The 72,089-nt window shown below is 34.9% G+C and overlaps 2 protein-coding genes across 2 annotated transcripts; both read right to left on the bottom strand.

Moving 5' to 3' along the window:
* Positions 1-33,497: 33,497 nt before the first annotated feature.
* Positions 33,498-45,173, bottom strand: LOC131068517 (disease resistance RPP13-like protein 4). Its single transcript, XM_059217346.1, has 2 exons — positions 43,854-45,173; positions 33,498-35,132 (listed from the first exon to the last, which is right to left on the bottom strand). Exons 1-2 carry the CDS (start codon positions 45,055-45,057, stop codon positions 33,562-33,564), a joined length of 2,775 nt encoding a protein of 924 aa, XP_059073329.1. The 5' UTR covers positions 45,058-45,173; the 3' UTR covers positions 33,498-33,561.
* A 19,397-nt stretch (positions 45,174-64,570) lies between these two features.
* LOC131068527 (disease resistance RPP13-like protein 4) lies at positions 64,571-67,863 on the bottom strand. The gene is made up of 2 exons (XM_058003721.2): positions 65,113-67,863; positions 64,571-64,909 (listed from the first exon to the last, which is right to left on the bottom strand). The coding sequence occupies exon 1, from the start codon at positions 67,742-67,744 to the stop codon at positions 65,450-65,452; it is 2,295 nt and encodes a 764-aa protein (XP_057859704.2). The 5' UTR covers positions 67,745-67,863; the 3' UTR covers positions 64,571-64,909; positions 65,113-65,449.
* Positions 67,864-72,089: the final 4,226 nt, after the last annotated feature.

Below are 72,089 nucleotides of genomic sequence, written 5' to 3'. Positions count from 1 at the left end.
AAGCGCTTAGAAGAGTGTTCTAAGGGTTTGACTTTGTATCAGATCGACTTGATGTGACCACTCATGGACATTTAATGGTTGATATTGCATTGTAAAATGTTGTAATGATCTGTATGATGATCTGATATGATCTATGATGGTCTGTATTGTAAAATCTTGATGTATCTAGGGTTTAGTTGTCGACCTAGTTGAAAAAGTTATTTATGTCGGTATAGTTGATGTTTGTAGTGTCGGTGGTCTTAGAGAAGAGTGTGAAGCCAAAGTGTGAGAGATCTGCCAGAGAGTGTTGTAGATTTGGAGCATAATTGGATCTGATCAAGCAAGCAGTTAAGTGCAAAACCCAGATCATTCACTATTGTTCCCTAATAGTTGCAATAGATAAAATCCCTTAACCGAGTAGGTCCTAACATGCCTTACATTGTAAAATACCCTAACAAGGTAACTCAATATCTGAGTTCTAAATCCTCTTGCTAGGTTGATCCTAACAAGTAAAAGCTCCTAACAGGGCTAAGGTAAATCCCTTAACCGGGTGACTCCTAACAAGGTCTGCTCCTAACAAGGCATCATTGTAAGCTTCTAATCGGTCTTGGCTCCTAACAAGGCGCATTCTGAAAGAGTGCAAATTCTTGTGGGTACCAATTCCTACCGTGGTTTTTCCCTATTTGGGTTTCCACATGAAAATCATGGTGTTCATATGGTGAATGTTTGTGATGCGTTGATTTCATTTACTTTCAGTTTATGCATGTTTTATGGACACTTAATGAGAAACATTGATATATCAGATTAGCAGATGATTATCAACAGTTATCGATACGGGTAAATGACTTTGTTGTTGGTTACTATTTGATTTGGTGAAAGTTTTATAAGTCCAAGTTTTTGATTTGAAATTATTGTTAATACTTGTTGGAGCTATCTTTTATTAGCTAATAAATATTTATTTAATTTTTTAGTCTATCATACTCCATGCTTAAGCTAAACTTATGAATCTTATAATTCTTCAGGGTTTTCTCCTTTAGTGTTTCGAGTATCCTCTTTTCCAGGATCTCTGAATTCTGGCCTCCATAGCTATTTTGCTTCTCTCTTTTTGTGACAAGTTTGCATGTAGGTGATCTTTGAGAGTTGTAGAGTTGATTTTTCCTCAACTCTAATATGGTATCAAAGCTCCAGATCTGCATGCCCTTGTTCTCTTCATGAGAGATTTTGAGTCTTGTTCTTCAGATCTATGTTTTCTGGGTTTGCATGCAGGTGATCTTTGGGAGCTGTAGAGTTGATTTTTCCTCAACTCTAATATGGTATCAGAGCTCCAAATCTGCATGAATCTGTTCTCTTCATGAGAGATTTTGGGCCTTGTTCTTCAGATTTGTGTATTCAGGGTTTTGTGCAGTTTTTTTTTTCCATTTCTGGGGGTAGCTTATTTTTTGGTACATTTTGGTGCCAAAAGGACCTCACGGTTGGATTCAAGAGGCCAATTCCATGAATTTTGATATATAATTCAACCTATTTCGGTGACAAGGGCATCTGAGACATGATTTTGTATTGACACGCTTTACGATGCACAAAATTCGTATGGCTGTACCTGCAAATACGTCAGAAAATTTTCGTCAAAAAAATAAAAAAAATAATTTTTTTTTTTTACCCTCTTTATGTCTTACAAGAGGGTTTTTTTTCTTTTCTTTTGGTCGTAACTTGGTCATACGGAGGCGCTTTTTCAAAAATCTTATATCATCGGAAATCTCTTTCCGAGCTCTATCCAGATCTGGAGGTTTCAAATTTTTATTTTTCTTTTTTGATGGTTTTTTTTGCTGTCAAAGCCAAAGGTTCCTTTTTGCACTCCGGGAGACATAACTTGAGCATCCGAACTCCATTTTTCGAAAACTTTATATCGTTGGAAATATTGTTCTATTTTATTTCCATTAATATGAGTTTTCTTTCCAAATTTTTTTCCAGGTATATTTTATTCAGGTTTTTACCTTTCAGCACTCTGGTGAATATCTTGGATGTTTTAGGTCTTGAGATCCCTTTCTTTTAGTAGGATGTCTCGTCTTTGGCTGTTCTTTCTGTTTCCAGTCTTCTGTCTCTTTTGATCAATGTAGTATTTTATTTATGTAAATACACTGAGATAAAGTGCCATCATGCATTGTATACTTGGGATCTTGCACATCTTGTGTCTTATTGTACATGCACTACTTAAAAAGTGCCATGGAGGGGTTGATGTTTGCCTTTGTTTGCCATCTACCTTTGTCACGTGAGTGTTCCTTCCATGACAATAGCCTCGTGAGGTGTGTCAAGTGAGTGTTCCTTCCACGACACTATGTACTTTATCTGCACCTTCGATGTTCCTGGTTCTTCGTCATGCAATTCTTATTGGCCGTTCTTTTTAGTGTAGCCATCCCTCTCCCTTTTCAATATTATGGGGAGGTTTGTCCTATTGTTCTAATGCTTCCTTGGTTCGATTGATCATCTCTTCAAGCTTTGGTGTTTCATGCCATTAGTATCTTCGAGTTTAATTGTTTGCCTTTATTTGCCATCTGATTCGAGTAGTGTCATTTGAGGGCACTTATGCAGATTACAGTTTTCTCTACCTGGTCATGTTCCATTTTAGTGGAGGTTCTTCAGATCAACAGTTACTCTTCAATAATGTTTGCAGCTATTTCATGCTTCAGTGGTGTTCTTCATGAACTTCCTTTGTTCCTATTTTCTGGGACATTCTCTTGTTTGGAGGCTTCTTCAGACCTTCACTAGTCTTCATCTCTTTTTGGAGTAGAGTTTTTTTCTCATGTGATTTTCTCTATTTCTCCGCCTTACAGAGACTCTTTTGTACTTGGGTACCTCATCAGGCCTAGTTGTCAGGATCCATTGTTGCTTTCATGCTTTTTTTATGTCTTTTTAGTCCTTAGTTTTTTTTAACTACTCCCTAAGTTCATCTTAAGGGGGAGTGTTGGAGTTATATTTTATTAGCTAATAATTATTTATTTAATTATTAGTTTATTATACGCCATGCTTAAGCTAAAGTTAGGAATCTTATAATTCTTTAGGGTTTTCTCCTTTAGGGTTTCGAGTATCCTCTTTTCTGGATCTCTAAATTCTGGCCTCCATAGCTATTTTGCTTCTCTCTTTCTGTGACAGGTTTGTATGCAGGTGATCTTTGGGATCTGTAGAGTTGATTTTTCCTCAACTCCAATAATACTGATTCATCCCCTCTCTTAGTATTAATCGGATCCTCTAAGATTAACAATCATACGAGGTCTTAAGGAGTCAGGCATGTGTTAGAACACCATATGACCCCTTAGGACACCATATGACCCTTTAAGACACCATATGACCCATTAGGACATCATATTGTCCTAAGGGGTCATATGGTGTCATGAGGGGTCACATGGTGTCGTTAGGGGTCATAAGGTGTCCTAAGGGGCCACACATGTGTTAGAACACCATATGACCCCTTAAGACACCATATGGACAACATATGGTGTCCTAAGGTGTCATATGGTGTCTTAAGGGGTCATATGGTGTGGTTAGGGGTTATATGGGGTCCATAATCATATGGGGTCCTAAGGGCCCACAAGTGTTAGAACACCATATGACACCTTAGGGCACCATATGACCCATTGGGACATCATATTGTCCTAAGGGGTCATGTTGTGTACTAGGATGTTAAAAGGGGCCATATGGTGTCCTAAGGGGCCAGGCATGTGTTAGAAGACTATATGAACCCTTAGGACACCATATGACCCCTTAAGTCACCATATGATCCATTAGGATATCATATTGTTCTAAGGAGTCATATGGTGTCATGAGGGGTCATGTGGTGTTGTTAGGGTTCATAAGGGGTCCTCCGCGGCCATGCATGTGTTAGAACACCATATGACCCCTTAGGACACCATTAGGACATCATATTGTCCTAAGGGGTCATATGTTGTCCTAAGGGGTCATATGGTGTCCTGGGGGGTCATATGGGGTCCTAAGAGCCCACACATGTGTTAGAACACCATATGACACCATATGACCCATTAGGACATCATATTTTCCTAAGGGGTCATAAGGGGTCATGTTGTGTACGAGGATTTTAAAAGGGGTCATGTTGTATACGAGGATTTTAAAAGGGGTCATATGGTGCCCTAAGGGGTCACATGGGGTCATAAGGGGCTAGACATGTGTTACAAGACCGTATGACCCCTTAAAACACCATATGATCACTTGGGACACCATATGACCCATTAGGACATTGTATTGTCCTAAGGGGTCATATGATGTCATAAGGGGTCATGTCAGATGTTAAAAAGGGTCATATGGTGTTTCTCAAGGATCATGTAGTGTCCAAAGGGGTCATATGGGGTCCTAAGGGCCCACACATGTGTTAGAACACCATATGACCCCTTAGGACACCATATGATGCCTTAGGACACCATATGACCCATTAGGATATCATATTATCCTAAGGGGTCATATATTGTCCTAAGGGGTCATATGGTGTCCTTAAGGGTCATATGGTGTTGTTGGGAGTCATATGGGGTCTTGAGGGGCCATCCATGTGTTAGAACACCATATGACCCCTTAGGACACAATATGACTGCTTAACACACCATATGATCCATTAGGATATTATATTGTCCTAAGGGGTCATATGGTGTCATAAGGGGCCACATGGTGTCGTTAGGGGTCATTAGGTATCCTAAGGGGCCACATGTGTTAGAACACCATTTGATTGCTTACGACACCATATGGACATCACATGGTCCTAAGGAGTCATATGGTGTCCTAAGGGGTCATATGGTGTCATAAGGGGTCATGTCATGCACTTTGATGTTAAAAGAGGTCATATGGTGTCCTGAGGGGTCATATAGTGTTCTAAGGGGTCATATGGTGTTCTAACATGTGTGGGCTCTGAGGATTCCATATGATCCTTGATGACACCATATGACTCCTTAGGACACCATATTACCCATTAGGACATGATATTGTCCTAAGGGGTCATATGGTGTCATAAGGAGTCATGTTGTGTAATATAATGTTAAAAGGAGTCATATGGTGTTATTAGGGATCATATGGTAGCATATGGGGTCCTAAGGGCCCACACATGTGTTAGAACACCATATGACCCCTTAGGACACCATACGACCCCTTAGGACACCATATGACCCATTAGGACAACGTATTGTCCTAAGGGGTCATATGGTATCATAAGGGGTCATGTCATGCTCTAGGATGTTAAAAGGGGTCATATGGTGTCCTTAGGGTTCATATGGTGTTGTTAGGGGTTATATGAGGTCCTAAGGGCCCACACATGTGTTAGAACACCATATGACCCATTAGGACATCATATTGTCCTAAGGGGTCATATGTTGTCCTACGGGGTCATATGGTGTCTTGAGGGGTCATATGGTGTTGTTAGGGGTCATATGGGTTCCTAAGGGTCTAAGCATGTGTTAGAACAACATATGACCCCTTAAGACACCATATGACCTATTAGGACATCATATTGTTCTAAGGGGTCATATGGTGTCATGAGGGGTCACATGGTGTCGTTAGGGTTCATATGGGTCCTAAGGGGCCACACATTTGTTAGAACACCATATGACCCCTTAGAGCATTATATGGACATCATATGGTCCTAAGGGGTCATATGGGGTCCTAAGGGCTCACAGATGTGTTAGAACACCATATGATCCTTTAGGACACCATATGACCCATTAGGACATCATATTTTCCTAAGGGGTCATGTCGTATCTCAGGATGTTAAAAGGGGTCATATGGTGGCTTCAAGGATCATATGGTGTCATATGGTGTTGTTAAGGGTCACATGGGGTCATAAGTGCCCACACGTGTTCAAACACCATATAACTCCTTAGGACGCCATATGACCCCTTAGGACACCATATGACCCTTTAGGACACCATATTCTCCCAAGGGGTCATCTGGTGTGTCATAAGGGGTCACATGGTGTCATTATTGGTCATACGTGGTTCTAAGGGGCCACACATGTGTTAGAACACCATATGATCCTTTAGGACATCATATGGTCCTAAGGGGCCATATGGTGTCCTAAGGGGCCATATATGTGGTCCTAAGGGCCCACAAATGTGTTAGAACACCATATGACCCCTTAGGAAATCATATTGTCCTGAGGGGTCATATATAGTGTCATAAGGGGTCATATGGTGTCCCAAGGGGTCACATGGTGTCGTTAGGGGTCATATGGGGTCCTAAGGGGCCACACATGTATTAGAACATCATATGACCCCTCAGGACACCACATGGACATCATATGGTCCTACAAGATCATATGGTGTCATAAGGGGTCATATGGTGTTGTTAAGTGTCATATGGGGTCCTAAGGGCCCACACATGTGTTAGTACACCATATGAACCCTTAGGACATCATATTGTCCTAAGGGGTCATATGTCATCATGAGGGGTCATGTCATGTACTCTAATGTTAAAAGGGGCCATGTGGTGTTGTTAGGGGTCTTTATGTCTCACTGATTCCCTCTCTCTCACTCTCCCCTCTCTCAGGTGTCTCTATCCCATTCTTTCCCTCTCTCCCTCCCCATCCCTTTCTCTTTCTCTCTCAAGTTTCTCTCTCCTTCCCTCTCTCCCTCCTAGTCTCTCTCTTAGGTGTGTTTGTCCCATTTTGTCGATTCTCTCCCATCCCATCTCTCTCTCTCTCTATATATATATATCCCTCTCTCTATCTCCCCTCTCTCTCTCCCCTTCTCTCTCAGGTGTCTCTATCCCATTTTTTCAGTTCTCTTCCTCCCCCTCCCTTTCTCTTTCTCTCTCAATTCTATATCTCTTTCCCTCTAAATATATTACTATCTCAAGTCTCTCTCTTTCCCTCTAATTCTTTTTTTCTCTCTCAAGTCTCTCCCTCTCTTTTCATCTAACACTTCTTCCCTCTCTCCTTCCTAGTCCCCTTCTCCCTCTTGCCCATCTCTATCTCTCTCTCCTACTCTCTCCATTCTTTCCCTCTTTCCCTCCCCATCCATTTCTCTTTCTCTCTCAAGTCTCTTTCCCTCTCTCCCTCCCAATCCCCCTCTCTCTCCCTCCCAATCCCCGCAGTTCTCTCTCTCATCAACCCCCCTTCCTCTTCCTTCTCTTTCTCTCTCTTAGGTCTCTCCCTCTCTTTTCATTAACCCCTACATCTATCCATCTCTCTCACTTGGGCCATCTCTTTGCCTCAACCCCCCCCTCTCTCTCTATCCCTGATATATTCCTCTCTTTCCATCAACCCCTTCCTTCCTCCTTCCGTCTCTCCCATTTGATCTCTCTCTCTCTTGGGTCTCTCCCTCAATCTCTCTCTCTCTCTCTTTCTCTCTCTCTCTCTCTCTCTCTCTCTCTCTCTCTCTCTCTCTCTCTCTCTCTCTCTCTCTCTCTCTCTCTCTCTTAGGTATCTCCCTCTCTTTTCATCAACCCCTACCTCCCTCCCTCCATCTCTCTCATGTGGGCTCTCTCTTTTCCTCAACACCTGCCTCCCTCTCTTTCCAACCCTTCCTCCCTCTCTCCCTGATATATCCCTCTTTCTAGAAACCTCTCTCACTTGATCTCTCTCTCTGGTCTCTCCCTCAACCCATTCCTTCCTCCCTCCCTCTCTCTTTCACTTCGACTCTCTCTTTTTTTGCTTGCTTAAGATCCCTCTATCCTTAGTATTTTCCTTTCTTTCCATCAACCACTCCCTTCCTCCCTCCATCTCTCTCACTTACTCTCTAGTATCTCTCACTCTCTCCTTGGTATTTTCTTTTCCTTCCATCAACCATATAGAGGGAGGGAGGGTGAGAGAGAGAGAGGGAGAAAGAGAGAAAGGGTGGAAGGTGGGGGTTGAGGGAGAGATTAGAGGGAGAGAAAGCCCAAGTGCAAGAGAGGGAGGGAGGGAAAGAGAGGGAGAAACTTGAGAAAGAGAGAGAGAAAGATAGGTAGGGGTTGAGGAAGAAAGAGAGAGGGGGAATTCAAGGAAGGAGAGGGAGATACCAGAGAGAGAATGCTAAGAAGAGCATGCTGCTGAAATTTGACTAAGCTTGAAATTTATATCAATACTCTAAAAACTAGAATTTGCATCATAACTCCTAGAGATTTGAAACCACTATCAAACATCATGCCGATATATACATAAAATATAACTTAAAGAAATGTCACTTATACTTAAATATTATATTTTATGTATATATTCTCAGATAAAGAGTGAAAGGGAAAGACAAATTGTGCTTTTCAAAATGAAAATGCACTTGCCAAAATGCAACACCATACGACGCACGCCAAATTTCGCGCGCACCAAATAGATTTGGCATGACCGAACCTTAGGTTCGACACACCAAACCTATTTGGCACATGTGCTTGATGGGGGCCAAAAACATTTTTGGCATCTTTTTGGTCCCCCATCTTTTTGTACTTACCCTTAGGGTTGAATTGGATACCAAAAATATAAAAATGAATGTTAGATCTAGGGCTAAAGATAGAAAATTTGTTGTAGATCAAATATGAAGCTATAATCACATTGCAAAGATGAGAAAGACAAACAAAACACGTGACTAGAAATTGGGCTTGAAAAATGGGACAAAGTAGCTCCGAGCGAATTTTCCCCCCAAAATTGGATGTAGATCTAAATCTAATTTATATGAAACTAGAATGTTGCCTAGATTCTACCCCAATTTTTTTGTAGGAAATTCATCAGACAATGTACTGTGGGCCAGATCTATCCTTCACCTTTTGTTCTTATAAAAGTTGGATCTATTTGTCTCTATCTTCTCTACTATATTCTGGATTTATAGCTCTTGAACCTGTTACCTGCACACAAAAAGAGAAGAAATATATTGTGGATAGGGGTTTTCCTAAGTCAAACCCTATTGTATGCGGGAAAATGCGGTGACGAAAATGAACAACTCGAATCCAAAAGACCCACACACCAATGAGACTCTTAGTGTGGGCATATGAACTAATTCAATTAGTTCAACCTCCCAAGGGGTGTCCCATTGTTCTCTATTTCACAGGATCCCTAAAGTCAATGTTTTTCTCTCAGATCAATGAGCAAAGTGACTTAGGAATGACAACTCCAAGAACAAGTGATGTTTTATTTATATGCATGAATGCATTCTAAGATATATACAATGTTTAAAACTATGATGATTAAGATAGTATGAAGATGATGATATGATTAAAGATTAGCCAATTATCCTAGCATGACATACTATCCTAACATGAATATCTTATGATATTAAAAATATTCCTAAATACTATGATGATATTCTAACAAAGAGAGGCTACAATGTTTAGTAAACTAGATTATAATGTAGATGCATGAAAGATTGTTGATATGAAAATCAGGAATGCGATCTTTATTTATAGGGAAAATAGGGAAATGGATGGTCAACATTGAATAATCTTAACAAGGGCTAGGATTGAAAGTTAATCAATCCATGTTTACAATTCTCACCAATGAAATAGTGAAAATTGTCAACAAGAGGTTGCTTGAAAGGAGATGCAAGAAGCATTAAATGCCCGAGGAGACATGAAGGTTACCCTAGGAGGTAAGGGTTAAGGTTACCTTAGGGTTATCCAATGGAAAAATCTTTTACCCAAGGGGTAAACTCTCATGCAAGGGTTAATAGGATAACCAAGGTTAAAGCCATGAATGCTTGATGAGACCCTTGGGTCAAAATGATGGTTAAGTTAGAGGAAAGTCTCTAACTAGAGGTCAAAGATGAATTAACCATAAATGGGTATGTAAGAGCCTTTAATGGTTTGGAAGACTTCTAGAGGTTAACCATTTGAAGACACAAAGCCTTTAATGGTTATTGAAGACTTTGGAGGCTTTGAGAAGTGACTTCTCTTTGCTTAGGAATGTGACAATAATTAGGAGATGAATTAGGCTAAATTGGAAGTGATTAGAAGAATCTAGAAGGGGTTTAGGAGGCAAGTGGGAGATGTAGGGAAATGCAAGTGGAGGGAAAAGGATTTAATTAAAATAAAATTACTTTATTTCAACCAAAATAGAAGCAACTTGCATCAATACATGTGGGGGGATTTAATAAATAAATTAGATTTATTTATTTGCAAGGTTCAATTTAATTAAATGTAAATTAAATTAAAAAGGGAGAAAGGGGAATTAATTAAATAAAGTGATTTATTTATTTAAAGTCTAGAAAAGGTTTAGGTGAATTTAATTAAATAAATTGAGTAATTCATTTAATCAAATAGATGAAAACAAAGAAATTAATTAAATAGAGTTTAATTAATAAGAGGAATGGGGTTAAAATAAATATTAAATATTTATTTAAGAAAGTGGTCAGTTTTATACGTCTACACCTATAATTAAAATTAAATTTGAAATGTAATGAAAATATAAACCATGCCTTTTGAGGGTAGAGGTTACATTTCAATTGAGAATTGTAATGATATCCCTTCATAAGTCTTTCTTTGAAGTCAACATACAAGGTTTATGTTGTTATGTAGGATGACTTCATAGAATGTTGATCATGGACACCATCTTAAATGCTTAAAGCATGAATACTTAACCCCTCCTTCAATGTCTTGAAGATGCTTGATTACTTGCTCACTTGAATTGAATCTTTCTATTGAAAAAAATGAATTGTGAACTATTGTCACAAAAGTTTGCACACTTGGTGATCATGACCACCAACCTTTTGAAACATGGAAACAACCTCTCAAGTGTGGGACCTTGTGCTATGTGAGTTTGAGTCTCCAAAGAAGGTCGACTTCCTCTTCAATCTGAAATGTAGAGTGTTGGACCAACCCAACACTTGATAAATCTAATCTATGATCTCACAGGGAAAATGGAGAAAGAGAAGGGTTGCATGAAAGAAGGGAAAAAGGGTTTGCACCTAGACTAAAATGACAATATCCCTTTCCTATGATTGCATAGAACACTAATGAAACCACCCAAGACATGCACAAATTTCTACCCTAATTAGCCACCTAAGTGCAAGTGAAGGCTAGAATCTATGAAATGAAGAAGGGAACTAAGTTTAGTTCACAGTTAACATCCACAAAGGGATTAACACATACACTCACAACTAAGGAAATAAAATAGAAAATATTCATACAAAGATGTAAAATATACACAGGTTGTAAGAACTCAAATCAGGCAAAACAAGTAAATTTCATTAATGAGAAGGCAAGGCAATCTTTACAAGTGCAGAGAGATATAAGCTTTCTACAAAAGAAAATAAGGTAGAAGATCCTAACAAAATGTTACAATTTTGCCTTTATAGTTCATGCATGACTTAGATGATTACATTTGAGAAAGCCCTAACCCCACCTGGGTTAGGTTACAAAAATATCAGACGAGAGAGAGATCAGATCGACATATCTGATAGCGTGCTGAATCGAGCCTCTAGCAGCGTCCTCTTCCTTTGAAGAAAAAAAAATCTTTGTAAATTAGAGAAAAACCCGCATCTGAATGTGTCTCTATGTACTGGATGGTGTCTGCAGGCACAAAAGGTCTTCCAATTACATTGAAGAGGCATGGGTTGCATTTGGAATCGACAGTAGGCATCATGTTTGGAGTAATGGTAGAAAGATCTGATGGTTGGAGTGAGATCGGGTCTAAAATCGGGCATCAACTAATCAAAACGAGGACCTCAACCATCGAGTCGACAACCACCCTTGACAAAGCATTCAAAACTCCAATGACCATCGAAAAATTGAATTTCAGCCGTCGATTTGAGATCTCACGCGAAGATGGACACGCGAGATCTCGACATGTAAGCGCACTCAAAATCCCAATAGAAGATTAAAACATCATCGTTGAACCAGGTTTTATGAAGATCCAAAGATCGTGGATGGATGACATGACACCCCAGGTCCACGCTTCCTTACTGTGCTTTGACCACTAAACGGCCCTGCATACCATGCAGGATAAGCATTCCTATGTTTCTACTTCATTTCTTATCCCGCGGGTCCCTTTCACTATCAGCTCAACCCTACAGGATAAGCCTTTGCTTGATTCACCTTGCTTTCTTATCCCGCAAGCTCTCTGTGCTTTCATTTTTCCTCACGGGATAAGGATTCTTTGTTTTTTCCATCTCGCTTTCTTATCCTACGATCTTTGTTGATCCATCCTTCCACTTCATGGGGTAAGGCTTTGAGTTTCCTTTGTTTGGACCTTCACTACCTCTTATCCCGTGAGACCTTTTTTCTTAACCCGCCAAACACTCAGCCGACTAGGGCCCGCCTTGGTGCCAAATAACACGCTGCAAACTGAGGCGATCAATAACATGACTTGGTTATTGACATGAGTTGTTGATATATCATATTAGGCTTGGGGTCAATAACACTCGTGTTATTGACACATCATATAACCCTTGTGTTATTGACACATCATATAACCCTTGTATTATATGACTCTGCAAAACTATGAAGAAATAAATAACTTTGCTTCGACCGATAACACAACCTGTTATCGGTATTGACTAACATGAAGCGTTAGCCACACTGAAATCTAGGATCTGAGCTCCACTAAGGTTGGCACAAAAATTGCCAATATTTCTGGCGATTCGGAGGGGGTGACAAGCCTGCTCGACACATTGATCAATAGCCTTAGATGTCCATTGGGCACAGAGTCAAGGCCTAAAACAAAAAGATAAACTCTACCCTTGCAACCTATATTATAAAATTTCTGCTATACTGAAAAAGTAGAGCATGCACACACACTTCTTTGAATGTAGAAGAACATAAAATTAAATACAATGTACCAAAACACTTGGAGAAAAAGAAATCCTATAATCAACTGGAAGTTGTTAAAAAAAACCATTTATAGATTGGTTAAAGTAGCTTCCCTCCCTAAACAAAGAGGGGCAATTTACATGGATCTGAAACAAAATACAGTGCTGGAAAAGTGAAGGCAGAACCATGAATAGTTGCAAGAAACCCTGCAACTTAGAAATAGAAATACATACACCAATTTGTTCATCAAACATACCACTGGTCTAAGATACATTTGTGACCTGGATATGTGGCTCTGCAACTTCCTGCTTGGCCCCAATCATGGAAAGACATTTGATTGGGCAACCCCTTGATCTGACAAAGGTTGAGCTCTCTCTCCTAGCTTGCTTTTGCTCAACCACCTGCACCATCAAAATCTGATCATGCTAACCAGATTGCTCCCCTCCTAAGGGAATGAACTCCACTTCATTGAGGTTGGCACAAAAAATGTCAATGATATGTGAGAACATGTGATCATTCAAATCATGATCAACCTTCACATGTTCTACCTCAACCTCATCATCAAAATCAGAGAAAAGAAAACTTTCTATCTGAATCAGCTCTGGTTCTTGCTCTTATTCACCTTGGACAACTACCTCATGCAAGTCATCATAATGAATTTCCAAAAGATGAAAGTCCTCATTTGATTTCTCCTAGAACTGCATAACACAAGGCATCAAATTTTCCAAACTTGAATAAAAGCCTTCCAAGCCATCTAAAAAAGAGTCCTCTTTCAACTCCTCCTCGCTCTTAAAACACAGGGGATTGACTTGGGTATTGTTGTAGCTCTCTTGAGGGACTGAAAAATGGGAGTGGAGGAAGAACTGATTTCTCGCAATATCCCATAGGTACTAGGACTAACTTTTTCAAGTGTAGGCCCCTCCTGCAGAGAATACACCACTGGCTCAGACTGGCTCAGATAAAGGAAGAGTTTCTTCATCTTCAATAAAGGAGGGAAGATGATCAAAATTGATGAAAGCTTCCTCTGTTAGGTCCCGGAGGCAACTGAGAGGGGGGGGGGTGAATTAGTTGACCAGTAAATACAAACCAAAACTAACTTTACCAAACTTAATGCTTAATGCTGGTAAACCAAACTTTAATGCCGGTAAACAGTGTAATAGTTAATTGCAGTACCAGTAAAGTTTAATGCGTGAAACAGAAAGACAAATAACATACACAACACATAACACAATTATTTGTACGTGGAAACCCTGTAAGGGGAAAAACCATGGTGGGAAACCATACCCACAATTAGATGATACTACTATAGATAGTATGTGTGTACAATATGGAGTCTGCACATGCAGAAAGGCCAACTGCCTAAAGCTCACTACTCAATCGCAAAATGGGAGTCACACTGACTACAATTGGATGGTTAAATCTAATGATAATATACTGCTCAGAATAGCATCTTCATATGCTGGATTCAGTACCGGTTAAGCTCTGATTTTCTTTCTTCAAACCTTCCTTCAATCTTGAATGATGTCTGCGTGTATAGCTCTGCTTATATTCGCATATACCCTATTACAATCCTTTTTCCAATCCTATATTAATCTCATAAATGAGATCTTACATTTATACCATAACCTAAGACCAAATGAGTAGGTCGGCTCACTAAAAGATATTACAATAAAATCAATTACAAATGAATCAATATGCGATGCATGATGTTGGCTCAATGCATTTACAATAATAATAAATCATTTTCATAATGTGCCATGCTGATTTGGAATAGATAAGCTTACCGATGCATATCCTGGACCTATTTGCGGTAACAACAAATATGCAAACCCAATTAGACCAATGAAAAAATCACCAAGACCAAGTGTCCAAACGATGTCTTTGACATAACCAAGTAATCTCCAAGTCATTCCAAGTGCCGGTGAACAATATAACCTGCTGGTGAACCAGATACCAGTGACTGTGCATAAGTCACTGAACATGTTGGTGAACATAACCAAAGATCTCCAAGTGTTCTCAAGTGTTGACATCAATGACAAAATCATATCAACATATCCAAAATACTAATATCCTCCTTGTTGCATTCTTCTTTCTTGGTGTCCAAATGCTGCAAGTTGTCTTATTTTTGTTCCTCCAACACCTCAGGCTCCACCATGTAATCCTCCTGCAACATCTTAGATTCTTCAATGTCCTCCTACATGACAACAAGTCGCTTCTCAAATAGGTGGGGAGGATGAGTTCCATCTGCCCTCCAAACAATAGGTCCATCCTTGCAATTGCTGATCTCAACATGACCAAAGTACTGAGGGGCTTGTAAGATAGCCTCCTGCACATCCAAAGCTGGCATCCCAAAGAAACTTGGGACATTGAAGTTAGAGCTTCCTTGGATAGGCTCAGTGTAAGGGTGGATTTGCTCAAGGATAAGCTCCTCAAAAGATCTAGGAGGGCTCCCCTATCTAAAAGTTGAAAATCTTCTTTTAGGGGGGGGGGGGGAGTAGAAGCTTCTGCCTACATGATTTTGATCTCAAGGGCTACCAACTGTCTGATCTCTTCCTCCCTTGCAGAAGCAAGTTGCTATGCAAGGAAGGCCTCATCTTGTTGTTGAGCCTCCAACTCTTGTTGTTGTTGTTGTTGTTGAGCTTGATAAAAAATCTCCTCTTGTTGTTGTTGTTGGTAGAAGGCTTCCTGTTTCTGTAGCTCCCAAAGCTGTTGCTTGATTTCACCAAGTTGCCTTCTATAATCCATCAAGGTATTTTCCATTTCGATCATAGCGTATTTTATGAAAAGGGTCACCTCACCCATTTGAGGCTGATCAAGAGGTAGAGTAGTGGTGGGTGGGTGGTAAGCATTAGGAAAATACCCACCTATTGCTGGAGCAAAAGTATTTGGATTAAAACTAGGAGCAGTCCTAGTTTGTTCATATTGGTAGGGCAGGGAGGGCTGATTGGCATTTTCACAAAATGGGGGTGCATAAAAATTGCACCCATGATAGGAGCTCATATTGAAAGCATTTAAAAAAAAGATAATCTTTGTTACACAAAATGCTAAAAAGGCAAAAGATCTGCCTTACCACAGAGAAAAGGTGCCATACCAAGGTCACACTAATGGCTTTGAAGTCAGGTGCTTGAAGAAAAGCTGCCTCCAAAGGCATGAACCTAAAGAACACACCAAGTCTTTAGTTGGTTTTGAGCGTTGGACTGCTTCAGCAGTAGATTTCTTCTTTGTAGAGTAGAGTCGCCAGGTATGTAGGATGTTGCCTCTAAAGGTTGAGTTGCTGATAGACACACCAACTATCAGCAAAGATAAGAAAGCTTGAACCAAAGTTGGCTCAATCTGTCCCACCGGGTGTGCTAAAAACTTTTGTATGGCCAGTGGCTTGGAATGGAATGATCTGAAAACCAAATCTTCTTTGAATGCTTAAAAAACCTATCCTATCAAACATGTCAAAAATAATTGTCACAAAAAGTTTGCACACTTGGTGATCAGGCTTGACCACCAACCTTGTGAAACATGGAAACAACCTCTCAAGTGTGGGACCTTGTGCTATGTGAGGTTGAGTCTCTAGAGAAGACCAACTTCCTCTTCAATCTAAAATGTAGAGTGTTGGATCAACCCAACACTTGGTAAATATAATCTATGATCTGACAGGGAAAAGGGAGAAAGAGAAGGGTTGCATGAAAGAAGGGAAAAAGGGTTTGCACCCATACTGAAATGATAATCTCCCCTACCTATGACTGCATAGAACACTAATAAAACCACCCAAGACATGCACAAATTTCTACCCTAATTAGCCACCTAAGTGGAAGTGAAGGTTAGAATCATGAAATGAAGAAGGGAACTAAGTTCAATTCACAGTCCAAATCCACAGAGGGATCAACATAGACACTCACAACTAAAGAAAAATAATAGAAAATATTCATACAAAGAGGTAAAAAATATACATGTTATAAGAACTTAAATCAGGTAAAACAGGTAAATTTCATTAATGAGAAGGCAAGACAATTTTTACAAGTACATAGACAAACTATCTGCAAAATAAAAGAAGTGAGAAGATCCTAACAAAATGTCACAATTTTTCCTTTATAGTTCAAACATAACTCAGATGATTACATTTGAGAAAACCCTAACCCCACCCAGGTTAGGTTACAAAAATATCAGAGGAGAGAGAGAGAGAGATCAGATCGACATATCTGATAACATGCTGAATCAAGCCTCTAGGAGCATCCTCTACGTCTGAAGAAACAAAAATCTTCGTAAATCAGGGAAAACCTTGCATCTGAATGCATCTCTGTGTACTAGATGGCATCTGCAAGCACAAAAGGTCTTCAAACTACGTTGAAGAGGCATGGGTTGCATCTGGAATGGGCAGCAGGCATCATGTCTGGAGTAATGATGGAAAGATCCAGTGGCTAGAGTGAGATTGGGTCCAAAATCAGGTGTTGACTGAGCAAAATGAGGACCTCGACAATTGGGTTGACAACTACCCTTGACAAAGCATTCAAAACTCCAACGACCACCAAAAAATTGAAGTTCAACCATCAATATGAGATCTAGTGCGAAGATGGACGCGTGAGATCTTGCCATGTAAGCGCGCTCAAAATCCCAATAGAAGATTAAAACATTGCCGTTGGATCGGGCTTTATGAAGATCCAATGATCATGGATGGTTGATGTGGCACCCCGGGTCCACGCTTCCTTATTGTGCTTGGACTGCTAAATGACTCTGCATACCATGTGAGATAAGCATTCTGTGTTTCTGCTTCATTTCTTATCCCGCAGGTCCCTTTCACTATTAGCTCAACCTTGCGAGATAAGCCTTTGCTTGATTCACCCTGCTTTCTTATTCTGTGGGCTCTCTATGCTTTTAATCTGCCTCGCAGGATAAGGTTTTTTTTTCCATCTCTTATCTCATGAGCTTTGTTGAGCCATTCTCCACTTCGCGGGATAAGGCTTTGAGTTTCCTTTGTTTGGGCCTTCACTGCTTCTTATCCCGCAAGACCTTTTTTCTTAACTAGCCAAACACTTAGCCAACTGGGGCTCGCCTCGATACCAAATAACATTCTACAAATTGAGGCGGTCAATACCACGACCTGGTCAATAACATGACCCAGTTATTGATATGAGCTGTTGATATAGCATTTTAGGCTTGAGGTCAATAACATTTGTGTTATTGACACATCATATAACCCTCGTGTTATATGACTGCAAAACTTTGAAGAAACGACTAACTTTGCTATGATCGATAACATGACATGTTATCGGTATTGACTAACATGAAGCGTTAGCCACACTAAAATCCTGGATCTAAGCTCTGCTAAGGTTGGCACAAAAATTGCCAACATGAACTTAGGGAGAGATGTTTAAATGGGGGGGTAATTCTTGCTTTTATAACCCACTACATCAAACATGTTTGAAATTTTAAGATAGGCCAACGCAAGAGAGGAATTATTGCCCACATTTAATGATCATTGTTGGGAGTGAAATTGGGGCCTTTTTGTGAGGACAATGGTTCTTGGGGCACCATAGTCTAAGGACAATGGAGCCTACAATTCTTTTGTAAAGATAATCGGGGTTGAACTTAGGGCTATAGACCAAATGATAAGTGAAGTTTGAGAATTGAAGCTAGTGTGAGCAGAATCAAACATGGCCAGAAGAATAGAAGGTTAGAATGCCAAGGTGAGGCCCAAGTGAGGATGAAAATTATATAGGAATATAGTTTACAATTCTACATTTATTCCCCACTTTAGCAAGAGTATGAGCCTACCTCCCAATAAGGTATAGAATATCATAAAAAAACTTCCATCAAGATATTAAAGAGACAAGATGCACCAAGGCCCCCAGGACTTAAGATCTTATCAATCTAATATCAAGATAAAAGGAGAAACACATGAACAGAAGATAGACCATGACTATCTCGACCTAGTAAGGCTTATGCTTACTATGATTCATATTGAGAGAGAAAAATTGAATCGAAAAATCAGTGCAAACGATTACCAAACAAAAGGCTCAGTTTACAAAGTAATCTTAATATTGAGTTGACAAGTCATGGTGTGTGATTAAAGTGTACAAACCAAACTTCACAGTGTACGCACAAAGTGTAACAAAGAGCAGAGTGTATTCCCCCACATTAACTTGATTGCATGTGCCTTATTGGGAACAATTTCTTTAAGGTAGCATACATGCATCCAAAAGACAAGCACGATGCAATGATATGCCTCAAGCAAGGACAAATCAAGACAACAAAGCACATGACAAAAAGAGAGCACATAAGGGATCCACTAATTGGGGTTAGTATGCACTTTAGATAAAAAATGTATACCGAGTATAATCAAATTGAATTGATCTCATCTCCCAAAGGTAGTGGAAGTACAAGCACAATGGAATAAGAGCACATAAAACTAACAACAAAGGAACATTTACTACAATAGCACATATACAACATAACATTAATATGATACATTAGAAGAATTGAGATACAAATGGAAGAATATCACAACATTTTCAACCTCTTTATTACCTTGCACCAATGGAGAAACAAGGGCCATTGATTCTTCTCCCAAAATATTACTTGTAAGTACATCTAGAAGCATAATGACCAAATCTTCCACAATCAAAGGGTTCACTCTGTAGTGTAGCAGTAAGCTGCAAGACAATGTTAATATGATGTTGTGGATTCGAGTCTGTACATGTCGCTTCAGAGGTGTTGATGCTTGGCGATTTCGATACCGTCTCATTCTCACATGCCATGGTGTAAGGGTTCATCTGTACCCTTGCGATGGTGACTGTACTATGTTCCTTACTTGTCAAAGATGCTATAGTAGTAGGCTGCAATGGTCAAAGTATGAGGTGTTAAGGCTTCCGTGAAGGATACCATGTGAAGAAAGACTAATAATATAGCATGGAGATGCCTGGTTATAGAGTGATAAGGAGCCACAGTGATGCAAGCAGTGGAGTGATAAGGAGCCATGGAAGGATAAGGAGTTAAGGAGTGATAAGGGGGCACTTGATCATCCATATAGTAGGTGGTATAATAGATGCAAAACAATAAATCATGGAGGTGTTAATACCTCAAATTTGAAATGTAACCATGGGGAGGGGGTCCCCCAAATGTGACCCTCACTAGTTCATAGCTTTAGTCAAAAGCGATTATTGATAAAAAATCTTCCACATTTGAAACATTTGAAGGGTAACTTACCTTTTTACTTTTTGAATCCTTTCTTCAGTCTTCTTACAAAGTTGGCTTCTATCTCGTCCATGCCATTGCTTGATTCAAGTTCATCTTTAGTTTTCTTGCTAGCTTTGAATGCAACATATTTCTTCTCTTTCTGTAAATCAGATCTAGCTTAGGAATCTGAAGGGCAGAGAGTGAGCCATATAGTTGATCCAAGGTGTATTTGTGCATATCATGAATTTCTTCAATGACATACTTCTTAGGTTTGTATCATTTAGGTACTATCAACATCACCTTTCTCACAAATTCACTTTCATCTAATTTACTAGCAATACCCCTAATTGCACACACAATTTCATTTACTTGGTGTATATAGATTTCAATGTTCTCATCATCAAACATTCTCAAGTTCTCAAACTTGTGCTTCATATTTATCAACTTGGCTTGCTTTTTCTTCTCATCACCTTCATATACACTACTTGGCTTCTCCTAGATCTCTTTAACATACATTAGCACAACAAATTTAGCAAATACCATATCACTTAAACAATTGATAATTGCAAGTTTGGCCTTCAAACTTCGGTGCTTTGTAATTAACTTCTTGCACCATCCCAAATCTTCCTTAAGCAATTAAGATTCTCCAAGAGGAACTAGGCCTCGATACCAATTATTGAACACACCATAGGACTGAGAGGAGGGGGTGTGAATCAATCCAAACCTCAAAATACTTCACTTATAATTTATTAAAGTTCAAACCACACTTAAATTATTACTATAATTATGAAACTTGAAAGCATATAACACAACATATACATGAACACTAGATTTATGTGGAAAACTTGAAACAGGGAAAGACCACTGTGATAACCACATTCACAATACCAATAACTAATTACAATGTTTCTAGACTCAAGGCCAAGGATCTCACTACCCCTAAAAGGACTTACAAGACTAAGGCTCACAACCTTAGGGCAAGATGCAAAAGACTTGCAATACTAAGATTCACTATCTCAAGGCAAGATACAAATGAATGCATTGACTACCAAAAGGAACACACCTTATTTTGAAAGGTGCATAGGATCAATAAACTAAAATGAACAAGATCTCTTGATCATGAAATTGTCCTTGAACCACTATATGAAGTGACCAAAATCAAGGTAGACATATATATCATCAAACACTATCTGAAAGCTCTTCACAACTATTTTTTGTAGTTTTCTACACCAAATTTTCTTGTGCATCATTTGCGCTCACTTCATATCACATTCATCCCATACTAAACTAATACATTTGCACTCATATATATACAAGATAATTCATTTAAGCCCTAGTTGAAGGTCGACCATAGACAATATAAACAATATTACATAAATTCAACCACCCTGACCTATAATATCCATAGCTACCTCCACTCTAGGAGATGGAGAGGACCCAAAGATATTACAAAACATCATTTCCAAACAATTCCAATGAACCACACACACTAGCACATCCTCCAAGGTAAACAACAAATGAAACATGTAGATGAACAATGTAGCACGCCAATCAGTCGGCCCAGAAATATGTTCCAATGCACAAAACTCAATGTAAATCTACACATGCCATGGTGATAACCATATCAATGTCCATACACACTTACCAAAGTATATCTAGATCTAGATAGGATACACCACCTCAATCAACCAAAAACCAACCCAACTAACAATACATAACTCAGGACACCATAACTTCTCTTTCCAATGAAATCGTCACCAAACAATTGAACTAGAACACTATAGAAACCAAATTAACATTTCCTCCAAGATGCAAAACTTGAATCCACAAATCAAATAATTGCCAAGCATTCTCCAGACTAGTTTTGATAGACATCCCACTGTTAGAAACAATAACAACTAACTCTACCATCTGAGTAATAAAGGACCTACAAAATTGATAGTACAATATACACAGATCATATACATTATATTCGGAACTAAACTTCATAACCTTCATATACCAGAGGAATGCAAAACATTCTTCCACTAAGACATTAAATACTATGTCCTGCATAAATGTAATTGTTTCTTGCATATTGGAACTTCCACTACACCAAACTCCCATAAACACCACAACCTTACTTAATATCACTACTAGACCATACAACAACATCAGAACATTCAATTCTGAACCATTACAACATATAGTGACATCAATGACAACACAACACAACAACTCAAGTTTCCAATAGGAAGGAGGGAAGGAGATCTATGTAGAAAACTAGAGAGAGAGAGAGAGAGAGAGAGAGAGAGAGAGAGAGAGAGAGAGAGAGAGAGAGAGAGAGAGAGAGAGAGAGAGAGAGAGAGAGAGAGAGAGAGAACTTTGGGTGGATAGGAGAGAGTGAGATAGAGATTAAAGAGAGGGGAGAGAGGGATAGTGATTGGGAGACAAATAGTTATTAATCTTGGGGGAGACAAAGAGAGTGAAATAGAGAGAAATAGAGAGGGGATGAGGGAGGGAAAGAAATTTATGAAGATAAATAGAGGTAAGAAGAGAGGGATGTAGATGTATGCAGAGAGAGGGAGAGGGGATATAGAGGTAAGTACAGAGGAAAAGGTTGAGAGTGAGATAAGTAGAGAGGAACATGAGAGGGAGAGGGAGAGGGAGAGGTAGGAAGGGATTGTGGGAAGGTATTTAGGGAGAGGGAGATGAGGTAGAGATAAGTAGAGAGAGGGAAGGAGAGAGAGGTGGGGAGGGGGATAGAGAGGTGAGATGGAGAGGAGAGAATGTGTGTGAGGTAGGTGGGGAAGAGAGGGGAGATACAAAATATAAGGGTGAGCTAGATAGGTTTAGAGATTGGGGATAGAAGAGAGAATGATATAAAGAGATGGGGTAGAGAGGGGGAGAGGGAGAGTGATATAAGATCTCCTAAAATATAGAATCTGCATTATGACTCCTAGAGACCTAAAACAATTCTCAAACATCTTGCCAATATATACATAAAATTTATCTTATAACTTATAAAAACTAAATGTTATATTTTATGTATATGTCCTAATAAAAAAACTACGTGAAGGCCAAAGGCATTGGTATCTAGGGACATGTTCCTTTTTCTAGCTTTATTTCAACAAAATGTGTACGTGTTTTTCTTATTTACCATAATGCGTACATGTTATTGATGAATACTAAGAGGGGGGGGGTGAATTAGTATACCGAAAAACATTGCACTTAAACACTTAAGCAATCTAAAGATAAACCGGTAAAACAACTTAACAGATAGACCGGTTATCACACAAGCAAACCAAAATGCAAATAAAGCATTCACCCACAAAAGCAATACAGCCATAACACAAGATATTTGACGTGGAAACCCAAATGGGAAAAACCATGGTGAGATGGAACTCATAAGTCACTATCTGCAAAATAGAAACCAGACTGGTTAAGGTCAGACCGGTTAAGGTCTTACAATGTTCTTCACCAGAACAGATCCTGTTAGGAATCTCAATCTCTGTTAGGAGATAAATCCGATTAAAGACTACCTTGCTAGAGGATTTTAGATTCATAGAGGTGAACCACCTTGTTAGAGGATTTTACAAAGGCTACTTTGAGCCTACCCGGTTAAGGGCTATAGACTTGTCAAAGAGGTGAGTAATCAACAAGTGTGTGATCTATCAGATAGCACATATTGCTTAGTTAGATCCAGTATAGCTCACAGCTAATGCATTCCAGCATTACTTCAGTCTTCTCTATCTCTCACTTAGTTACAACTTGATCTTCTCAGATAAGATCACTCTTACATCAACTCATCAACCACCTTAAACCCTTGCACAACATAAACCCTTTCAGCAACAACCTAAAACCTTAGACATGATGTCCTTTTAAAGGAATCTGATTTCGTGTCGGTCCAATAGGATCACATTACAATTTCCTAGGTTCAGTGAATCTAGATATACTCAGTAACACGACACAAAAAGAATCGTCAGTGTGTCGGCACCATCAAACAATTGGTGGATTGGTAACTCATCACAAAATTCCAGTTGGTAACTCATCTTAGAGTATTACCGGTTCATACAAAATACTGGTTGCTGGTTTGACAAAAATGAAGACTGGTAAGAATGTGTTATGGCACTTTGCTCCCTCGTACCACTTGAGATCTATGAACCGCTTGGGGTCAACATGCCGCTTCAGACCGGTAAACACTTTCTGCAAAATCACCAATAGTCTAAAGACTAGAATACAACATACCGGTTGGAACAGATACTGGTTAAGCTCTAGCTCATACATATAAAGGCGATCTCAATGCAAGTGTGTATCCATCAATGACAATCACAGCATAAACATAAAAATTGCCAACAATCTCCCCCTTTGGCATTGATGGCAACACTTAGGAAAATAAATTTTTTACATCTAAGTGTTTTACAACAAAAAAATGCCATTAACAAAATTGCTCTCCCTAAGCATATACACTATCCCTTAATCAATACAATGTATAGCAATTTTGCATACAGAGCATAAACATTGAGATATCAAAGCATATAGCATATATCAAAGCATTTAGCAAAATTTTAAAGCCAGATACTTCTCCCCTATACTTCTCCAAAATAGATAGAGTACTTCTCCCCCTTTGCCAACAATGACAAAGTACCTCTGAACATCCCTGTTTCCATTTGATATTAAAATAATAAAAGTTTATGACAACAAGGAATAATACTTGTCAAAAACTGATTTATAGTCCTGCAAAAATTGTTTCATTGATAGAGACCAGGACTCAAGTAGAGAGGTGGCCACTTCTTTCTCTGTTTGCATCTGGGAGACTTGTTCTTCCATGGCATCAACTATGCTCATTTGCTGTGTAACTGTCAAGGCATCTAGGTTCATATAACACTTCTGAAGAATTTGCAGACGTGGAAGTAAAACCAGTTGTAGCTCCTGCAAGTCTCTAGACTGTGTACTGATCTCTTGCTCCATTTTGGCTGATTGGATTTGAAACCGGTGAACGGTTTGCCCATAAGTTGCAAAGGAATCATAAGGTGGCTTAAATGTGCTCAAGTAAGACTGTAAGTCCATTTGAAGCTTTTGCTTCTGAGCTAGCACATCATTGTAGAATAGATGGGGTTGACAGATTTTGCTTAGTAGTAGGTTTCCCTCATCCAAAGTGTCCCTTATATCCTTTTGGTCTTTCAGCAGTTCAGACCGGAGTTCATTCAACTTCTTCACCAGAGCAATGTTAAGAGCCTTTTGATGCTCTTTCTTGACATTTGCCTCAGCTGCTTCTTCCAAGCTCTGCACCTGATCATCCACTACTGTACATAGTAGCTTAGGCTATGCTAGTGATGATTTACTGTTGGGAAGATTGGTACCAGGGATCAAACCGGTAAGGGTGTCTACAACTGCTTGAATTATATCTTGCTCCTTTTTCCTCTGAATGATTTCAAGGCACTCTTGCACAACCTTGATGCTCTGCATTAGCTCCGATTCACTTGCAGACTGGAGATTGATAGGACTGGTGATATCAGTTGGTTTGGCTTGACTCCTGATTGCCTTCGGAGTCTCCATCTGTGTGCTCTTCACCGCTTCTGCTGCCTTGTCCTCTTCCGCTTTCTTTTTCTCGACTTTGCTTTTCTCTGCTTCCTTGTCTTCTTCTTCCTTCTTCTTTTTCTCTGCTTCCTTCTTCTTTTCTTGTTTCTTGTCTTCTTCTTCTTTCTTTTTCCTCTCAGCTTCCTTCCTCTTCTCCTCTTCTTTCTCTTCCTCTTCCTTCTTCTTCTTTTCTTCTTCCTTCCGCTTTTCCTTTTCTTTATCTTCCTCTTCCTTCTTCTTCTTTTCTTCTGTATCCTCTTCTTCTTTCTTTTTCCTCTCATCTTCTTGCTTCTTTTTCTCTTCATATTTTCTTTTCTCCTCTTCCTCTTTTCTCTTCTCTTCCTCTTTCTGCTTTTTCTCATCTTCATCCCTCTTCTTCTTCTCTGCCCATTCCTCAGTCGCTTCCTGTCTGTCCTTGGCTTGCTCACTGCTCTGTTCGGCCTATTGCACCTATCCTATTCCCTCAGAAGGTATGTCCTGAGTGACATCTTCTACGTCTAGGGCATCGACATCAATAGTGTCAATTGGTTCTTCAACTGGGTTTCCTTCTTCATCAAAAACTTCATCTGGTTTGGATATAACCGGTTCTCTTTCCGCTTGCAGGTTAGCCATACGTGCTTTGTGAGCATGGATAACATGATCCATATGCTGATGGGTGTCTTTTTCAACATCATCAACTCTTCCCTCTAACAGCCAGAGTCTTCTTCTCCTTGTGAAGAAGAGTCCTTTATTTTGGTCCAAAACATCAAATAATTCTGAGTTTGAGAGGTCGGGAAAGTACTGTGCAAAGACTTTCTCCCTAATCTCCTGTTCTTTTTCTATCACAATGCGCCATTTATTATCTAATGCCTTATATAAGGAATTCGATGTTTGAGATTTAATCTCTGATGGTGACCGGTCATTCTTACACAAATAAATAATAATCTCCTGTAGTACTTCTTCTTTCTCCTCATCACTAAAATCATCATAATAATCTACTAAGTCATGAAGTAATTTTATCCTAATATTTTTTATTGTTCTTTGACAATGTGTCAAAGGTTTATATGAGGAGATATCAATATTTACCGGTGCAGACGCTGCCGGTTCATTCTTCTTCATCTTCTTCGTCTGTCGAAAATGTTTGGAAGGTTAATTAGGAAAAAAAAAATGATCTATGTTTTGTATCCATGTGCGTGGTACATGAGGTCAATTAGTAGGCCCTTAAGCAAATGATGTTGTTTGCGCAAGAAAGGTTTCAATGAAGAAAATATAGCTTCAAATCAACTATGGACCCAATTACAGGGATCCAAAGATGACTGTAATGATAATCAAGCTCATGTTATGTTTGCAATAGAGATAGAGAGAGAGAAATAGAGTTGGGAAGAGTAAGAGAGAGATGGGCTAAGAAGATAAAGATTGAGATGGAGGAGAGATGAGTAGATAGAAATGGAAGAGATAAATGTATAGAGATAGAGAGTGGGGGAGTAATAAAATAGATGAAGATGTAGGGAGAGGTATAGGGAGAGATATGGAGATATAGAGAGATAGGGAGATAGAGAGATATAGAGAAAACACGAGATATAAAGGAAGTAGAAGAGGGAGAGAGAGAGTATAGATGACGAGTAGAGGTAGTGAGATAGATAGAGGAGGGGGACAAAATGGGAGATAGATCAATAGATATAGAGGGAGAGGGTAGGGAGAGAGGGAGATATATAGATAGAGAGTGATATACAGAGATAGGGAAATATATAGAGATAGAGAGATAGATGTAGAGAAAGATATGGACCGAAAGAAATAAAGAGGCAGATTCAGAGAGAATTAGAGATCGAGGAGATATAAATATATAAGTTGTGTGTGTGTGTGTGTGAGAGAGAGAGAGAGAGAGAGAGAGAGAGAGAGAGAGAGAGAGAGAGAGAGAGAGGAGGAGATGGAGAGAACGAGGTATAGAGTAGGAAAGATGGAGCAAATATAAGAGAGATTTAGAGATAATAAAGATATAGAGTAAGTGGAGATAGAGAGAAATAGAGATAAATATATAAAGTAGGAAATATGAAGGAAGAGATAAATTTAATTAGAGAGAGAGGGTGTGATAAATATAAATGAAGATATAAAGAGATAGAGAGAGGTAGACAGAGCTAGAGAGATATGGATAGAAAGAGGGAGAAAAATCAAAATACAAATGAATGCGAATAAATTTAAAAATATAAATTGTACAAAATGTTTTAACAATCTAAAATATTTTTAGATTCTTTGAAAACAATTAACTTAGAAATTGAATGCATTCATTGTTGAGTACTAAAATGCCTTTTTTTGTTGTTGATGCAGATCTTTTGAAGATGGCTATATTGTTCATTGGAGATGATTTATGTTAAATGAAAGCTTCTCAATTGATCATTTGGTTTCTAAAAGTCAAGCAATTAGGTTTTAAAAGATCAAAATATTACACATAAGTATTTATATAAATGTTGAATTCATAGTATGATCATCATTTGAATCTCTTCTTCTTGATAATGGATCAAAAAGTGTGATCCGAAACGTTGATGCTAAAATCTTTCACACAATTGAATTCAAAAATACTCTCTAGGTAATAGAATGAATATTTTAATGCATACAAATGCAATACAAACATGATCTAGGATACACATAAAAATTTCTTTTTGTTTATAAATATAAAAATAAATAAGGTTTATAATTATAATATTGCATCTAGTAATCAATATTTTTAATGCAAGCTTGTGATTTGTGTGCACATTGATTGTGATGTAAACAAATGATTTAATTATTATTTACATAAGTGCAAATGAAGTGGGACATTTCAAAGATGAATTAAAATTTGTTTCATATTGTTGATCTTAGTATATTTATTATTTAACTTTAGAATTAGTCAAATTTAAGTTTATTGGCACAAATTTTAAGATGAAAATTTTCAGTTTACCATAGGATATTGTTAGTTTAATTGTAGTGGAGCAAGAGGTGAATCATAATGACATACATATATTTATTAAAAAATTAATATTTAAGTTTAAAAATTAATTATATAAGTCATATGTGCTTCACTTCCCTTACAACTCCAATGTGTTGATATCTTCTAATACTTTCTACTAAATATATTTAAGATATTTATATTTACTTTATATAATTTTCATTGTAAAATTGTTTATATTTTATATTACACATAATTTTTAATAAATTTATTATAACATATGATAAGTGTCATTGAGTGGTATGATAATTTTTTTTATTTTATTTTATTGTAGAAAATTTGAACTTAGCATCATAGATGCTTTGTCATTAAGTGGTACAATACTTACATTTCACAAAATTCTTAACAAGAAAATTGAGATCTTAAATGATGCTTAAATGAACTTTTTTTAATATGCAAATAAAACAATTTTTTATTTTTTAAATATAAACATTCTTCAAAATCACTCTAAGCACAATTGTAATCTTATTTGATAATAACAATACAAACCTTATTTCTCACAAAACTTAATCATTATCAACTCCATATAAATTATCCAATAATTTCTTAATTTAAACATACAATCTTACAATTCAACACATCATATACAATATGCATTTCTTAATAATTTGACTCAAATTGTATAATAATCATAATATATTTTTTATTTAAATCAAAATTATTTTAAATGTTTGAAAGGCATCCACCAAGAATTGGAAAAATAAAAAAATTAGAGTCTTAATCAACACTTTTGGTTTCTAAGCAAATGGTAAAATTACTATCATTTTCTAGTGGTATGTAAGGTGTAATAATAACAAAGATCTCTGACTTGTAGGCGAGAGGTATGTGAGAGATGAGAGCACTAAAATTAACTCTCGCCTGGCCGCCTTCAAGCAAACTTTGAAAAAAAAGAAGAAGAAGTTTGCAACGGTACTATCTATTGTGGTCTGCTAAATCATCAACGAAAGAAGTTTTTTTTGTTACATTCTTTTTATTTCTTCCCTACAATTGTTTTAAAGTGTTCGAAAAGACTCGAAGGGGTTTCTGCAGTATGTCCGCAGAGCAGGCCTGTAGTGCCTGAATGGGTTAGACATTTTCTCAGGGATTTCATGAGCACTACTGTGCAACACTTTTTTCAAGGAAGACACTGATATAAAGCATATAGCCAATAACCTGGGGAGGCAATGCAACAAAAACACAATAAATAATTCATTCTTTATGGTATTAGGCCACATTATCCTCCACATGATCATCAGCTTCAAGGAGAACAACAAATAATGAAATACCCCTCCTTTTTAAAAACTCTGTATTTTATGGATTTTACCAACGATTATTTTAATTTTTTATGGCCTACTTCATTAAAAGAAGAGATGAAACATTTTATAATTTAAAGAAATTTAAAGCTATGATTGATAAAATTAAATTAAATGTTTTAGATTAGATAGTGGTCGGGAATACAATAATAGTAATTTATCACTAGCAATAATGTTAGTGCAAAGTGTATTCTACTTTACACTAAAATAAGATTTTGTAAGAGAATATTATTTTATCATTGATATGGCTAAATGCATAATTTATATCAAATAAATATTTTAAAATTTAAAGGAGGCATCTTTATCTATTGCACACATATCTTCAATTATGCTCCAACTTATATAATAAAAAGATGAACTATATTTAAAATTTTGGTATGAAAGAAATCAACAATTTATTTCATAAGTATTTGAATATAATATGTGCAATTACATTGTAAGATCTATACATTTATTCTAGTTGGATATAGCAAGTTAAAAGCATATAAACTATTCATTTATAAACAAAAGGCATTCTTATTGAGAGGGATGTTTTCTTGATAAGATATAATTCAATTTTTGTTTATAGAGATTCCTAATTTTCCAATTTCAATTAAGAAGACTTAGCTTGATCTCTAATTTTCCAATCTGATTTCGGATATCCTCAACTCTGTGACCAGGAACATGGAGGAAATTGCCAAATACCTTGATGGCTCTAGCCCTACCAAACCTGTTGTGGACCTTGATGTTGATGATGCTGATTGTGGATAGTGCTCCTAGAGGTGTGGCCAAAAGGACCAGGGCGAGTATGAAAAAAATTGCCTTGGCCTCTTCCAAGGAAATCCCAATTCTCGGGGATAATATCAAAGAAATGCAAGGGATTAGCGAGAAATTGGATAATGCCCTTAAAAACATTATGTAATTTATCTTTTTTCTGTTTTTTGCTGGTTGTTGCTGGTTGTGTTGGGCTTTTGTGTTGGCTTTTGCTCAGTTCTTTGCTGGTTTTTTTGTAGTCTGCCCCGTCTTGTTTCTTAATGCTCTTATCTTTTAAGGTTCTTATGTAAAGGGTTTTGGGGTCCCTTCAAAACCTATTTTTCTCGTAATCAAAACCTTCAAATCATACTACTAAAGAAACTTCATCCATCACTTTCTCCAATATTTTAATGGTTTCTCTTTAAGAGAGGTAAAACTACATTTCTCAACTTTTTTCTTTTGTGAAAGTTCTTATTGATCACATAATGAAAGAGTTCTATCTATCAACTATTTAATTAGAGATGGATTTTGTCTTAATTTTAGTAGAAAACTCTAGTCGGTTCTAATTTTTCACCATTATTTGAATTAAGATGTCTAATTGGTTTGTTGCTAATTAGAGAATCCTTGATTATTAGCATATAGATCACTTCTACGTCAACACAGTGAACAATTTTCTTATAATCTATCCTATGATCATGCCTATTAGGAATTAAGCAATAAGGCTATAATGCTTTAATGCAAAATGAAACTTTATATTTGGTTCTTTATTTTAAAAAGGTCAATATTATTAGTTACAAATGGGTTTGTAAGAATAATTTTGATAAGAGTAAATCTATAGAAAAACTCATGGAATTCATTTTGGATATAGTATTTTGACTATAGTGTGTTTATGCGTTCTTATGTTCCAAGGGTCTCAATGCAATTTTGATTATCTAGTATATTTTTTGAATGATTCAACTCTATTCACTTTCTTCACTTCAATTGATACTATAAAAATAATTATAGCCCTCAACAAACATTATAGCAACATTTGCATGACTCCATATATATATATATATGCTTTCCAAACAAATTGAGGAAAGTTTTGCTTACTTTAGAGTTTAAAACATGTACAAATTCAGATGACTCGTCTAATTCTTGGGTTACTTCAATCACATGATCTTCAACCGATGGTATGCATCCCTTGTTGGAAAATTTCTCTGCAGCTGAGCTTTGGATTCCATCAGCAGAAAAAGCATATGGATCAGTGTTTCAGCCCTTAGCTTTAGTACAAAATCAGAATCAACCATGATTGAAAACATCAATCTAGTCAGCTAAATAAACTCAAATAAATTTATTTGGGTAACTGTCTGGTTCAAAACTCAAATAAATTTGCTAAACTTTCTTTAAATACATTTGATTCTAGAGATTTAGAAATTAACTATTTTTAGATTAATGTGTGTTTTTATCATCAATGTATAAAAAGGGTTTCCTTTCTATGACATTGACAAAATGAGTAAAGTATAAACAGAATTCAGTTACATTAGGGAAATTGAATTTTTTTTTTTAAATTGGTTTGTGGGCAAGATTATGTCATAATTTCAAGTATCTACTCTCCAACATTAAAGCTATTTACTTCCATTGTAGAAAAGTTTATCTAAAATATTAAACATTTTTTCATAAAGAAGAATTTTTCTTAAAATTATAAATGCCGGTGGATTCCAACCATCAAAGCATAGTTGCAAGCTTAAAATAGAAGAAACAAAGATTGGAGTTATTTAAGGGTGGGGTCCCATGGAAGGGTGCTTCCTAAAAAAAATTATCGGGTGTTGTTGAGGATTTTTAGGAGTATTTTAAATCTGGTGGTCCCATGAATTTAGTATGCAAATTTGCTTAAAAGTTTAAGCTCCAGAATTTACTGGAAGCTGGTGGTCCCATGAATTTAGTATGCAGGTCTGCTTAAAAATTTAAGCTCTAAAATTTAGTTTTGGTGGGACTTTTCTATTGGCAGGAATCTAAATTTTTAGATCTTTGACAAATGGCAGATAATAGTCCTAAGCTAGTGGGGCAATTTCTAGTCCCACCCCATTTTTACCTGCTTAAATATGCGTGCCTAAACTGTAGGAGCTCCTATTTTTGTGGAAAAGATTCCAAACAATCCTGTAGCAATTTTATTTTTTTTCCATGGAACCACCTCTTCCATAAAAATAGAAGCCAAAGTCCCCTCCATGGGACACCACCCTAAATTTCACATTTTATTACCCCAAATTGCTATTGTTTGCTTGATTTTTGCTTGGGCTTTTTCTGTTTGCACCCCAGATTTTTTTGTTGGTGTAATTTTGTAGTATTTGAAATTAGCTAGAATAAAAGAATTTCTTATCTAAAAATAAATTATTTCTTATTCTAAACAAAATCTTACTCTAATGTTTAGGAATGAAATGATTTGCAACTTCCACAAAAGGTCATTAACTATAGGTAATAAGTGCAATAAAATGTGAGTACTTGTGTTGCCCTCTTTCATTGATTTTTTTCTTTGCATTGATTCAATAAAATAAAAAATAACAAGTAATAAAGTTAGAGAATTCAATGAAGATTCTAAATTATAAAAAAATACAATCTTGACACTACAAGTACATATATAATAAATGTCTTATAAATTTAATTTTTTATTTTATTTCAAAATTGTGGATAAGCAAAAATTTTATTTAGTCCTACTCATACATTCAAATACCTAGACTATGTCTAAATATCAGTGTAACCATTGCATTTCATTGAAGTGCAAATGTTAATTATAACTCCATTAAAAAAAAACTGACTCTATGCACTTCTTTTTAGCTATTCTCTTCACTTTTTTTTTCATCAAATCAATGCAAAGAAAGGAATGCAATAAATATTAATAGTTAGGGAATTCAATGAAGATTCTAAATTATAAAAAAATACAATCTTGACACTACAAGTACATATATAATAAATATTTTATAAATTTAATTTTTTATTTTATTTCAAAATTATGGATAATCAAATTTTTTATCAAGTCCTACTCATACATTCAAATACCTATCAGTGTAACCATTCCATTTCATTGAAATGCAAATGTTAATTATAATTCCATTAAAATAAAACTATTCTCTTCACTTTTTTTCATCAAATCAATGCAAAGAAAGGATTACAATAAAGGGCGGCAGTTCACCAGAAAGATTACTCTGTAATGGTTACCTCAGGATTGATGACTTTAATTTTATTCCAATACTCTCCACCTTCCTTGAAAGTCTCCCTCAATTCACTTGTCCTGTAATAATTAAATAGCTTCAGTCTTTCCAAATTCTGCAATCCCTCTCCAACTTTCTTAACTTTGTGGCAAGCCTGTAGACGGAACTCCTCGAGACATGCCATGGCTCCCTCCTCCAATTCTGGGAACTCCTCTAATTCCTCCAATCCCCAAATTGCGAAGAAGCGGAGGTGTGGAAACCCTCCTGACTTTCCAAAAGCCTTTGGCAATTCTTTGCACTTCCTATTCCCCTCTATCCACAACATCACTAGATTGGGCATTCTCTGCAACTCTGGATAATCACTGCATTCACACTGTAATAAGCTTAATTCCCTCAAATTTTCCAAACCGCATATCCATCTTGGCATTCCGAACCTCTCTAATACAAGACGTTCCAAATGTTTCATTGCTCTCATATTCTCTGGAATGTGCGGAAGACCAACTTCTGATCCCGCCGACATTTCAATACTCATCTGATTAATGAGTACTAGACGGCGCATCTTCACCAGTTGTGCAAGGATCCCTTCTTCCATCCTCTGCAATTCCATCTCATGGTTAACTCCTAACCATAGTTCCTGAAGCTGATTCATATTCGCCAAATCCTCTAACCTCATGAATTCATCCTCTTCTATGGAGAGGTGCAACCAATCTGTTCTCAGTTTTCTCAATGAAACTAGCTTTGATATTCCTTTCGGCATGCGATCAACACCCCAGCATTCTAAATGCTTAAGACATTTAAGTTCACTCATCCACACTGGTAATTTCCTGCAATCACCAGAGAGGACCAAAAACAAGAGACTTTTCAGGTATCTCACACACTTCGGTACCTCCTTAATCTGTGTCCCTCTTAAATTCAAGACTTTGAGAAGTTTCATCTTTCCCACGGACACAGGCAATGCAGAGATCCCTGTCCAGCTCAAATCGAGAACGCGCAATCCTCTCATAGCCGTAAACAATTTTGCCGGGATGCTTGTCATCTTCTTATTCAGATACAGTGAAAGTGTACGGAGACAAACAGGACGGCACTTTGAGATTGCATTGTCATCTATATCTTTCTTGACCAATAAAATCCGACACCAACCAGTGCCAACACTTGTATTTGTAGAGGCATCCTCAACAGAAAAAGCACATTTATTTTCTTTAGATATGTGGATAGCCAAATCTAGCAACAAATCATGAATTTTGCAATGTTTGGTTAGTTCATCACCATTCCCTTCTTCCCAGAGTTGAAGCAGACACAGGTTAGCAAGTCGATATAAACAATCCCATGCCACATCCCATTGGTCCTCTCCGGCAGGGATAAAACCTTCTCCTATCCACAGATTTATCAGATACTCGGGATATATTATCTCATCCTCGGGAAAGAAACAAATATATGCAAAACAGGCTTTAAGATGTGCAGGCAAGGAGTCGTAACTCAGCTTTAAAATGTCCATGACAGGATCACGGTTACCAGTGTTGACCCCGTTTTGACCTTGATGCCAAAAAGTGTACATCGTGGCTAATCTTAATCATGGTTAAGTTTGACTCCTATCTGGCATTATGGGTGGTTGCGTGGCAGTAAAAGGTGAATGAGTATGTTATTTGACTGAGCGCTTAAGTCACTTGGAAATTATGATCCACGTGGTGGGCAATGTGATATGGATTTCAAATGAGTTTCTTTTTTCATTTACGGATGCTAAGTCTTGGTTAAGCTTGGAAAAGAAAAGCTTGGTTATGTTTACATTCCTTTCTACATACTTCAAACCCTAGCCGCCACCGTGTCTTATGCTGTGAATGCGGAGCGTTTCTTTGAGTTTGCTCATGGGTTTTGATATGTTTACCAGTTCAGTGCAAGTTTTCTGTTGATAGAATTCTTGACTCTGTTCTTTGGAATAATATGGAGTTTTTATGTGGATTCTGCTGCCGCATTTCTACAAGTGTTTTTGTGGTCTTCAATGACAGGTATTATCTACATCTTTATTGTCTTTTTCACAAGAGCAGATTAAAGAACGATATGAAGAAAGCATTTTTACTCTCTGGTGGTTTTCGAATCAGTTATGGTAAATATTTTTTTGTTCTTTCCATTTTTCGGAAATGAAAGATGAAGAGTTTTTTGTTTTTGTAATATCTTCTGTCAGTTGAAGAAGAGCAGTTTTTAAAGAAAGAAAAAAAAACAGTTGATGTAACTGTGTATTGTAAAACAGTTTTTTTTGTCTAACCCTAACGTGGGTTTAGAAACTCTACTTCGAGGGTTTCTCATGAAGATTTGTTTTTGTTTATAAAACAAAGAAATAGTTCGTTGAAAGTGGTAACAAGTGGGAAAGGAAAAAAAACATTTTTTGAGTATCATGGAGACAGAGAGGCTTTATTAGAAAATTTTATGCATTGATGTGCACATAAAGATTAATGTATTTCAGATTCAAGTTCAGAGATTGAGATTAAATACTCTCTCTGTTCTGAGGTTTTTAAAAACAACTTCTTTGTAGTTGGATACATTTTATTGCTCCATTCTTTTGTTCCCATCATTGATATCTTTGTGATTACATTATTTTTTTGTAGGTACAAGGCTACCAGTGATTGAAACTTGAGTTTGTAGAGGAACAGGGGTTTAATTCTTCTTGAACAATGTACAGGGTTGGTGCCCTTTGAGATAATAAAAAGACTGTTGTCGAGTGGTTTTTCTATCCCAAGAGGGTTTTCCACTCAGGAAAATTTTTGGTGTTATGTTTTTCAATCTTGCCTCTTTGTGTTTCACTAGCTGCTGCTCTGATACTTCAATTCTTGCTCTCAGCTGTTATTGCAATAATTATTTAGTTTTTATCTGTTCAGCCATCTTGTTTTTCTTTAAGTGCACAACGAAAATTATTCATTTTAATGATCACTTGTACATGCTTTGGCAATAGTATGTTTCTTAAGATCTAATTCATTTATTTCTGTAACCTGTAATGTCTCTGCCCATTTGTCCTATGTGCAAAACTGAGTGGTAAAATTTGGCACACTCTGATTCACCCCCCCCCTCTCAGAGTGTTTTCACTTCCAACAAGTGGTATCAGAGCATAGGGTCCCTCCATTTAGGTCTGCCCTAGGGACTGTTCCTGGTCTTTTGGAAGTTTTTTATCTATGGCTCAAACTCAGGAAGGTGCTTCACTTTCAAGAGCTCCTCTTTTTGATGGAACTGATTATGTGTTCTGGAAGATTAGGATGGAAACTTATCTCATTTCAGTTGATCTTAATGTGTGGAATATTGTGACCACAAAATATACAGTTCCTTCCATTATTCCTACTGGTCCTGATGATAAAACCAAATATGAGTTAAATGCCAGAGCTAAGCATGCTCTCTTATGTGGTCTCACTAAAGATGTTTTTGTTAAAGTCATGCATTGTTCTTCTGCTTATGATATTTGGAAAAAACTTGAAACCATTTATCAAGGGGATGCTAAGGTTAAGGAGTCTAAAATTCTTACACTCAAAAATCAGTTTGAATCTTTAAGAATGAAAGAAGATGAAACAGTAGCAAGCTATTTTCTTAGAGTTGATGAAATAGTAAATTCGAGAAAGGGTCTTGGTGAAGAGGTTGAAGAAAAGGAAGTTGTCAATAAAGTGATTAGAACCTTGTTACCCAAGTTTGAAACTAAGGTTTCAACCTTAGAATAAAAGAAAAGTTTTTCTACCATGACACTTGATAACCTACAAAGCATTCTTATTGCCTATGAGATGAGGATAGGTAATAATCCTTCTTCTTCAAAAGAAACAACTTTTAAAGTAGAAAAGAAAGAAGAACTTGACAGTGAATTTGAACTTTCAGATGCTATAGAAGCCCTTTTTGTTAGAAAACTAAAAAAGAAATATAAGGACAAATTACCTTTTAAGTGCTTTAATTGTGGCAAAGCTGGACACTTTGCTGCTCAATGTCCTCTAAGTGATCAAAACAGTGAAGAGGAAAAACCAGAAAAATTCTACAAAAAGAAAATGTGGAATCCTAAAAGGAGATTTAATACCTTCAAGAAAAAGAAGAGTCTTTTTACTAAAGAAGACTCTGGAAATGAATCAGATGATTCACCCTGTGAAGGTGATGAAACTCTATTTATGGCAGAATTAGAAGATGTAACTAGCAAAACAAAAAATGAATTTGAAGATTTAGATCAAGGAGAAATTGATCTTGAAGGAGAATTGCTTTGTGCTTTAAAAGAAATAAAGAGGTTAAAGAAACTTGTAGCTTCACATGAAAATTCAAATCAGATTCTACAAGTCGAGTTGAATAATGCAAATTTAGTGATCTCAAACTTGAAGTCCCTTCTTGAAGAAAGAGAAAATAAAATTGAAACATTAGAACAACAGTCCACAAAACTTCAAAAACAAATTGAACAGTATGAAAGTACAATACATCTAAATGATATCTTGAGCAAGCAAAAGTTGCATAAAGATTTGGCTGGTTTAGGTTTTGATAAAGTTGAGTCATCAAGACAGAACACTAAGCCTGCAACTAGAAAATCATTTCAGACTTATAACAGAACAAAACCTTTTAGGTTTGGCTTCTTTCATGGATACTGTTTCTATTGCAATAGGTTTGGTCATAAGGTTAATACTTGCAGATTTCTGCAACAAAGATCTCCTATGTTTGGTTACAATCAAGGATATGACCTTCCAAACACAGTAAAGTGTAATAAGTGTAACACTTTTGGGCATACTACTATACAGTGCAAAACAAAGGCAAGCCCTAATAAAATATGGAAACCTAAGTTTGTATCTGGTATTGAGCAATCAATGATAGTGCAAACTGCACTTCTCTCAAATAAGAAATCTTTATGGGTGTTGGACAGTGGCTGTTCACACCATATGACAGGAGATAGAAATAAATTTCTGCATCTTGAAGACTTTAATGGTGGCTTTGTACGCTTTGGGGATAATTCAGGAGCTTATGTACGAGGTAAAGGTATATTACTGCTAAATGATGATACTCCTATTCATGATGTGTACTTTGTTGAAGGGTTAAAGCACAATTTATTGAGTGTCAGTCAAATTTGTGATAGTGGTTACAGTGTATTTTTTAGCTCTCAAGATTGTACTATCAAAAATAAATCTGGTAAAACTGTTGCAGCTGGTTTGAGAACAATTGGCAATGTCTACAGTTTGGTTGATTCCACTGGTTATGAGAATAATGAAGGTATTTGTCTTATGGGTCAAATAGAAGAAAATTGGTTATGGCATAAACGCCTAGGACATATAAATTTTGACAATCTGGTTAGGATCAGTAAAAATCAGAATGTTAGAGGTTTGCCTATTTTGAGTAAACCATTCAATTCAGTTTGTAAAGAGTGTTTGAAAGGAAAGCAAACAAAAGTGTCTTTCAAATCTAAAGAACATTCTTCTACTAGACCATTACAGCTTGTACACACAGACTTATGTGGTCCTACAAGGACACAGTCAATAAATGGTGAAAAATATTTTATGCTTTTTGTTGATGACTATACCAGAATGGTATGGGTCACTTTCCTCAAACACAAATCCGAAGCGTTTGATAGATTTAAGATTTTCAGAAAAATGGTTGAACGAGAATCTGATCTAAAATTAAAATGCTTAAGATCAGACAAGGGTGGTGAATTCACTTCACAAGAATTTATTGATTACTGTGAAAGACATGGTATTAAGAGACAATATGCTGCTACTCGTACACCTCAACAGAATGGAGTAGTTGAGAGAAAAAATAGAACAGTCAAAGAAATGGCTCGCACAATGCTTAATGAGGCAAATCTACCAGACAGGTATTGGAAAGAAGCTGTACACACAGCTGTTTACATTTTGAATCATGTACAAATCAGGGTAAAATCTACCTTTACTCCTTATGAACTTTGGTATGGAAAAGCTGCTTCTATCAAATATTTCAAAATTTTTGGTGCCAAATGTTATCTAAAAAGAGATGAAGAAAATCTAGGAAATTTTGAGGCTAAAACTGATGAGGGTATCTTTCTTGGATACTCTACTCATAGCAAAGCCTATAGATGTTTCAATAATAGACTGAATAAAATTGTTGAAACAATAAATGTAAGGTTTGATGAACAATTTTTGTTAAGTAATGATTTGCAGGATATTGAGGAAGAGGAAATTACTTTAACAAAGGTTGATCAAGTTCCTAAACCTGCAGAAATAGAAAAGAAAAATGAAATATGTTCATCAAGTTCTGATGAAGAAAATACAGAGAATTCAAATGTAGAGACAGGTATTCTCCATTATACACCCTCGAAAATTATAACAAAGAGACATCCTCAAAGTCAAGTTATTGGCAATATAGATGCAGGTATTTTGACTAGAAGAAGGGCAAAAACAACTGAACAAGCTCAACTGGCTGAACATTTTTGTTTGGTAACTGATTTCGAACCCAAAAATGTTTCTGATGCTTTATCTGATGAATGTTGGTTGAATGCAATGAAAGATGAAATCAGTCAAATAGAGAAAAATCAAACTTGGGAGTTAGTACCTAGGCCAGATGATAAGAATGTGATAGGAGGCAAATGGATCTTTAGAAATAAGCTTGATGAATCTGGGAAGGTTGTTAGAAATAAAGCTCGTTTTGTTTGTAAAGGTTATGCTCAGCAGGAAGGAATAGATTTTGGAGAAACATTCGCACCAGTAGCTAGATTAGAATCAATCAGATTTTTTCTTGCATACTCTTGCTATAAAAAATTTAAAGTTTACCAGATGGATGTCAAAACTGCCTTTCTGAATGGTTATCTTGATGAAGAAGTTTATATGGAACAACCGGAAGGTTTTAAAGTTGCAGACAAACCTGATTGTGTATACAGATTAAAGAAAGCACTCTATGGCCTTAAACAGGCTCCAAGAGCTTGGTACTCTAGACTGGATAATCATCTTAGAGCAAATGGATTCACTAGAGGTGCTGTAGATAGCAACTTATATGTTAATGTCGAAGGTAATGATATCTTAGTGGTTGTGATATATGTAGATGATATCATTTTTGGCTGTAATAATGACTCTTTATCCAAAAAGTTCTCTAAAATGATGGAATCTGAGTTTGAAATGTCTATGTTTGGGGAACTGAATTTCTTTCTTGGTCTTCAAGTGTTACAACTTTAGCAAGGTATCTTCTTGTCACAAACCAAATATGCCAAAGAGATGATTAGAAAATTTAATATGGCAGATTGTAAACTAGTCAGCAATGGAAATAGGTTGTAAATTGACCAAATCAGATGACTCACCTACAGTAAATCAATCTGAGTACAAGTCAATGATAGGAAGTCTATTATATTTAACTGCATCTCGACCAGATTTAATGTTTGCAGTATGTCTAGTCTCCCGCTTTCAATCTGCACCTAAACAATCTCATTTGAATGCTGTAAAATGAATCTTTAGATATGTTCAAGGCACACTAGATTATGGTCTTTGGTATCCCCGTAATAATGACTTCACTCTTGTTGGCTTCACTGATTCTGATTGGGCCTGTTGTCTAGAAGATCGTAAAAGCACCAGTGGAGCTGCCTTCTTTCTTGGTGATTGTCTTGTTGCTTGGCACGGTAAAAAGCAAGATTGTGTCACTCTGTCCACCGCAGAGTCAGAATATATAGCAGCCACTGCATGTTGCACACAACTGATATGGATGTCTCATCAAATTACTGATATGGGCATTTCTACTATTAAGCCCATTTCAATCTATTGTGACAATACTAGTGCGATTAATCTTTCAAAAAATCCTATTATGCACTCTCACACTAAACATGTTGCCATTAAACTCCATTTTCTACGAGATCAGGTGTTGGCTAATGAGTTTCAATTAGTGTTTGTTCCTTCACAAGCCCAAGTTGCTGATATATTTAAAAAAGCTTTATCTAAAGACACATTTGAGAGGCTTCGCGATAGGTTGGGAGTCTTCTCTCAATCTTCTCTTCTTAGTTCCTGCACATATTAAGGGGGAGCATAGCTCTCTACTGAGCAGCACTGTGTTGTTCTATTCCTTTGTCCTCGAGACAAAAAGGGGGAGAAAATTGTCATCTGGTACTCTATACAATTGTTTGCTCAGCTCAGATTTTGGGATTGGTGCTATACAGGTTTTGATAAGGTGCTATACAGGTTTTGATAACAATTGTTTGCTCAGATTTTGGGATTGATGCTATACCAGGTTTTGATAACAATTGTTTGCTCAGATTTTGGGATTGATGCTATACAGGTTTTGATGTTACAGTTTTTGTATTGGCATATTCTTTGTATCTTACATTGGCCTCTACAGGTTTTTGGTTTGGTATCATTGCATCACAGGTTTTGGTATCTACAGGTTTTGGCCTCTACAGGTTTTTGGTTTGGTATCATTGCATCACAGGTTCTGGTATCTTCAGGTTTTGGCATTTTCTTTTGGACATACACTTAATACTTCAGTGACATATCTTGGCAGATTGATATTGGTATTCTTGACAGACTGTTTTTGGTTCTTGATAGTCAAACCATCATATCTTACTAGTTTTTTTTGGCAGTGGCTATAACGTGACATATTACTGTGACATACTCTTATTAACAGGTCTTATGGGCAGCATATTGTGTCATTTTTTTTGCTTGACACTTGATCTTTCTATGATATATATTTGATGACTACAGTTTTCCAGATTGCCTATTCCTTTTAGGTCATTGTTGGTATGGTTTTTGTCATCAAGGACAAAGGGGGAGTTTGTTGACCCCGTTTTGACCTTGATGCCAAAAAGTGTACATCGTGGCTAATCTTAATCATGGTTAAGTTTGACTCCTATCTAGCATTATGGGTGGTTGCGTGGCAGTAAAAGGTGAATGAGTATGTTATTTGACTGAGCGCTTAAGTCACTTGGAAATTATGATCCACGTGGTGGGCAATGTGATATGGATTTCAAATGAGTTTCTTTTTTCATTTACGGATGCTAAGTCTTGGTTAAGCTTGGAAAAGAAAAGCTTGGTTATGTTCACATTCCTTTCTACATACTTCAAACCCTAGCCGCCACCGTGTCTTATGCTGTGAATGCGGAGCGTTTCTTTGAGTTTGCTCATGGGTTTTTGATATGTTTACCAGTTCAGTGCAAGTTTTCTGTTGATAGAATTCTTGACTCTGTTCTTTGGAATAATATGGAGTTTTTATGTGGATTCTGCTGCCGCATTTCTACAGGTGTTTTTGTGGTCTTCAATGACAGGTATTATCTACATCTTTATTATCTTTTTCACAAGAGCAGATTAAAGAACGATATGAAGAAAGCATTTTTACTCTCTGGTGGTTTTCGAATCAGTTATGGTAAATATTTTTTTGTTTTTTCCGTTTTTCGGAAATGAAAGATGAAAGAGTTTTTTGTTTTTGTAATATCTTCTGTCAGTTGAAGAAGAGCAGTTTTTAAAGAAAGAAAAAAAAACAGTTGATGTAACTGTGTATTGTAAAACAGTTTTTTTTGTCTAACCCTAACGTGGGTTTAGAAACTCTACTTCGAGGGTTTCTCATGAAGATTTGTTTTTGTTTATAAAACAGAGAAATAGTTCGTTGAAAGTGGTAACAAGTGGGAAAGGAAAAAAAACATTTTTTGAGTATCATGGAGACAGAGAGGCTTTATTAGAAAATTTTATGCATTGATGTGCACATAAAGATTAATGTATTTCAGATTCAAGTTCAGAGATTGAGATTAAATACTCTCTCTGTTCTGAGGTTTTTAAAAACAACTTCTTTGTAGTTGGATACATTTTATTGCTCCATTCTTTTGTTCCCATCATTGATATCTTTGTGATTACATTATTTTTTTGTAGTTACAAGGCTACCAGTGATTGAAACTTGAGTTTGTAGAGGAACAGGGGTTTAATTCTTCTTGAACAATGTACAGGGTTGGTGCCCTTTGAGATAATAAAAAGACTGTTGTCGAGTGGTTTTTCTACCCCAAGAGGGTTTTCCACTCAGGAAAATTTTTGGTGTTATGTTTTTCAATCTTGCCTCTTTGTGTTTCACTAGCTGCTGCTCTGATACTTCAATTCTTGCTCTCAGCGGTTACTGCAATAATTATTTAGTTTTTATCTGTTCAGCCATCTTGTTTTTCTTTAAGTGCACAACGAAAATTATTCATTTTAATGATCACTTGTACATGCTTTGGCAATAGTAAGTTTCTTAAGATCTAATTCATTTATTTCTGTAACCTGTACTGTCTCTGCCCATTTGTCCTATGTGCAAAACTGAGTGGTAAAATTTGGCACACTCTGATTCACCCCCCCCTCTCAGAGTGTTTTCACTTCCAACAACCAGTAGGAGTAACTAACCTTACGAGCTGATGGCGCTTCGACTCCCATTTGCTGAGATCTGTGTTGTCGGCCAGAGACGCTGCTATCGTTTTGATAGCAAGAGGTAAATTCCCACATTGCTTCACAATCTTCCGACCCTCCTCTTCCAGCTGCTTCTGTGGCGCTCTATGTATGGCATAGTCTCTGAATGCATAGAAAGAAAATAGACTCCAACTCTCTTCATCTGACAAATATTGCATCTTATAGATTTTGGCATGCAAATTTGTACAAACATCCTTGTTTCTTGTGCTAACCACAATTTTGCATGGGCTATCATTGCCACTCGGGAGGCCAAGTCTATCTAACAAATCATCTTCCCTACTAACCTCCCAAACATCATCTAACACCACAAGACACCTTTTATCTCGCAATTTTTCTTGATTCAACTCTGCAGCTGTACAGATATCTCCCCCGTCCCTAATGTGCCCTTCTAAATCTAAATGGGATGCTATGACACATTGCAACTTGGAAATAGAATAGAACTGAGAGACTGAAATCCACATAGAATTGTCGTACCTTCCTTTTACCTTGTTGTAAACATGCTGAAGAAGATAGGTTTTGCCTATCCCTCCCATCCCAAGTACAACGATCACTGGAAAGCCTGAGTTTTCTAACAAGCTGAGCATGTCATCAACTTTGCACTGTATTCCAACTGGGTGCGAATCTCTGGGCAAAAGACTAGATCTCCTCCGATTTACAGTTACACTTTGAGATGTACTCGGTTGCCCTTCATCAGCAGTCAAAACTTCATGACGCAGCTTCAGCTGGTTGCCCTTTTCAGTAATAGATCCCATGCGATCCTTGATGTCTTTAATTTGCCGCCCTATCCTGTAGTGAAAAATACATTGACTACAACTTAACCCACAAGATTGAGCATCGTTTCGGTACATGGATTCTACAGCACATTCTTCAAAGATGTCCTCTGCGCGCATGGCAATATCGCGAATGTTTTCCAGCCATTGTTTCACACCCTCCTTATGACGAGACTGTTGATCAGCATCTTGCAGAAAACCCCTTACAGATCTGAGTTCCTGCTCTAACCATATGAAGTCTTCTCTAAAATTCACCACCAACTTCGCTTCTTGGGCTAATTTCTGAACGGTCATCTCAACGGCCATCTCGCAAATCTTTCCCACAACAGCTTCTCCAATTACAGATGCCATTTTAAAAAATGAGAGTGAAGCTAAAATTCCTCTCTGAAGTTTCTATGCAGACAAAATGAAGCCGCCAAAACAGTCTAGAAATCTCAGTTGTTAAGCACACCAGAAATAACACAGACTTGAAAAGCTTAGATTTGATCTGAGTCTGATAATCTAAACACTGGCAATTTGTAGCAGCGCGATCCTGACGGTGGATGCTTTTCTTTCCCTTGAAGCAATGCTTTTCTTGTGAGTTAAGTATACACTTTATTATATTGTTTAACCCGAATAAGATTATGGGAGACAGATGGAAAAGCAATATGGTAAAAAGAGAATATTGCAGGCTGCATCGAAGTTGAGGTGCATTTCTTTCTATCTAAGATTTTATCTCTATGGAGGAAAATATTATATTTGTATAACTAATCTTAGGTTAAATTATAGTTACAATAATAATAAATATGCTTAGATTAATGAATCTGAACTGATAAAATTGTTGAAGGAAAGTTATGGAAATTAATTAATCTGTGTTTATTTTTCAATTTTGTAATTTTGATTTTTTACATATGGATATAAATTTCATTCTTGGATTTTAATAAAGAAAAATATAATGATTGGAATATGTTTATTTTGATGTCTTTAAATTATCTCAAGCAATAGATGTTGTATTTAGGAGCTTGCTAGACTTGGAATATTTTCTTTGGTCAAACCTTTGTTAATCAATCTAACAGTTTGGTAAAAAAAAACTTTAGAGAACAAACAGGTAGTGATGCCTAGGATGTTGATGCTTTATAATATTATGATGTTTTTGTGTGAATGTATGATTAAAATGAATTAGGAAATGTACTTAAAATATGCTAGTTTACACTAATAATCACAGTAAGGATAACTGTATCAAACAAACCCAAAAATAAAGATGAAACTACAAGGCTTGCACTTTTCACAATTAAAATAATGATCAATTTAATTATTTATTAATATTTAAATGATAATAAATTTCTTGTACAACTTCAATTATTGTAGTGCTTGAAATGTCAGTTCTTATATATAAAAGATATCAACGGTAGCAATCAGAAGTATAATTATATGTGTATCTATTTATACATGTCATTTTTATATAAATGATTGATTAATAAATATGCCTACATCAGTGAGTCATATTTGACCAAGTTACTAATTTAAATTCATAAAGTATAATTAAAAAAAAAACATACCACTTACCTCAAAAATTGATGTAAATTTGTTGCATCATGTCTCAATTCTATTTATAACTTATAAGAATCTAGTTGACATCCAAAAGTTAGCTTGACAAGGTTTTTGGTTTTAACTTTGTAACATTTTTTTTATCATAAAAATTTCAAAAATCCTTTGTAATCTATCATTGCGATGACATAGTTAAAAAAGAGAATGGAAGAATGGCAGGGACTAAGATTGTGCTTTAGTTTCGTGCTATCTCTCCCCTAATATTTTTGGTTATCTTGGTCTATCACCATCCTTTTATTACTCCTATGGCTATCTCACTACTATATTGGATCATGGAGTATGATCCAAAATATCAATGATAATATTTTATATAGTCAAATCTAGAAATCTTGCAAACTTGATATTATGGATTATAAAAATTTCATGTCTTTAATCCAAAAAATAATTAATTTCTAAAAGTAATTAAAAAAAACTTGTATGATTATTTTAAAAATATGTAAATTTAAAATATTATTAGCAACGTAACAAAAGAGAGATTATTTATTGTGATGGAAAAAAAGGTAGTAAATATTTTTTATAAGAAATCAAGAAATATAATTGAACTATTCAAAAAAGCACTTGAAACAAAAACGCAATGTGTCCAACTAGACTCACATGGATTGATTTAAACTATATATCAGCTCATCTTTTTTCTTTTAATGAAAGAAATTGAATATACAAAACCGTACTCAAGACATTAGTACAAGATGATATGGACAATAAAAATCGCTTGAAACAAAAATATAAATGTTTCATTTAAATGTACTCATATGGTTTGGTGTTGATTTATATAGAAAACCATCTTTTCAATCACACTATTAAAGAAAATAAATATAAGAAAATTGCATGTGAGGCACTAATGTAAAATGAACTAAAAGAGGAAAAAACATTTGAAACAAAAAAATGTAAACATGTGTCAAAATAGATCCATATGGATTGACATTAGATTATTTAGCAACTTATTTTGTTACTCAAGCCATAAAAAAATGAACATGCCAGGAAAAAACCCATTTGAGAAACTAGTATATAATAACATAGACAAGAAAAAATGCCTTTACTCTCATAACATAAAAAGAAGAAAAAGAAGATTATCTAGGACATTTCTTATGTAAAGACCAATAGCTGATATTTTATAAGTTTTAAGCATTTTAATATATAGAATTATTTAGTTTTTGTCAAAGGAACATTACCACATTATGTTGAAATAAATGTAACTCTTAAACACTATGGCTCAACAAAAAATGTGTTATATAAAGTGCTAATGGTTTACAATATGCACCTATTGTATAAAATGCATGCATTACATCATGTAAGAATATTGTTTTTCCATAAAATAAAAGAAAATAAAAAAATCAATAACCAAATCATCATGACTAACAAGTGTAAATTGACCAAAACCGAATGATAACTCCACATTACCCAAATCTCCTTTATCATTTTGGAAAAATCTAAGACAACCAAAAAAATATCATGACATTTAAAATTACAAAATTATTTTCAAAGAAGAAGGCATACATAGAAAATCACCCCATGAATCACTTACCTCATCATTGGAATAAATTATAAAGAAAGTTAGCTAAGGGTAAAAGTACAAAGTTGTGTCACACTTTTATAAAGGAAATGGTCAATGTTGATTCAACTTTTTGAATTAAATCTAGAGAAAGTGAAATATATGTTTTGAATTTCAAAATGACGTAAAGTAATAAATTTTATATTATTTTGTCTATTTTATGTTTGTAATTTTAACAAAAAATTTAAAAAATCCTTGGGTGGTTTGATGTTCCTCCAAGTTGAGTCCCCTGCAAAGGTTGGCAGCAGGCTGGTCCGAATTCTATTGTAAGGTATCTTGGTATTCCCTTTTCTATTAACCCCTCTACTCAAGATATGTGGCATTGGATATACTCAAAAATTGAGAGGAAACATTTAAAATGGAAGACTCACCTTCTCTCCTTGGTTGGAAGAGTGCAGATTGTTCAGAAGGTTCTTTCCTCTCATCATATTTATTGTGCCTTTGCATGGATGTTTGCTAACTACCAAACCAATAAGCTTGAGAAGATTATGAGGGGCTTTTTATGGTCTGATGGGATGGGTCACAATAAGAGACATTGTGTGATTTGGAATTGGTGCTATAGACCAAGGATTATGGGTGGATTGGGTATCAAAGATATCAGGGCCCATGGAATTGCCTTAGCTTCCAAATGGATTGTCAAAGCTCTATATGGTAATGAACCTTGGAAGGTGCTGATCAAAAATAATATTGAAAGGTCGGTTATTAAAAAAGGCAAAAAGTGGAGGAATATCCCTTTGTGTGATATTGTATTTAGGGATTATAACATGAAGGTGTTTGGTTCTAATGTATTTGCTTCATTATGGAAGGCATGGTCACAAGTAAGGAGTTTACTCCCTTCTAAGGATGCTATAGACAAGTCTCATTCATATGTTGTGGACTGATCTATTTGGCGAGGGGTGAACTTGAATAATAAATCTCTTTCTTGACTCAAAGCTGCTCTGCTAAGATCTAGAATGAAAAAGTTATTTCTCTTATTAGCAATGTACTGGTTGACAACCAACTTGGCTCTTGGGCTGAAATCAACTTTAAATATGGGATTCCTCCCTCACAAAATAAAACCTATTCTCTTATTAGTAAGGCTACAGGTTGTTTCTTCCCTGGTAAGATTCTGGATATTGACTCCTTTTTGAAGCAACTAAAATGGCTGGATGGTTCTTCTTTTTTGGACATCTCTACTAAGCAGATTTATATGATGTTGAAGGATGACTACTCAATCTTCACTAGAGTTAATCAGTGTTGGGGTCTTGATTGGCCTAAGTCCAGGTGGCAATTTTTTTTTATTTCTTTTGGCATTCTCCCATTGATCATTAGAAGTCTTGTTTTAGATGACTTCTTCTTTTGAAAAAATTAGTTGTTGGTTCCTTTTTATCTGCTGAGGGTCTTAAGCTTATTAGGTGTGGTGTGTGTAATGTCTAGGAGTCCTTTGAACACCTGTTTTTTCATTGTGATTTTTCCTGTGGTGTGTGGTCCATTTTCCTTGGCCCTTCTATTGTCTGGAACCATTGGCCTGGCCCTTCCTGGAGTGAAATCCTTGTTGGTTTTGTAGAATCTTTTGACCTTAGGATGAACTGGTTCTGGTCTGTCTTTTCTTGTGAAGTCTTGTGGTTTATCTGGAAAGAAAGAAATGGAGAGGTTATTCAAAACAAGAGGAGGAGGCTTACTGAGTTTAGTAGTAAACTCACACACTTTTACATTATGTCATAGGTTTTTGTTGTCTTGGAGATTTCTAAAGATAGGTTCATGATTCTGGCCCGGGAGGGTGCTCTTCAGATTTACAAGGAAGATATCCAGTTTGTCTAGTACTTCAAGAAACATATGGATATGCTACATCCGAAGGAAATTGAAGCATTGGCACAGTATATGCAAAGACTCAAGATTGAAGATCCAGATGAGCCTTCTCCTAGGATTGGGGAGAAAGGTGTAGGAGCTCAGTGAACAGTGTGGTTCTTTTTTCTATATGTATACTAACACAGGAGGCATTTTATTGTACTAATCCCCTTATCTAATGTTCATGATGTAATACCAAGTGATCTGACACAAGGCTATGGCCTTTTTGATATACATGTAAAAATGATACTGTAGATAGTAAAATACATGTAAAATGTAGGACACCGGTCTGATGACATCTTTGGAATGGTTATGATGTATATGTTTTGACCTATTTTAATATAATTTTTTTAAAAAAAAATTATTTGAATGTAGTTTTTTATAAAGTAAACACTATAATTTAGTTGCTGATAAAATGCTGAAATTGAAGTTACACAAGCCACCACACTTTATTTAGTAAATTTTACCCTTTTTCCTTCAATTTTTTTGTGTACATTGATAACTTGAAACTTTAGTGCATGGATATATTTTTTACTGTTTTTTATAAATATTTATTTTTCAATAAATTTAAAAAGTTGTGTGTGTTGAAATATAACTCTTTCCAATTCCCACCACCTTTTTCTTTATTATTTATCCAAATTAGAAAAGAATTATATCATCTTGACATATATTATTTTCTCTACTACATCATATTTTTTTTCAAAAAAATTTAATGAATTTTAGTATTTTTCCTTGACAAGATAATCAACCTTATATTTTAGTGCTTATGACCTACTTTCAATAAAAATAAAATATAAAATATAAAAACTAATTAAAATATTAAAATGTACATATTTTGAAAAATTCACTTATAGATCTATAAAAGGGTATTTTTAGATTTCAATTTTTTTTTATAGGAGTAGGAGTTGTTGAAACATCAAGGTTTTAAATTTTTTACTTTTTTTTGGCAATTAGACCCAAAATGGTATAAAATATACATTTAGAAGACACATCCAATTGGAAAAGTTGTGGCCCATTTATAACTTAGCTATAGTGAATCTATATAGACCATATGTTTGACTAAAATTAATTTTTAGTTAGAATTACTTAAATTCACTCATGCTGATAAGTTGGCCTGAAATGTGACACAGTTTTGTGCTTTTACCCCTAAGTGATGAGTCAAATTCATTAATGAGATACTCATATAGAGATTCATGTCACCAAGTTTATGAGAGAAAGATATCCTACAATGAAGTGAAACAAAAATAAGTAACAAAAGCTCAAATGTGTGTTATTTTTACCAATCCCAAAACTAATACACCCATTGTTATGATTTCAATATTATTCTATGTCAATTGGAAAAATCCTAATGATAAAAAAAATTGTGAAAATTCATGGATCATCTTTGATCAACCTCCTTATAAAAACCATGATGCACCACTATATTTTCTGAGAAAAAAATATTTGATTTCATTCTTAATAATTTTTTTAATATTTTGACATGAAGGAGTTTTAGGGTAGATTTAGAGACCTTTCTTAAGATAGAGTGGGAAATTATTAGGTAGAAAACTATCAATAAAGACAAGTAACACAAAATTTATACATCGTGTGATAGTGTCCTTGGTCATTAAGAAGAAATTGGAGATGTAGACTCTAAATGTGATTGCTTGCCTCATGAGCACCCTTATGTAATGTGGTACATAGGTTTATCTTCATGATTCAAAGTATTTTCTTTCATTTTTGGAAGGATGCATAGTTGATTTGAAGCTTTCACTTCTCGATTGAGAACATTATTGCACAAACAACATTATTTGTTAAATTATAGATCCTACCACTTGACCTCATGTACAACACAAAAATTTACAAGTAATAGACCAAAAAAATTCCTAATTGACCTTCCACACCACTTTGATGTACCCATTGTACACCAAAGTGTGGTTGCTCGTTTAGCATTCTAGCCCGTAGAAAATGTGTTCGAATACTTGTGTCACTGAGAAGTGATATGTAATATTAACTTTCAATTCTATAAATAAAGTGTAGTTGTATATCCTTTAAGCAAGAAGATTAATTTAAAAGGAATCAAAGAGCAGTACTTTAACTCTGTTGAGACAAAAACAATGATTGAGAACTGATCTTTAAAATAATGCACAAAGACAATGTGATCAACAAGATAGTAACACAATTTTTAGAAGTGAAAAACCACTTATGACTTATTCACTATGAAAAGGAATCTAATTGATTATAGAATGTCTCACTATCATCACAAAAGAATAAGTCTCACTACCTTACAAAGAACACTTTGAATTTGCTGGAGACAAGTTATATACAGAGACAGGCCTCTATTTTCTATACAAAGAATATATTTCTTTTACTGTGATTGAAAGCTTTACTTTAACATCAATTCAACAACAGGTATCACTGCTCAATCATTATGTCTTCACAAAAGTTCATAATAGTATAAAGATATTAGTGCAAATATTATTGACAAACCCCTCAATGAACAATCTTAAAATATCAGTGTAGAGACTATTGACAAACCTCTTCAATGACATATACTCAACTCGTCACACTTTTTTAGAAAGCCCAATAAGAAACGTTATACATCCAACATTCACAATCAGAAACATTCCCTTCTTTTTCATCACAAAAACTAACTTCTCCACTGCATTGATCCTGACATCAAACATATAGGTTACCGAACTACTTTCATTAGTTATCAGACTAAGTAACTGTTCTACACAAACCAAATGACAATTTTTATATTAAGATCACTTCTTTTTCTTCATCCCAACACTTTTTTGAAGAGGTATATACATGAACATATTTCCTTCCTCATGAAATGAGAAGTCTATTGTTTGACAAAAAGAAGGATATCTAAAACCCTTATATATGGTTTAAGAGAGGTTTAAGTTAAAGACAAAGTGCCGACAAAAAATCTTGACCAATAATGTAGACCAACCCTTTATAATATGAAAACTTAGTATTAAGATGCATGAATTAACTCCATATGCAATATTTTCGGTCTGAGAAAGAATCATTAATGAAATCACAAATTTACCATCTCCTTGAGTTGAAAGGATAAGAGAAAAACATTCTACTAGATACTCATGTTGTAAAGGATAGAAACATGAACATATATTATATGTTAACAAAAAACTGAGATACATTCACTATTACACCCAACTAAATCACTTGATCACTATAATAGATCATAATTTTTTTTTATGATCTAATTCATTCGGTTCTGCTTTGCCTCCATCATATCCTCGTGTTTCCGTTGTGTTTACTCTTGTTGCCCAATCCAGATTGATCTCTTTGAGGTCCCTCCTAACCGGTGTCTGCACCAACCTAGCATTTGATTTAATTTGTTTCATTGTTTTAAATTCTCTTAAGCCTAGATTTTTAAAACATAATTTATGAGAAGCCTTTGAATATTACTGCATTCAAATGAGTGCACACCCCAATACCTTAACTTCAAGTACCTATAGAATTATTTATAGATATTGAAAGTACATTGAAAATGGAATACAAATGAAATAATAAATCCTAAATCAATCTATTAGAGTTGGAACAATCTACTTTTTTAACTCACTATCATTTTAGGAAATCTCAATTGATATATAATCATGATATTCTTATTGCTGAAAGCATTCTATAACTTGGTCGATATTCTATTGTTAGCCAAGTATTTGAGGAGGTGTAGCAACACTTTGAAGGGAAGGGTTGGCTCCAAGGTGGAATGCATAGAGTTTTAATAGGGATCATGGCCTTCAATCACAACAGAATATAAAACATAGAGAATTTTATTAGTGGTAGAACCATCTATAATAGTGTGGTAGTTATGACTATAATGAGAATTTTCTTTTTATAGTTGTGCTATTTTTGTTTGATCTAAATGCACACGAAGGGTAGTGTAATAATTTTTTGAAATTAAAATAAAATAATTTTTAATTAATATTTTTTTTCTTTTTATTTAATAAAAATTTAAATTTTTTTTTTTTAATATAAGGAACATTTTTTTTCCATATTCGAAGAAATGGTCTATAAATTAATAAGATTTTATGGATGGGCAGGAGTGGAGGAAGAACAAGTGCTAGGGTTTTTGTGTGGTGCTGGAGAGGCTCTAGGGAAAGCGACTGATGATGAAGGGGATCCCAATGGGAATGGTGATCACTATCCCATGCTTTGTTTGTAGGAGGATAAGCGATTGATGATGAAGGGGATCCCAATGGGGATGGTGATCTCTATCCCATTCTTTGTTTGTGGAATTTTTTCAATGGGTTGCCTGTGTTTTCCCCTGTCTCTTAGTTTTGGCATGCGGCGATGCAGAGCACTTTGGGTTTAGTAGGGCTCTAGCCCTAACTATTGCTATTTTTCAAAGAGCATTTATTGAGGTCTCTTGGGATACGACTGTTGTGGGGGTTGCTTCTGTTTTCGATTTGTCCTCTTCATTAGATCCTATTATTGTGGGTTGGTGTGAGGATGGTTTTGGCTCTAGTGGTTGGAGTGGGTTGTTGCTAAGTGTATCTAGTGTTGTTATTTTTGTGTTGTCAATAGCTTCCCATTGCTTGGCTTTTTTGACAATCTGGATCTCCTCTTGGGCTCTACCGTTGTTAATTCTTCCTCTGTCACTGCTTCTAGTGGCCTTTTTGGTGAGGTTCGCGACGATGGGAGTGTTGATAGTGCTGGCTTCTCTTCTTGGTCGTTGGACTCTTTTGGTTTGTGTTCATTTGCGCCTATTTGTGTCTTGTTCTGTGGGGCTATGTTTTTTTGGGAGGATCTTTTTTTCTTTCTCTTAGTACCTTTTAGAGCTGTAGGATTGGGTTTTTCTCTCCCTCTTTGGCATATAGTTTTAGCATATCTTTTGAGTGGAGGGATTTTGGGTTAATTGTGTTCAAGCTTCTACTTGATGCCCTATGCATTTAGGGGTAGGATTTTTGGCATTTTTGGTTAAGGGTTTTTTCTATTGTTTTGGAAGAGAAGTTTGCTTTTGATGATATAGAGAGTGCCCTTTAGTTAGTTGTTGTGGATTTTTCAATTGAGGGTCATTTATGTGTTTACGCTAGCTTTTCTTTATGGGTTTCTTGTTAAGGTGGAGACCTCTTTTGTAGATTGGGTTGAGGGTTTAGTTCTTCATCAATCGCTTTCCTTTCTTATCTATCGTATTGAGGTTGTTTTTTTTTTGTGGGAGAGGTTTCGTGCTGCTACAAGAGGCCTATTGTTATCGTTTTGTAAGGTCTTGGCTATATGGTTGCTCAAGATGCCTATTTTTCAATCTTCTTTCTTTCCACTCCTATTGAGGTGGAGACTCTAGAAGGAAAATAGAGCTTTCTAAAGGATGTGAGAGACTATTCAAAACCCATCATTATTGTGCTCCTTGAGATGAGTCGGTAGATGATTGTATGATTGTAGCCTTCTTTACTATGTAGACGATTTGTTTTTTGTGTTATTCATTGACAACGTTTCATTGGCATAATAGGTTTTTGGTCCATCAAAACCTATTGTAAGGCGTTTTGAGTGCCCTCAAAACTTGTTTTACCTATAATAAAATTATATATTTTGCAAATTTTAATAAAATAGAAGTCAATATTATGATTTTATCATCTTATATTGTTATTATAGTATATTATTACTAGTATACTTATATTTAAAAAAATCTATGTAAAATTCGCCAAGAGATATCTAATTTCAAAATATTTAACATTCATAAAAATGAATAAATCATTTTACATTTTATCTGACAAATGAGACTTGCATCAATCAAAAGATTCACTATAAATATGTTATTAGAGGCTTTATCAAAATAACCAAACACATGCTTTATAAACCATCATATTGATAGAAGAAAATGTTTTTACATATAGCATTTTCGAATAGAAATCTCACATAGTATCCCAAAATTCATAAACGATGAATAAATCACCATACCTTCTATTTGACAAGTGAGAACTATGCAAGAAAACAATTGCAACAATTTATAGAATCACTATAAATATATTATTATAGGTATGTTGCAAGAAGATAAGAACAATTCAACACATGCATTATAAATAATCAAATTGATAGAAAAAAAATGTATTTACATGTATAACAATTTTGATAATCTCACATAATATCTCACACTAATCCTAACAAAAAATTATTATTTTTCTTATATCATAATATAAATCAAATTAAATAGATAAATATTTCTAAAATGTGTAAAAAATTTGTAAAAATAAAAAGTATTGAAAGCCAAATACAAAGTAACTATAATAATAATACTTCATTGTAATGGTGTAAACCCATTGTAAATTCTTCAGTGATGAGAATAGTATTACAACCATTGTTTTTCGTATCAATATACATTTAATTATTTTGAATTCTAAATTATTATGTGCTAATTTTGCATATGATTTACAAACCTTTGAAACATAATTTAATAAGCAATAATGTCTGCGCTAACAGTTTTGTCATGCAAAACACTTCTTTATAACAATTCAAATCCATATTCTATTAAAAAGTTGTATATATTAAACAAAAGATAAAATCAACTTCATTTTAATGCATTTTTAATTCAATAAAGCTAAGTTTAACACTGTACACATAAAGACTATATTAAGATAATATTTATCTTTTTATTTCAAATATATTATTCATGTTCAAGTTTGGAAGAAAAACTGTGAATTTAAAATGTAAAATATGAAACAAAATGAAAGTTTCTATTTTGAACAAATTCTTTCTAAGTTAAAATATCAAACAAAAATTTCTATTTTTTCAATAATTGTAATTAAAAAAAAAATTGATATTCTAAATGTATTCTATGATATGGAACTTTCTAATTTGAAAAATATTACATTTCCTATAAAGTGCACCCTATAGTTTTAGAGTTTCATATTAGAATAATGTTCTATCTTTTTATTTGAAATATAATATTCATCTTCAAATTTGAAAGAAAAAGGTGTCAACTAATAGTAAATTTAGAATGTAAAACATGAAACAAAATGAAAAGTTTCTATTTTGAATAGATTCTTTCTAAATTAACATTTCAATTACAAATTTCAATTTTTTTCACAATTTTTAATTTTTAAAAAAAATTTAATATTCTAAATTTATTCTATGATATGCAACTTTCTAATTTGAAAAATATTATATTTCCTATAAAGTACACCTTATACCTCAAAGAGATGTAAGAATGATGAGTGCTTCTCATCCACAGCTACGAGTAACCAATTATAAAGGTAAACAAAAAAAACAAAAATTATATCAGAAGGATATAATATGAAAATTATGATTTTGCAGTGTGCTAATAATGTTTTTAATTCACTTGCCTTAATAAATATTTTTCTAATTTTTTTTTTTTTGAGTTATATAGTGGATCTCTAATAGACAATTATGATTGCAATTTAACAAAGTTAAACTCGATATGTAAGCTCCGAAATAAAATTGAATTGGGTTGAATGATCTTTTCCCAAACAATGTTAAACTGGATTGATTGTTCAGTTCCATTAGATTTTAGTCACAATTTTCTCCTAAGATGAAACTGAGCTATCTATCCTCACCAACTTCACTCTCATTTTCCTCCAGTTCTTTAGTTTATAGAGCACGATTCTTTGATGGTTGAACACGCAACATTTGAATAAAATTGTGACCTTTCATGTTAGACAGATGTGTGCAATCGGTGATTGAAGATGAGGTACATATCTTTTGGGTTTGTTATTTAACACTCAGTTTTTGACTTCGTTATGGACGCTTCTTTCATCAATTTCAATTCCTTTTAAAATAGAGTTTTTGACTTCGTTATGGATGCTGCATGTACTATAATTACAACAAACAGTCAAAATCTTAGCCCCTATGCCAAATCATGACACAACGCAAAAAAAACAAAAATGGACAAAGAAAAACCAAAAATATTATTAGTCATAATCCTATCAAAATATCTAAAACAAATACGATAAGTATACACAGAATTATTTTCTCACTACAACAAGGCTTGGAGAAGAAGAAGAAGCAGCAGTAGTCGGGAAGTTCAGCACAGTTAAGCTAGCAAAAGTCCCCAGTTTGAAACCCAGAAACACCAATAGAATCTAGAAATAGAAAAAGCCAAAGGTCACCGGTTCGAGACTCAACAAGACCAAAACCAAGGGCGTGTGAGCTTTGTACCCAAGCAGATCGAAAAAAAAAAACTTAAACAAAGAGCAAAGACATAGCCTTTACAAACAAAATAATGCAGATTTCAAGTACTATGCAAGGGGCAGTGTTGCAAAGGATATGTTGTTATCTAAAATTATGATTGTTTGGATAGAGATTTTCGTTTTGCATGCACTGAAAATTCCCTTCTAAGCTTCTGCAATATAGAGCATTTGAGAGAGTGCATATCTCCAGAAAATGGAATTTTTAAAAGGTCATCGAAACTTTTCAGCTTTGCTAATAGTTATTGTGCTACTTGCCTCAGTGTTTGTGTTGATTGCGAAATGGAGAACAAATTGTTAATGAACAAAAAGAATATTAACATGTGCGATTTGGTTTTGCATTTTTACAAGATGATACAATAACATGCAAAATATCTTTAATGAGTCGATTGAATCTGAAGTTGGCAAAGATATTAGATCATAAAGGTTTGTGCTTGCAATGCTGGTCTATTAGAAACAAAACACAGAAATATGTTGAAATTTCTATGGAAACTTGAAAATCTACTGTAATGAAAAAGACTCTGGGAAGAATCAGTTTACATACCTGAAGATTCTGGAGAAATGTTTTAAGCTCCATTCTGTTCACTTTTAAAGATGCAATACCACAACTCTTTCTTTGGCATCCACTCTTCTAACATATTAATGTGCACTTTTCTATAACGGTTTTGACAAATTTTATTCCCCTCTTTCACCAGTGCCATTGTATTCTACCAACTCACCTTATTCCTTACTGCATGCATTGCTCACCTTGCGTATTTCATTTATTAATGCCAACTAAGAGTCGTGTAGTGCATGGACGTGATCATCAGTATTCTGATTTTCAAATATTTTAAATTCCTCCCTCAATTCGAACGTTAAAATTATGAATGCCAATTAAATGCAGAGCAGAGCACTCTAAATCTGAGAATTTGGAGACAAATTTTTGAGGTGATATTCGCAAACTTGAAATTCAAAATACAATATTGTGGTCAATGTGAATATATTGGATATTTAGTTACGAATGTGTAATGTTTCTATCCACTCTTCTGCCAGCATCATCATTGTATTGCCAAGTCAGCATGTCAATTTTTTTTCAAAAAGCATTTTTGTTTACGGACAACATTGATCCCATTGTAGATCGCCTCTCGGCAAAATTAAATTAATTTATCATGTTTTGATTGTAATTTTATTACAATATAATTAATATTTTCTTATTCCTACATTAGTTTATATTGTTTTGTTATCATTACATTATTTTTTTTTAAAATTATGTTTTTATAATAGCAATGTAATATTAATTATTTTATATGTTAAAATCAATAAGAACTTGCCCATCATAACATGATAAATTTTTAATTGTATATCATATTTTTAAATATAAAAAAGACATTATTCATCATAAAAAATTAACAAAAGAAATATTTTAAAAAACTGACAAATTAAAATTAAAAATAACAATTAATGTGAATTCTTTTAAAATTAAAAATATAATCTTTAAATTTATAAAATATTTATGTATCTTATTTATCTAAACTAACATTAATATTAGAAATCTAAACTGTAAAGTTAATAAATTCTCAAAACTAATAAAAATAAAAAACCAAGAAAGATAAAACCTTTTTAAACATTTAAATATTAATGGTTTTATCTTTACGGCTACGAATTGGAATTGCGACAGAGGTAACCCAGGAGGCCAACTGTACCAAAATGGGAGCTTTGGTACAGTGTATGGACGACCATCAAAGAAAAATGGAAGGAGGGATTTTGTCAAATATTATAGTTGGAAATGCTCTGGTAGACATGTATGTAAAATGTGGAAGCATTGACAATACATGCGAACTGTTTGACAAAATGCCTGAAAGAAATGTGGTGTCATGGAATGCAATGATCGCACGATATGTACATAATGGATTCGTTGAAAAGGCTTTAGAAACTTTCAACAAAATGCAATGGCAGGTGTAAAGCCAAATTCCTTAACATTTTCCAGCATCCTCCCTGCCTGTGCCAAAATTGGAGTTATGGAACAGAGTATGAACATCCATTAAACCATAATTGGAGAGGTAATTTTTCGATAGATCTACGAGTTACAGAAAATATGCTTTGCTTCACAATAAAATTAGAAATCGTGCATTAAAAGGCGAAGGGAGTGGCAGAGGTAGGGACATAGTTAGATTTAACCCATTTCTGGAAGCGTACATGCGCCAAAGCAATCTTTTTTTGCTAATTCAAGTTTATGGTGACCATGGAAAGAATGTTAGCAGATTAATAACTTCAGGAATTAAACACAGGACCTGGGTACTAGAAATTAGAATTAGTCTTTTGCTTGTGTTGAAATCATGACAATTTCAATTTTTTTCAAAATCCTCCAGAATGCCATGGAGTTTCCCCCTTAGAAACTACTAAAAAGGCAGCTTCAACCAAGCTCATCTGACAAATAGGGAAGTTTTATTATTTTGGAATGCCAAAAGGGGTGTCATGGTATATGTTTGATTTTGTTTAAGTGATTGAATGGCAGCTCCTCATGAACTATGACTTTGTAGTTAGTATCTTGTAGTGTGTCAAATGACTATAGAAAATGAATAGTTGCGGCAATTTCATAGAAGTTGTAAGCTGCACATATAAATGCTATGACTCTTACTCTCGGATGTCATCAACTTCTCTAATGGGGATTGACATCACTCTCTAATTGTTAGAGGAAGAACCAAAACAGATAAAGAATAAGCAAAGATGCCTTGCTAACCATTTTGGAGTTAGGGTTTTTGCTATTATATGTGTATCTTTGATAGGATAATATATTTCTATTGTTTATATGAGCTTGAATTCCATTGAATCATTGAATGTGTCTTATGTTAGCAACAAATTTTTCATAAATTTGGCCATTGTGGATTGATTAAAAAAATAGAGATGGTGTGAATTTCTATTACACATATAGTCAAATTGACAATATGTTCTACTATGCTGAAAGTTCATCTAAGATTTAATTATGAATTTATACTTTTTAAGCTATATGAGTATTGTTTCGCAAGGAAACTCAAACAAATACCGTCTCATGAAATGCAATGCTTGGAAAACACACCCAAAATGGATTGGTGGTAGTAGAATCCCAATGCATGCTTAGATGAATGCCTTTGGACCATATCAAGTACATTCATTAAAATGTATGCAAAATGTGAACACTTCTACAAAAATATGGATACATAGACAAAGCATGTAAATTGTTTCATATAACTACATAGCATTCATTTTAAGATCAACTTAATTGTATCCTAAATAATTACTCGGAACAAAGGGAATGTTTATTTGTCCAAAATTTTGTCTCTCATCCAATATACTACCCAACACATATCTTACTATCGACATAACCATTGCACCTCGTTAGGGTGCAAGTGCTAGTAGATATTCCATTGGCTTCTACCAATATTTCTTGTCTCACAGCGCTTCCATTACTCGAGAACCATTATACTTCATTATTATGGTGCATTCATTTTGGTGGGGGTAATATGATCTCATAAAGTGTGCACATTTCTAAGTAAAGATAAGACCTATTTAAAAATTTAAATATTTGATAAGTATAATTTTTACAAATTTTAATAATGGTTATACTTTTTTCTCATAATGATTTCTATATTTTTAATTAATTTTAACTATTTTATAATTATTATAATAATTACTCATTAAAGTTATGAGTCTCACAATAAAATAAAAAATTAAAACTCATGATAAATTCAATAATTCATATTTAACAAATTTCAATTTAACTTTGCCTATCATTGGGTCGATTGTCTCTATTTCCTTCTTATCTTTATTTAATCTTTATGTTTATAAATTATGTTTTTCCTCCTTTTGTAAGGTAATAATGGGATGACGACATGTAAGCAATAGAAAATAAATCAAATATATAGTGTTGAAGGTGTAATTTATATGGTGTTCGATAAGGAAGTATTATAAAACAATATGTTAAAAATAAGTTGGAAGAATTTATAGTCCATAAAGTTTAAATGTATAATAATTAGGTTTGGTTTTTTTATTTTTTTTATTTTTTTATTTTATAGTCAACACTTAAATCTAGTGTGATGATGAATAGTTTAAGAAGTGTTATTTGTATACATCACAAGAATGTACAAGACAAAAAGCCTTCCCATAGAAGGTGAGCTAAATTCTGGAATTTGGCTTTACCCTGCCTATTGCATTTCCTTGAAGTCTCAAAAATCCTTTCCAACAAATCCATTTTGTGCATAATCTTTGATCATTGCAATTGATGAGAACACATTTCTTTGAAGCATTATGTCAAACAAGCTACGCACCTTGTCTATGCTTCCATATTTTGCATACAAGTCTACCATGACTGTTGCAACTATGAAGATAATCTACATGACCAATATCATTATAAATATCATTTTGGTTCCTCTTTTCTGCACACACACACACACATAGATATAGATACATATACATATAACCTAAGAGAACATTTCTCGTTTTGACATGCTAGTAGTCTTATAAAGGTATTTATAAATACCACTACTCTTTAATATATATTAAGAAGCATAAATGAAGTGAATATAAATTAGAGGAAGTATAGAAATATATTTTGAATATCACAAAAGATAATTTTGTAATGTTAAGATATCTAGAAGAATAAAGGAAGTTAAGATACATTGGAAGATATGAAAAAAATTATTTTACATATCTCAAATGATAAGTGTGTAATTTTAAAACAAGTTCATGCTCATGCAATAATATTTGACTCTCAAATGATTCATCCCTAAATAATATAATTCTTGTCTAATTCCAAGTTTATCATTCACTGATCTAGATAGTAAGGCACATTATTTTCAAATCTTAATCAATCTTTGTGTATTTATTAATTATAGAGCTAGGTATATTTATTTCTATTTTTGCATTCCTTATTCAATTTATTATAAATTATAAGAATATAACATATAGATGCCATGCACAAATAGTTTCATTAATCATGTTTGTGTTTGCATTTTATTAGATTAAACTTATGGAATGTTTATTTTTCTTTATAATATTTATTTTTCAATTACTTAATGTCAATTATAAATTGATTGATCTAGAGTATTTATACTTATGTTATACCATCATATTAAAATTGTTGATTGTATTTCAAAATTATATATTAAAAGAGTTAAGATTATTAAAATTCCACAAACATTTTAATTTAGAGAATAATTACATAGAAATCGATAACATTGATTTTATTACATTATTCTTAGCATATTTAAAGTCTTATTTTATTAATTAAATATAAAACTTAAATTTTTGTCATTAAGATATATATAACAAAATGTTATTATAACTTATAAATAAAATTAATTTTATTATAAATTTAAAATAATATTAAGTAAGAAAAAACAATATAAACTACCAATTGCACATATTTTTTGTGTATTAGTTCTTATTTTTCATTTAGTGGACCAAATTGATAAATTAGAAAGAAAAAATAAAATGACAAAATATTAAAAACAAAAAGATGAAATTATTTGATTGTAAGAATATTATCCCAAAACTATCTTAATCACTCTTTGAAGTGAATTTTCAAGACGGGCTTTGAGATGATTTAGAAAAAAATACATATTAAGAAAATGGCTAGCAAGCTAAAGATAAATAATTCATTTTTTGTGTCATTTTTTGTGCCCTTTGAGATTTAAATTGGTGCAAATGGTCAACTTTCCATGGAAAAATGTTTTAGAACTTTACAGTTATTTTTATCATGAAGCATCTTCCCTAATTACCTTTTACACTATGCAGCCCTTGAAACATGTCAGCATGGTATATGCAAGCAGTACCCAAAAATGAAAGCACCGGTTAATCCCCACATAAGATAGATCTATATCAAAACTCATGAAACGTTTTAGTTAGATTACTTGATAGTTGGAACATCAAAAGATTCAATCAATTGAAAATTGAAACAAATCTTATAAACTTTGTTACAGTAAGTAAGACAAAAATTTGAAGGCACAATACTGACATTCTTCCTGTATGTAGGGGGCAGTTGTGATAAATGTCGTCAAAGCTCAATGTATCACTAGAATTGTTCCAAATGGTGACAAGTATGTCCAGATAAGAAGAATCACTAGAATTGTTCCAAATAGTAATGCAACAGTGGCATGGTAGGTTATAGCAATTGTGTTCAAGAAGCAAATCTTTAAGAATAAAGGTCCACAAAAGAGAACCTATCAATAACAGATTTCGTTCCTACCAAGAGGAATACTTAAGATGTTAAATTTTTCAAATATACAAACACAATATGCCATGAATTACAAAATGACTAACAATAAAATAAAATCTACGTAATTACTACCGATTTTTTTCCTTCAAATTGACAATAGGAGGTCAATATGTCTCCTTCAATGCCAATTGTAAGAGCATATATATAAATAACAGATTTAAATGTTATTAATACGTTGATTTTTTCTTATTAATTTATATATCGTATGTAACATAATCATATATATATGTGAACAATTACTTGTATTTTTTTTTGTAGGCAAGTCCGGAAATGTGATATACAACAAGAGGTATTCGACAAGAGGTATCCGGAATCGTATTACAACAATTTAGACAATAGATATCTTGAAATAGTTTTCTAAACTATTAAAAAGACAACATAGAATAGTTACAACTATAATAAACATAAGCTATCTCAAATAAATTGTTTTTCCTTAATTTACATGAAACAAAACTATTTCCAAATTTATACATTACAATAATTTGTAAATTTCGATTGCAAACGAACAAAGGTGAACAAATCTCTATGTTGACTGTGAAGAATCAGAAATATAGAGTAAGATTTTTTATATATAAGACTTATAAACAGCCAAGAATATTAAGAGCCTTTTTTAAGTGCCAAAAAAATTTGAAGAAAGTTTTGCTTACTTTAGAGTTTAAAACATGTACAAATATTGAAGAAACGTGAATGTAAGAATCAAAAGTAAAAATTAAATACATCGCATTACTATTTATAGTGAACAGATCCCATAATATAAAAGCCTTAATATGAAAAGAAGACAAAGCAATGGTACACCTGGATTATTGTCCAAATCCTTGCAAACTTGGACAAGATTTTTTCCCGTCTGGATCTCTGAAACTGCACACATTATTCAGGCTTCGTCTTTACACAATAAGAATGAATATTTACAAGCCATATATATTATTACAATTCCATTACAAGAAACCTCCAACTCTCTGCCATCTTATTCTCACCCACTATCATCACACTCAATTATAATATAATTTAAATATTATAAAAACATAAAATAATATTAAAAAAAGTGACACTGAAATAATTACCTTCAAATTGATGACTTCAATTTTATTCTAAAGTCTCCATCTTTCTCTTCTTTTAACCACTCCAACCCCTCTCTAATTTCGTTGAGCTTGGGACACTTGACAATCTCCAACTCCTCAAGACATGGCATTGCTCCCTCCTCCAATTCCGGCAACTCCACTAATTCTGTGAATTCCCAAATTCTGAAGAACCGGAGCTGCGGAAATCCCCCCGACTTTCCAAACGCCATTGGCAATTCTGTGCATCCCTTATTCCCATGCAAGTGCAGACTTACTAGATTGGGCATTATTTGCAAATCCGGATAATCATTGCATTCACACTTAATTAATTTTAATTCCCTCAAATTTGCCAAACAACATATCCAGTTTGGCACTTCAAAATCCCGGAGATAAAGACTCGAGAGATGTTCATTGCTGTCATTCTCTCCGGAATGTGTGGAAGATGGGTCTCTGACAAATTTGCGAGTATTAGACGACGCATCTTCACCAGCTGCCCAAGGATCCCTTCGTCTATCCTCTTTAACTCCATTTCATGCCTAACTATTAAGCGTACTTCCTGAAGCTGGGTCATCTTGGCCAGATCCTCTAGCATCATGAATTCGCCCTTTTCTATGGAGAGATTCAACCAACTTGATCGCAGAGTTCTCAAAGAGGCCAACTCTGTTATTCCTTTTGGCATGCGATCAATAAGCCAACATCCTAAATGCTGAAGACGTTTGAGCTCACCTATCCAGACAGGTAATCCTTTGCAATCTATAGCGAAATACAAGAGACTCTTTAGATGTCTCACACACTCCGGAACCTCCTCAATACGTGTCCCTCTTAAATTTAACATCTTAAGAAGTTTCAGCTTTCCTACGGACGCAGGCAATGCAGAGATATCTGTGAAACTCAAATCTAGAACACGCAGTCTTCTCATGGCGGTAAACAAGTTTTCTGGAATGCTTGTAATCCTCCTATTGTGAGACACTAAAAGTGTACGGAGACAAACAGGGTGAGTCTTTGAGATTGCATTATCATCTACATCTTTGTTAGCAAGGGAAATCCTACACCAGCCAGTGCCAACACTTGGGTGTGTAGAGACTTCCTCGAGAGAAAAGGCACAATTATTTTCTCTCGATATATTTATGGCCAAATCATGTAACAAATCATGAATTTTACAATACTGGGCTAGCCAACCGTTTACCATCCTTTCTGATAGTTCAAGAAGACATAGATTAACAAGCTGATGTAAAAAATCACATGCCACATCCCACTGCTCCTCTCCCGCTGGGATAAAACCTTCTCCTATCCACAGATTTATCAGATGCTCAAAATATATCTCTTTATCCCCGGGAAAGGAGGAAAGATGAGTAAAACAAGCTTTAAGGTGTGCAGGCAAAGAGTCATAGCTCAATTTTAGAATATCCAAGATAGATTGTTCATTATCACTATTGGAAAAATCTACTTGTTCGAGCCGATGGAGTTTCAACTCCCATTTGTCCAGAATTGTGGTATTGGCCAGAGATGCTGCTATTGTTTTTACAGCTAGTGGCAAATTTCCACATTTTTTTACAATCTTACGTCCCACCTCTTTCAGCTCCTGCTGTGACTCTATATTTTCCTCAAATTCACCAAATGCGTAAACACAGAACAGCCTCCAACTCTCTTTATCTGGCATACGTTGCATTTCATACACATGAGCATTCAAATGGGCACAAACATCCTTGCTTCGTGTGGTAACCACAATTTTACATTGGCTATTGTTTCCAGTTGGAAGACCAAGTTTAGTAAACAAGTCTTCTTCACTGGAAACCCTCCACACATCATCTAACACAACAAGACACCTTGTCCCTTGCAACTTATTATTAATCAACTGGTCTAATTTCTGCTCACTTATACCACTATTTTCAATCTGCTTACTCGGATCTTCATCTTTATAAAACTGAAAGACTAAATCTTTTTGTAACATAGAAATAGAACAGGATTGAGAAACTGAAAGCCATATAGATTTCTCGTACCTCTCTTTCGCCTCCTTGTAAACATGTTGAAGAAGATAGGTCTTGCCTATCCCCCCCATTCCAACAACTGCAATAACTGGAGAGGCTGAATTGTCCAACAAGCTGAGCATCTCATCAACTTTGAACTGTATTCCCATTGGGTCTGAAACACTGGGCAAAAGACTAGATCTCCTCCGGTTTACAGTCACACGTTCAGATGTAGTCGGTAATGCTTCATCTACTGATGAAACTTGATGAACTAGCCCCAGCTGGTTGGCCTTTCCAATAATATATTGCATGCGGTGCTTGATCTTTTTAATTTGGCGCCCTTTCCTGTAGCGAAAAGTTTTTTGACTACAACTGAAACCACAAGATTGAGCATCGTTTACATACATGGATTCAACAGCACATTCCTCAAAGACGTCTTCTGCGCGCATGGCAATATCACTAGTGCTCGGCAGCCATAGTTTCACATCATGCTTGTGACGAGACTGTTGATTAGCATCTTGCAGAAAAGCCCTTACATGTTTGAGTTGCTGGTTCAACCATATTAAGTCTTCTCTGAAATTCACCACCAGCTTTGCTGCTTCACCTAATTTCTGAGCAGCCATTCCACAAAGTTTTTCGACAACCAGTTCTACAGCTACAGACGCCATTTTAAAAAATGAGAGTGAACCTAAAATTCCTCTCTGAACTTTCTAGCACACAAAATTAAGTGACCAAAAGACTTGACAAAATACAGCTGTTAAGCACACCGAAAACAAAACAGACTTGATAAGCTTTTACTCGATCTGAGTCTGGTCATCTAAAAACGAGCAATTTATAGCAGCAGCATCGTGAAGGTGAATGCTACTCGACCATTCTTTACTTGAAGCAATGGTTTTCTTGTGAGTTACGTATCCACTTTATTATATTCTTTAACCCGAATAAGATAAATGGGAGACACACGGAAAATAAAAAATTCTTGATGTCTTTATTCTATGTCTACGAAGAAGTGGTTTTCATGGAAACTCTTTAAGAATTTGCCAAGTATTTAAAAATACTTTTCTCTGATCACACTCTTATTTCTAAAAAGGATAGATGAAGAATATGTAGTGATGCCTTTTTAATGAACATGTTTGTCATGTTCCCTTCCTTACACAAGGAGAAAACATGACAACTTAAAACTAACCATCAAATTTCAATCAACGCGTAAACACATCATATCAATAGTTAATTTGAGATTGAAAAAAACAAAAACTAAAGGTGTTCTAAACAACTATGCTGACTTAAACGTCAACGTAGATTAATTCAACATTAATTAATAAGTACTAACCAAATTAAAATCTATTCTACATATTGTCCCATTTAAAATTTTGTAAGATCTATTTCGCTTAAGTTTTCTACATCCAATTCAACTCATTCAATTTCCCCACGTTAGGGTTTGATCCTACTTTAAATAACTCTCGTTCATTATATTCTTTTTATTAGGTAATTTAAGATTTATTAATCTAACAAATACCATACTGGTTCAACCAAATAAATATTAATTCCTTATAGTTAATACTCATCATTAATGCATTATATTATTTAGATCATCTCCATTAATGCAAATATCGTATATTTTTTTTACTCTTACATATATATACATACATATATATGCATGCACGCACACGCACACACACACACACACACACATGGTTTGCTGATGTAGGTTGGATTTGTTGTAGAACAACAATAGTCATTTATATATAAATTCTACCATAGCATAGAGTTTATTTTCTTTTCTTTTATTACTATGAAATAAAATTTACTTGTTTTATTTTCTCATTTTTTTTCATTGCACTACCCAAGGGAAGAATGCCCTCCCCAAAGGGAGATCGCGCCCCCCATATGGGAGGTTTGATTCCTAGATGGGTCGCACCTTCCCATATAGGGGGTATGAGCCCCATATGGGGTCGCACCTTCCCATATAGGGGGTGTGATCCCCAAGGTCACACCTACCCATATGGGGTCGCACCTTCCCATATAGGGGGTGTGATCCCGAAGGGGGTCACACCTACCCATATGGGCGGTGCCACACATTAAGAGAAAAAAATAGCAGATTTAATTTTGTATAAATATATATTTTTAATACTATGTGTGTGTGTGTGTGTTTGTTTTAAACTGGGGTTTAGCCAACATAGTCTGACTTAAACAGATTATACACACACACATTTAATAGATGTAGCCAAATACCAAAATGGACTTATATATAGATATATATAAAATTATCTATGCATGAATACACTTACCTAATTTTTATTAATATATATTTTCCTTATACACATATATATAAATGCATGTAAAAGGATGAGATTAAAATATAGATAAATGCACTAAACAAGCTACGTAGGTCCATAAATATAGTTTTATGCATGAAAATATAATGTGAATAATAGAAATAAAATCTCAAGAGAGATATAAATCTGAAACATATCTATTTTTAGAAAAAAAAAAAAAAAGAACATAAGAATATTGACTTCCTAGAAGATAAGAACACAAACATATCTACTTCAATAAGGACAAATATGAAAATCATATTTCTTGAGCACAATGAATACTTTTCAGATTTCAAAATAACAAATGCAGATCTTATAAAAATGAAGCATAAATGGTGCATTTTTAGATTTCCTAAATAGCATATGTAGATCACATAAATTTGTAATTGGTATATTTTATTTGTCTATCAATAAGAGAGTTTTTAGCATTTAATAATGATTACGTAAACGTACATTTAATGCATCATTGTATAAGGAAGTATTGCTATACTCTGATTACAAAGTTTATTTATAGCAATACCTTATGAATATATTTTGCACATTAACATCAAGACTTTCATATGCCATAACATAAAATTTAGAAAACATTTATTTAGAGATGTCAACAAATATAGAACACATACCACAACCTTTCTTCAAATTTTATAGGAATTAATCAGCTCTTTGAAATCTATATGAAAAGAAACTTTGAAAGAAAACCTACCATTCAAATTCACATCACAAAAACATATGCCTCCCAATGGAAAGCTCACCTCCTAGCCATAGGGCTTAAAGTAGCTCATCCCCGAGCTAGGGGACAAGGTGCAACTCGGGTTCAAACATCTTACAGACACATGAAATAATATACACAAAGTTATTTTCCAGCAACAAACACATGCACATAAAATTTCCACTACATTGTTTGTTCACATTACTCCCAAATCCACACAATGGAACAAACCAAAGGAATTCTCCCATAGGGTGAAATGGGAGTAAATCTCAAGGTACATAAATATTTTGTCATAATATTCTCCATGTAAAGTAATCTTTCTTTCAAGTTTTTAGAACATGGGGATACTCATATCCCACCATCTCAAATTTTTGGTTACTCTTACCCACCCCAAACACCATGCAAAAATTAGTGGTACTCTTATCCACAATCTAACATCAAATAAATAATTGGGTACTCATACCCATAAACAAATTCTTTCATGAATATTGGGATACTCTAACCCCTACCCAAAAGAGTGCCTCATCCATTTTCACCCATGCATAAGATTTAGTAACAAATTTTACCAATAAAGAACAACAACACAAAAGCACAACAAGTGATGAAAAACACAAAATCACACAATATTTCCAGCCCATATTCACACCAAAGTAAATTCAAAGCATATATTCAAACAAAATAACAATGCAACATTACTACAAGGAGGTAAATTCACCTGCCTAAAAATATCTTCAAGTTGGTTCCTCTCCTTAAAAAAAAAAAAAAAAGGAAAAAGACCTCCTTTTTTAATTTCCCATTTTTTTTCAAATGCCCAAAAAGCCCTCCCCTATTCTTCTCTATCTCCTAAATATAATGGAATAGGCGAACCTTCATGAAAAGGAGAAGTGACACTTCACCCTCAAATATTCTCCCCCCTTCCATGTGTCCCAAGAAACGAGATTTGATTCTCTCCCATCTCTTAGGAGATGGAGGAGGTTGGGATGGAATCTTATCCATCCCGACAAACTTAAACTTGTAGGTAAACAAAATTTAAAATTTGAAAGACCTAAAAACCACAAAAAACAAAGGATAACCCCCTCAAAACACCCCTAACCTAATGACCTAGGGGTCTTACACCTTCACCAAGGGGTGATTTAATGACCAAAAAGGGTCCTAAGTGGGTGGAAATATTTTATATAACAAAAAACAACCACCATAACCACATTATTGTTTCATAATAACAAAACGACCACATTTACAACATATAACATATATGTCTAAACCCTTCAAGGGTTAAGATCAACCTTACTAGGAATAATCATAATGAAGTTATAGCTTGTCCCCAAATGACCATTGGTCTATACCTACACACATAATAGGTGTCAGTAACACATAAATGGATCCTAAAATCATAACCTAAGATAATAAACAATAACATGTTTTATCATTACCCATCGAGTCATCTTTAACCATATGAATATGCATCATAAAACATCATCAAAAGACACTAACATCACCGCCGTAAGCAACTCAATAATATCATCCTCGCGAGCTAATAAGTTGAATTGTCAATCAATATAATTGATCTCCCCAGTAGAGTATATAGGACTTGATTATAGCATCCCATAGATAAATTTTAACTTGCCCATGATATACATCATAAATGACTACACCTATATCAAGCATGGTTTCAAACATTGGAAACATAACACATTTTGTGATGTCCCTTCCTTGTTCAAACTTTATTTCTAGTCTAGTGGACTCAGGATGACTTTTTCAATTCCCCATATGATTTTTTATGATACTTCATCTTGATTTTCTTATGAGACTATGTTATGCTAATTTGAGTTGATAATAGATCTATGCTTACGTGTCTTGAATTTTGTTTATTCTCTTTATGATTATATGATTATTAGATGATATTTGTGGTTTATGCATACTGACCTTGGTACTAACATATCTGCTTATCCAATGAGATGCATCGTGTGTTGGATTGTGTTTTATCTTTCTGAT

This window comes from Cryptomeria japonica, chromosome 3, assembly GCF_030272615.1.
Source record: "Cryptomeria japonica chromosome 3, Sugi_1.0, whole genome shotgun sequence".
Lineage (NCBI taxonomy): Eukaryota > Viridiplantae > Streptophyta > Pinopsida > Cupressales > Cupressaceae > Cryptomeria > Cryptomeria japonica.
This window is presented reverse-complemented; position numbering and strand designations above follow the sequence as displayed.

Excerpts from the sequence above, each read along its gene's own strand:
- LOC131068517 (XM_059217346.1), bottom strand. The coding sequence starts at position 45,057 with ATGGCATCTGTAATTGGAGAAGCTGTTGTGGGAAAGATTTGCGAGATG. Across the intron at positions 35,133-43,853 it reads GTTAGTTACTCCTACTGGTT|CCACGATGTACACTTTTTGG; the intron begins GTTGGAAGTGAA and ends GATTAAGATTAG.
- LOC131068527 (XM_058003721.2), bottom strand. The coding sequence starts at position 67,744 with ATGGCGTCTGTAGCTGTAGAACTGGTTGTCGAAAAACTTTGTGGAATG.